This window comes from Triturus cristatus, chromosome 6 (assembly GCF_964204655.1).
Source record: "Triturus cristatus chromosome 6, aTriCri1.1, whole genome shotgun sequence".
Classification (NCBI taxonomy): Eukaryota; Metazoa; Chordata; class Amphibia; order Caudata; family Salamandridae; genus Triturus; species Triturus cristatus.
The window spans coordinates 1,902,366,988-1,902,435,919 of record NC_140589.1 but is presented as its reverse complement, the minus strand read 5'-3'; the positions used below and the strand labels follow the sequence as shown (position 1 = coordinate 1,902,435,919).

General features: G+C 45.3%; 1 protein-coding gene across 1 annotated transcript; it reads right to left on the bottom strand.

Annotated features, from left to right (window-relative positions):
• Nucleotides 1–8,978: 8,978 nt before the first annotated feature.
• Nucleotides 8,979–51,787, bottom strand: LOC146822378 (uncharacterized). Its single transcript, XM_085613464.1, has 2 exons — nucleotides 51,687–51,787; nucleotides 8,979–13,201 (listed from the first exon to the last, which is right to left on the bottom strand). Exon 2 carries the CDS (start codon nucleotides 12,803–12,805, stop codon nucleotides 11,582–11,584), a length of 1,224 nt encoding a protein of 407 aa, XP_085469590.1. The 5' UTR covers nucleotides 12,806–13,201; nucleotides 51,687–51,787; the 3' UTR covers nucleotides 8,979–11,581.
• Between the last annotated feature and the right edge of the window lie 17,145 nt (nucleotides 51,788–68,932).

The window sequence follows — 68,932 nt, the reverse complement described above, 5'->3', positions numbered from 1 at the left end:
TGCCGCCGGAGGCAGGATCGAACCGTGAATCCTGTGCTCCGAAGTTAACTGCCCAGGCCGCTGCACCACACCTCTTAATACCAAAATGAGTAAGTAAGTGCCTTCTGTGAATACCAAAATGAGTAAGTGCCTTCTGTGAATACCAAAATGGTAGTAAGTTTAGGGTTTTGTCTTAAGTTAGTTCTGTGAATCGGGCCCTGTGAGCTCAGCTCAGCTCAGCAGCACCTGCAAGCTCCTGGCTTTGCAAACTGAATCTGCGCACGGCTCGGGCCTCGGCTGTTGATTGGCCAAATTAAGTCACAAGACTTGATGTCAAGTCACTGACTTTAGCCGCAGATTGACTGACGCCCATTGTAGCCAACCCTGACTGGCCAGAGCAAGTTGCCTGAACCAAACCTCCAAGCCACAAGGCCTGCTGCAGCAATGCGCTGTCAGCTAAAACCAAATTACCAGTCAGTAGTACTTAAGCAGCTCTCTGGCTGGGAATCGGAGTAGGCGCTATCATGCGTGACAATGCATTTCAGTACGGTGATGCGCACCACCACACTGGAATGCATTAGTTTAACGCCTGATGAGTGGAATTTCACAGGCCTGTTGAACAAAACAGTTCTGAGGTAGTTCTGGTAGAGTATAGTGAAGGTTGGGAGTGGAGGTACAGTTTTTCCTGAGGTAGTAGGTAGTCAAGTTCAGATTTATTGAGAGGGTCCGGTGGCTTGGCGGGGGGCGAGGTTTAGGAACTTGTTGAGAAGTAAAAATGTAAGATTCTTCTTGAAGTGTTGGAATGTTTGAATGTCACATAGATCCTGTGGCAGCGAGTTCCATAGTCTTGGAGCATTTCTGGGAGAAGAAGCCGGTGCAAGATTTTGCTTTGTTCAGTTTGGGTAGAATCAAGAGTAGGCTGCTTGAGCTATGAAGAGGTCTCTTTAGGCCGGCTTTGGAAAGTTTGTTTGTGTGGTAGAGCGTTTTTTCCCTGTAGAGAGTTTTGTGTGTTATGCAGACAGTTTTGAGTATACATGTTGACTCTATTGGTAGCCAGTTGAGTTTTTTGATTGTAAGTGATGTAGTCCAAGCGACTCTCCCCCGAAAGTAGTCTGGTTGCTCAGTTGAGTGTACCTGTCATAGAGGTGAAGTGTGTTTCTGGGTTGCCTGTGACTGTTGCGTTGAGTGTAGCTGTGATAGGGTCTAAGTGTGTTTTTGTGGTACCTGTGACTGTTGCGTTACCGTGGTCCAGCCTGGAGAGGAATAAGGACTGCACCACTGTCTTTAGGTCCTTGATGGGGATGAAGGGTTTGACTTTTTTAAGATGTTTCAGCATGTAGAACACACTTTAGACTGAGGCATTAATATGCTCTTTCATGTTCAAGTTTGTGTCAAGTGTAATCCCCAACGATTTGATTGAGTTAGAGACGGATAGTTTGCAGTTTAATGCAGTGAGGTTGTCGAGCTAAATAGCTGCAGGAAAGGACTTTCTTTCCGTTGGATGAGGAGGAGTTTGGTTTTGTTGGGGTTGAGCTTGAGCTTGAGCTTGAGATGGTACTGGTTAGTCAGGATTGAACCATTGAGAGCGTAAAGTTTAAGCGATGGATGTCTTTAATTGAGGAGATTGTAATGTAGAGTTGGGCGTCATTTGCATACAGATGATACCCAATTCTGGCTTATTTGAGGACCATAATGAGGGGTATCATGTAGAGATTGAATAGTGCAGAAGACAGAACTGATCCTTGGGGGAGTTCATGTGAGAGTGGTGTTGTTTGGAGGTGTAACTGTTTAGCTTGATTAGCTGTGAACACTGGTCCAGGAAAGAATCAAACCACCGAAGGACAGTTCCAGTGATGCCTGCACGCTGAGAGGGTGTTCAGGAGGATACCATGGTTGACAGTATTAAAGGCCACCGTGAGATCCAGGAGGACTAGGAGGCACGCCTGTCCATCATCCAGAGATCTGTGAAGGCTATCTGTGATGTTCAGTATTGCAGTCTCTGTACTTCAACCTCTCCTGAATCTGGATTGGAAAGTTGTATTTTTTCAATGTGGATGTTTATTTGTGCAAACACAAATTTTCCGATGGCTTTGCCAAGCAGAGGGAGGTTAGTTATCTGTCTGTAAATGTTAATGTCTTTCAGGGTGACATCTGTTTTTTTGATGATGGGGTGATTTGTCCAGGTTTAAGGCGAGGCTGACATTGAGAAACTGTTGATGATATTGGTCCATACGGGGGAGATGATGTAGCTAAGACTTTTGACAAGTGCCGTAGGGAGGTGGTTGGAGATGTGCAATGTCAGCTTCATGCAGGAGAGTCGTTTTCTGAATTCTTCTTCAGGGAAACAGTCTAACTCAGTCCATATTGCAAACTTTTTCAAGTGGAAAAGTTTGTGGTTGGATCCAACCAATTTAGGGCCCACAAGGCAGGGGAGTTGTGGGCTTGAGGCTTTACACGCAGGCGGAGTCTAGCAGCAGAGTTCTGAATCCGTTGTAATCTTTTCATTGTTGTTAAAAATTATCTGTGTTAGAGGCTATTGTAGTAATCCTGTTTAGACAGTACAAGAGAGATAGTGGCCTGGACCTTGTGTGGAAATCCCAACTGGGGAAAGATGTGTTACAGAGCTTTTATAGTAATGAAGCTTGATATTGCTAGTTTGTCCACTTGGGTATTCATTGATAACTTGGAGTACATGATCATTTTGAGGTTTCTTACTTCCTTAGATACTTAAAGCTGTGTTCCCAAATTGTCAGGCCAGGAGGCGAGTAGGTCATCATATTTTTTATTGCCGCATGTGAGTATTTCTGTTTTGGGAGCATTCAATTTGAGATGGTGACATTTCAGAAATTGAACAATGGCTCTGAAGCAGCTGAAAATTTGTGAGCTTCAATGTCTTGGGCTTTCCAGTTCAAGGAGTATTTGTGTGATATCTGCATAGTTATAGCATGTGAGGTGAAACTCATTGATCAGTGCTGGTTATGACTTCATGTAGATGCTGAAAACCATGGGTGAGATGATAGAGCCTTGAGGGACCCCTGCTTTTGTGAAGTAAGGCTTGGATGCGAAAGGGGGGAGTGGATGACATTATTTCTGTTTTGTTGGAAGGATGTGATCCAGTCGGGAGCAAACCCCTCTATGGAGCAGGTAAAGCAACATTTTGTATACCTTCTCTATTTTGCATGAAAATACTAATGACTTAATCAATTTATATATTAATTTGAATTAACTGTGTGCTGCGATATATTAACCAACAACATGCATTTTTGGTAAACACAAATCACACGCGGGACTCATTGCTATTTGCATAGCAGAATAACTCTAATAACTAACTGTGGTACACCTATTAATAGTAGTATGTGTGGTGATCGAATATTGCATGATTTATGTTGCTTTAGTGATGTTTGCGTTCCTGTGGATACCGAATGGTGAGTGTTATTGCTTTAAATGTCGCTAAACGCCAGGAAAATACTAATACATAAAGGGAACAGTGTGGGTTTAACATTAGAATCTTCATTTCCGCATATTAATAATTATTTTGTGTTTTTTTTTGCTTAAGTTGGCATTTGGGCCTACCAAGCCATGACATTCAAAATGGAGTTCGGAAGTGGCCACCGTCTTGTGAGCACGATGTCTTCTGCGCAGACTCGGATGGCTCCGAAGATCTCCAGGCATCCTCAATTCAGAGAACAGTGTTCCTGGTCAAGGATAAGAGCATGGAGGACTGCCAGATTTCAGTCAGTGAAATTACCCAGAGAAAACAATAGTCACCTATAATCAAGAATCAACAATGTTGCATGAGCATGACATAGACTGAGGATGTGACCAAGCAAGTTCTCTGAGAACCCAAGACAGTGAGAAACCTGGACCATATAACAATTTTTGCAAAATGGACCAATCACATTTCTTCTTAGTTCAATAAATGTTTCCTGTTACCCAGAATTTTATTATAAAAAGCGTAGTAGAATAGGGAGGGGTGGCTTAATGAGGGGAGAGATACAGGTGTGGGGTGCTCGTCGTTAGTCGTTTGAAAGGGCCACCTTAGAGAGATTGTGTCCGAAGGAGAGTGTCCAGTACTTGCGTGATCAATTCTCTTGCACGATTGCTTGGTCCTTTGGATATCTTTGGGACTGTGCCGTGCTGAGCAAGAGAACTTTTCGGACTTATTGAATCGGGTCCTGCTTTCGATTGGGACGATTGTTATGTTATGTTATGTTAACAATGATTTGTATAGCGCACTGACACTGACGATTGAGCAAAGAATTTGGGTTAGGCAGAGCCAATTGAATTAGAAAAGAACCCCTATAGCAAGAATAGGTAAATATAAAATGTCATGCAATTTGTGTTGATTGAAATTCAAACTTGATTGACCGAAATGCTAATTATATAATTGCGTGTAAGAAATTAGATAAACTAAATATTGATTAACAGAAAATGAGTTTGTGGTTCTTCAAGTAGGTTGCTAAAAGGATTCGGAAGCTTTAATGTGTTTTAGCAGGTTCTAAATCACCATCAACCAGTCGAACTAATTGGTCCATTCAACCAAGTGGTGGAGTGCCTTGATGTTAAAGTTAGGATCCTATAGGTGTTGATGTAAAAATGTATATTCTGTAATACATTTTCTTTCCCTATAGGTAATAAGGTACCTCCCCACATGTCCAGCAGATACATCGTCCTCCTGCGTGCAGATTTAGTGTAAGAAACGTGTGAGTGTTGGTGTCATGGGCCCCACCAATGAATGCATGTGTGAATGAATAAGTGCGGTTGACGAATCTGTGACATAGGGAGAATTGGTAAAATTGCTTGCCCGCTGTGAGAAGTTGGCCTGGTATATGATGCTCACTAGTTAAAGTGATCACCTTGTACCATGCCAAGCAACCCTTATGGTGTGGTTGTAAGTCAACCTTTTCGGACTAGCTGCCCTAGTGGTAGCGTAGGCTAAGCAGTCTTTGAGGCTAAACTCGTGAAGCGTGTTAAGCCAGCTGTTTTACCAAATGTAACCCCATTTATACCAATGAAAGGACACCACACAGATATATATTCAAAATATATATGTATTTATTTCTCAAAGTAACCCCTAGTCTCTTTATGAGCACAGGAGCACAAATCGTCAAACAAGATTACAGTAGAATACACAGAAGTTGCACTTTATATGGATAGGCCCTGGTGGCCGCTCAAACCATATACTAAAATAGTGGTATAAGTACCACGAACAGAAAAGGGAAAAGGCCTAGGGCCTCTAGAATTGCTGGGCCTACAAGGAGCTAACTTCAGTTAGTGACCAGGAGGTCCACGGGTGGCGTGTGCAGAGCAAATAGTCACACGCGTGCTCCCATAGGTTTCAATGGGTGCGTAAAAAGTACAAAGTTACTGCAAAGCGGATCTTCCGGATGGACTAGGAACTCAAGATTTGGAACACAGGCACTAGAGATGTAATACTACACTTGGGCACAGGTGTGCCAGCTTTACCTCACCCACAGGAAGCGGGTGCATAGGCCTCGAAGTGCGTCGGGTTTCTTCTATCTGTTCCGTGGAGCCTGAAGACAAAGATGCTGCAGGCGGTCGGTCCGGGAGGGATGCAGTGGATCCAAGAGTGGATCGAAGATGTTGAAGACCTGTAAGCAGAGGGGACAGTGTTCACAGTCACTAGCCAGTGACTGGCGTGGCACCAGGTGGGTACCAGGCGATGTCGGGTGCAAACAGGAAGAAAGGTGTAGCTTGTCTCTGCAGCCACGTGGTCCCTGGAGGTCGACGACGTCCAGGAGTCGGTTCACGAGCTGTCCCATGCAGGCTCTCGCTGTCGGCGGTATCGGCGACTTGATCGAAGCAAACAAGCCTTGGCAAAAGCAATTGTTGTAGGAGATGAAATAAGCGGATGGTTCTGACCAGCAAGGTCAGAAGGACTGCTCCTTTGGAGGGGAGCAAGGGCCAGTCTGGAGCAACCAGACCAGTGGTGTATTTCGTAAAGTTCGTCGCCAAGATGGCTACTAGCCAGCGGGCCAGCAACCGGTTAGGCGCGTCGAGTGGCAAAATGCAGAAGGGCCCCACGCAGATCGTGGAGATGCTGGAGGGCTCACCTTTGGTGCAGATGCTGCTCGAGGGTTGGGCTTCTCAGATCCCAAAGCACAACTTGGAGGGAGCCTCGGTTGTTGCACTTGTCAGCTTGTCGTGGTCGTTTCAAGATGGCTGGCTGCACGTGTCTCGGTGCCTCCACGGGTCTCCTCTTTGCAGGGACTGTGGATCGGGCGGTGAGAGGTCTGGAGGTCCAGGTCTTGTCAGTCTCTGGGCTCGGGCTCCAGCGGGAGGCGGTGGCAAAGCGGACGTTGATTCGCTGGATGGTGCTTGCGTTAGCAAGGTGGTCACTCCCTGACCACAGGGGAGATTGGCTTCAGTCCTCTGTGCAGCAGAGCGTCGAAGTTCCCGTCTTCTTCTTAGTGTTAAGTTGATTCCAGGATGTCTGAAGTCTTAGGACACAGCTCCTACCTTTAAGCGGATTCTAGGGGCCGGACTACCTGCTAGGTCCCTCCCTATGGGTGGGACCAGGAAGGGGGGTGGTTACACCCCCAATCCTTTGTCCAGCTCGCCCCAGGCCCGGGACTGGTGTGCCCCAGGACCGGTTTGAACTGGCATATGCACCGAGGCTCCTTGTGAGCCACAGGCATGTCTGGTTTCTTTCAAGCCCTACCTGACCAATTCACAAAATCCTGTCTGGGGTGGTGCATGCACCTCCCCTGGCAGGAAACCCTTTGTCCACACCTCCCAAGCTGGAAGGACTCCCAGCAGCAGGAGGGCAGACTTGTGTCTGTGGTGGCAGCATCCATTTTGTGGAGCTGAGGCTATGTCTGATTTTACCCGGGTTTCAGGTACTGTACATGTCGTGTCCCTCTAGAAGGGTGGAATGCTAACCCCGTCGCCAGAATTGGCGAGGGGTTAGTATTCCAATTCGTATGACACCTTACTCGACATGTTTTGATAAAGCCAAACCAAAGATAGCATTTAACCGCGAGGTTCATAATGCACTTAAGAGTATATGGTATGACGATATCTGGAAACAGTAGAAGGAAGTTGTTCCGACCACTGCAGACAGGCTCAGCTCATGCCAGAGCACCATCTCACATGGAGCCAAGCACTCTGCCTTCAGGATTGTTAAGGCCTGCCATAGGAGTGACTTATAGGTTACCATGTGTCCCATTTAAGGTTAGGTATAGGTATACTACACCTAAGTAAGAGGTGGTTACACCAACTTACCCCAGCTGAGTGATCAGCCAGTTGTGTCAAATTGTTAGGCCAAGCCTGGGGTGGCATAATACATGCTTCAGCCCCTGGCAGGCCTTGGGTACACCAATGCCCTGGGTACCTAGTGTACACTGGTACAGGGGCTGACAGGGTGATCCACTTCCAATTGGTTATGCACCTAGGGTGCATAGTATTAATTTAGTAGAGAGAACAGCAGGCTGGGGGTCTGATTGGCAGGCCCACAGCCTCAATATGTCAAAAACCAGTGAAGCAAAAAGCAAAAATTTGGGGTGACCATAGGATAGCAGACCCTACTCTCCTACACCCGCCCTTGCCACTTTCCACTGGATCAGTTTTTCTGGTAGCAGATTGATGGTTTTATAGCATTGGTTTGGTGATTATTGCTTATTGATATTGATTTCTGATTATTGGTTATTGATGGATGTTTGGATAATTAATGATTTATGTTCTAACATTCTATGTTGAGTTGCGTTGCATTCTATGTTGTTTTTGAAGACTTCTGGGATGTAGGAAGTTGGAAGCCCTGTAGGTACACGGGGAAAACGTGTGGCAAGTGAAGTTGCACAGTGTATTGTCTGTTGCTCTGTAGGTACACGGGGAAAAGGTGCGACGATTGGAGTCGCACGACGCATTGTCTAAGTTCGAATTGGTAACATCGTCGTGTGTTATCGTTACCATTCCAGCGGCTTTCCCAGTAAGAGAAAAGGAGAAAGTGGTAACTGAGTGTCCCATGAGAGAGATCCCAGGAGGAGGCTACGTGCATGTTCCCTGGACCAGACAGGACATTTTATCATTTACAAATGACTTCCCCCGTCTTCGCGAGAAGCCGGTGGAATGGTATTGGCAGGTAGATAGGTTTGTCAAATTATCAAAAGTACTGTGGATTGATTTGAACAGTCTATTTGACATAATTGTACCAGCAGATCTATGGGCAAAATGTAAAATTACAATAGGTTGGCCTACTCAGGAATATCCTAGAGATGCTAAAACAGGTGCCCTTGTTCAACTGATTGGCCCCTCTGGACAACAACTCCTCACCCAGCGCCTTGAAAACCTCACTGATGATTTGCCATGCTTAATACCCATTGATTGAGTCTGTACATTCATACAGATTTTTCTCAGTGGAGACTTTCTGATGCGGTTTTAACTCTCCCTTGCCAATAAAAGCCTTGCTAAATTCAGTGCGGTCTTCAGGGTTGACTTTTGATGTCGGGTTAGCTCTCCATTTACGAATGCATGGCCACATTCAATACATTTATAGAGTTTCTCTCCTGTGTGAACATTCTGATATATATTTTGTTTTGTAATCGATCCCTTGTCACATACTATTCATTAATAGGATTTCTCCCTAGTGTAGATTTGTTTAAACTGCATTAGCTTATTCTTCCTGTGTTAGATTTGCTTGAACTCTGTACATACATTGAATTTCTTGCCATGCAGATTTTCGGACGTCGCTTCAGTTTTCCATTTATTATGACTGCTTTGTGGTATTCAGTAAATACATACGTTCTCTCCCCTGCGTGAACTTCCTGATCTTGTATTACATTTTGCTTTGTAATAAATCCCTTGTCACATTCATGTGGTTTCTCCCCAGTGTAGACACTGATATTGCTTTACCTCTCCCTTTAAAATAAATACCTTGTCACGTGCGGTGCAGTTGAATGGTCACCCTCCATTTGGAATAAAGGTGTTGTCACATTTTGTACAATTATATGGTTTCTTTCATGTGTGAACATTCTGATGTATTTTTTTTTTTTTTTTTTTTTTAAAAAACCTTTATTTGTGCATCTTAAAAGAACAAATACGGGCCTACAACCGTCAGGCCGGCCACGATACAATGAAGCACTGATACCCACATTACACCCCCCGTGCGTCAATGGTCAGGATTAACAACGAGTTATGAGTCACATACTGGAGATATCTCTGACACCCGGGGAAGGAGAAGTGAAGGTTAATTTTAAGTTTTTAGATTATTTTATCAAAGAAAAAAGTCAATGAAGGATAAGAACAAAGGAGATTCGAGTCCGCAAGATAGCCTCACCACACGGGAGAGCAGCAACATCAGTAAGAACAACAATGGAAGTAAAAAACTCAGACAGTGAGGCGGTGCCGAAATATAACAGGATAGTCACATGAACAAGTACGCACCCCTCCGGAGCCGCCCCCACTTGATCCACCCCACACCCGGACCCCGAATCGAAGAAAGTAGAGCGCAGAGACATAGAAGAAAAAAGGCCCATAGAACTAATTAAGAACAGAGTATTATCCCCCCACCCTACACCAATGCGGAGGCTACGGCCTACCCCCCCCCCGACATAGTGCCTGTCGCCCAATGAACCCGAAATATAGAGAAGAGAGAAAGTGGGAATAGAGTAAAGAAAATAAGAAAACAGAAAAGAAGGTGGGGAGGAGCCCACGGGACACCAGAGCGCCCCGAACCATCAGCCAGTCCTGGCCCCCACACACTGAGAGCCCACTACTCCAAAAAACGGCATGCGAAGACACCATGGCACCACAGTGTAAGCGAATGGACACAAGTCGCGATGAGTGCGCGCAAAACAGACATACAGTTCCAGTCCCAGGCCAGCCCGTCCATAAACCCTGGCAATAGAAGTCAGTCTAGCCCTGGCCCGATCGCGGGCGTGGGATTAAACCAGCCCCTGCATGAAGGCCCCGTGTCCCGAGCAGACAAAGACAAGATGGCCGCTCGTGAAAGGATGGTGAAGTAGGATCACGAAATGGCCGCCAACCATCGGTTGAGGTCCCTCTTTGCACCACATAAAATCCAAACCTGGCAATTAAGGTACAGGGGTTCCACAAAAAGTAAGCCGTGGACCACCGCGGACGGTTCCTCGACGCCGTTAGGTATCGCTCAACAGGATAGTCCAGCGGACGCGGCGAGGCAGGCAACAATGAGGCAGGCAGCCATGACCAGGGGGACAAAGTGTCCGCAGTTGAGGTGTAGAGCGGTGTACCCTGAGCGCCGGGAGCGCCAGGTGAAGGCATCAGTGTAGCACAGTCATACACCGCCGTTGCGTCCCCGCAAGTGGACAAAAGCACCGGGAGATCCACGCCCTGTAGATGACAAACAGTGCGCTCACGACCCGCAGCCGACAGTATGGGGTCAAGCCGCTCACTCAGCGCTTGCAGGCCAGCGCACATCTGTAGTTGGAAGTCCCGCAGGGCAGCCAGAACGGAGCCGCATGTCGGCAGAGGCTGGGCCCCCACAGCGGCAGCAATCCGGGACGGCACCGTGGGGCTGGTGTCCGTAAGAGGGAGGGCGAAGTGGGCAGCGGGCGAGACCAGAGTAGCACCCCCCAGCCTCGAGCAGGCACTCAGCGCCATGTTTTGCCGCTATACGTTACAATGGCCGAGGGGGGGGGGGGAGTTGTGGCAAGGAGTCAATTCCCCTCAGGTCTACGCCGCAACGGGAACGGCCGACAATCGCTTCTCTTCTCGCAGGTTCCCCTCGCCGCTGGCTAGGCAATAGGCGAAGGGGGCAGCAGCATCCCACAGCGCGGTCATCAGAGCGGGGCCGGAGTCACGCCGCACCGGGGCCCACCCCACAGCTCCAGCCCGGCCGGCACAGGGTGCAGAAGGTGTCCGGCTGTCCCTCTCCGGGCTCATCCGGCAGCGATCCGTGGTGCGAGGGGAGATCGGGACCGCGGGGCTCAGGTTAGCGCTCGCTGGTCCGGTAACTGCGGAGCTTCCAGGGGGCCAGCAAAGGCCGTAATGGCGCAGGATTTCAGTGCCGAAGACAAAAGCACCCAGAACTCGGGCATCCGGGCGGGCTGAGACTCCGGGAAAGCGGCAGCACGGTCAGCGCGTCTTCGCACACGTTTCACCTCGAAAATCGGCGAGGATGGGCATCAGGATAGTAGTCCGAGGCCACGGACCGACGGAGCCGGGCGCTCAAGCGTCTGCTCCGGTCGCCATCTTGGCTCCTCCTAATTCTGATGTATTTTTAAACTTTGCTTTGTAATAACTGCTAAGTCACATTCAGTACAGCCATATCGTTTCTCACCAGTGCGGAATTTCTGATCTAGTATTTATCTTTGCCTAGTAATAAATGTCTTGTTGCATTATGTACATTCATAGGGTTTCTCTCCTACATGGACTATCTGATGTTACATAAGATGCGACTTTCTAATAAATGACTTCTCACATTCAGTGCAGTTGAATGGTCTCTCTCCAGTGGGGATTTTCTAAATGTTGATTCAGCTCTCCATTGGATATAAATGCTTTGTCACATTCAGTGCATTCGTACGGTTTCTCCCCAGTGTGAACTCTGATGTTCCTTTAGCTGTCTATATTTTGTAAATGCTTTGCCACATTCTGTACATTGATATTATTTCTCCCCAGTGTAGATTTTCTGATGTCGCGTTAGCTCTCCCTTTGTTGTAAATGCTTTGTCACATTCTGTACATTGATATGGTTTCTCCCCAGTGTGGACCTTTTGATGTTGCTTCAGCTTTTCATTTGTTATAAATGCTTTTTCACATTCTGTACATTGATATGGTTTCTCCCCAGAGTGGATATTTTGATGTCGCTTCAGCTGTCCATTTGTTGTATATGCTTTTTCACATTCTGTACATTGATATGGTTTCTCCCCAGTGTGGACCTTTTGATGTTGCTTCAGCTTTTCATTTGTTATAAATGCTTTTTCACATTCTGTACATTGATATGATCTCTCTCCAGTGTGGGTTTTCTGGTGTTGCTTTAGCTCTCCAAGTGTTATAAATGCCTTATCACATTCTGTACATTTATATGGTTTCTCCCCAGTGTGGATTTTGTGATGTCGTTTTAGCTGTCCATTTGTTACAAATGCTTTGTCACATTCTGTACATTTATATGGTTTCTCCTCAGAGTGGATATTTTGATGTCGCTTCAGCTGTCCATTTGTTATAAATGCTTTGCCACATTCTGTACATTGATATGGTTTCTCCCCAGTGTGGACTTTCTGATGTTCTATTAGCTGTGACTTTGCAATGAATGCCTTGTCACATTCTGTACATTGGTATGGTTTCTCCCCAGTGTGGATTTTATGATGTCGTTTTAGCGTTCCATTTCTTATAAATGCTTTGTGACATTCTGTACATTTATATGGTTTCTCCCCAGTGTGTACTTTCTGATGTTCCATTAGATGAGACTTTCTAATGAATGCCTTGTCACATTCTGTGCATTTATATGGTTTCTCTCCAGTGTGGATTTTATAGTGTAGTTTTAGGTCTACATTTGTTATACATGCTTTTCCACATTCTGTACAATGATATGGTTTCTCCCCAGAGTGGATATTTTGATGTCGCTTCAGCTGTCCATTTGTTATAAATGCTTGGTCACATTCTGTACATTTATATAATTTCTCCCTATTGTGGAGTTCCAGATGTCGTTTAAGCTGTCCAATTGTTATAAATGCTTTGTAACATTCTGTACATTGATACAGCTTCTTCCCGGTATGGGTTTGTTGATGCTGCCTTAGATTCTTCTTCCTATGGAACACTTTATTACATTCTGTACATTTATATGGTTTCTCCTCTACGTAGACACTCTGATACTGCATTAGGTCTTTCATTGCAAAGAAAACTTTTCCACAGTCAGTCAATCAATATGGTTGTTCTTCAGTATGATTTTCTGATGTTGCACTTGCTCTTTCTCTAATAAATGTGTTTCTAGATATTCATACGGTTTCTCTTCTATGTGTTCTTTCTGATCCAGGTTAGCTCTTCCTTTGTAATGAGAACCTTATCAGACTTGCTTCAGTGTGTTATTTCATCACTGTATATCAGGTGATCGCTAAGAGCCAAGTTCAGACCACATTGGGCAGTTTGGGTTTTCTGCTGTAGAAAAAGACTTTGGCGAGGCATTAGCCTTCAAGGGAAGAAATTTCAAGGTGTATTGTTTTTACATCACTTTCTACACAAGTGATTAATGCCTTCCTCTTTTTTGTTCATTACTGCATTTATTGCACCTGTTGGAAAAGAAGAAAAATAAAAACACTGGATAAGTTTAAATGGTGGGTCTATCACGAAAAGCTATTTTCATTTAATGAGACATTTAATTGACCACATAGACACATGCGCTAAAGAAATTCTAGATTACACTTTCAATGTGTGGGCCCCTTCCTCCCATCTGCCCCGAAAGACCCATTGGGATGCAGATAAGAACTAAATCACACCCAACACTTGCAGGGTCTGTAGCTCTCTAGAAGGAATACACAAAGGGGTCGGTCACCTAGCCCAGATGTGTATTAGAGACAGGATGTAAGGCACAAAGAGCAGTACAAGCAGAGAAAAGTCCACTTTCTAAAAGTAGCTTTTCAAAAATAGTAATGTTAAATCTGACTTTACCAGTACAGAGGATTTATCATTACCATTGCAAAGATATGAAACATGAAAAGGCTACTCCTTTCCAATCAGGAATTACAGCTTAAAGGTATTCTACTGATTTCCCGGTTCCAGCCAACGAGAGGAGTAGGCCTTACAGCAGTGAAAAAGTAATTTAACTGTTTGTCACTACCAGGACATGTAAAACATAGAAGTATATGTTCTGCCTTTTACTCACATAGAGTCCTGCTCTTTGGGTTACCAAGGGCCTTCCTTAGGGGTGACTTATATGTAATAAAAAGGGAAGTTTTAGGCTTGGCAAGTAGCTTTAAATGCCAACTCGATGTGGCAGTAAACTTCACACATAGGCACTGCAGTGGCAGGCCTGAGAGTTTCAGGCTGCATAAGTGGGTGGCACGGTCAGTGCTGCAGCCCACTAGTAGCAAATAATTTGCAGGCCCTGGGCACATGTAGTGCACTTTACTAGGGTCTTAAAGCAAACTAAATATGCCAACTGAGTAGGAACCATATAAGCCCATGTTACCATATTCAGGGGAGAGAGCAAAAACACTTTAGCACTGATTAGCAGTGGTAACGGTTGCAGAGTCCCAAAGCCAGCAAAAACGAGCCCAGAAAATGGAGGGAGGCAGGTAAAACGTTGGGGAAAGACCACCCTAAGGCTGTCAGGTCTACGAGCCTTTTCCAGTGAATGGACAACACAACAAAGAGCATCACAATAATGGTAGGAAATCTAATCAATTGCTGCAAGGGAGTCCTTTATAGTATCAGAGAGCCCATGATAGGACCCAGACAATAATCTGAGCATCTTTCACATAGTGTAACTCCAGAGATCAGAGGCTCTGACCAGAGCTACACAAGAAAAAGGAGGTTTACAACCACAGTAAACACACAGTGGCAAAGTCAAGAAGTCTCACCTTTTAGACATATAGGCTTTCCCAATGCTACACAACATCAAGAAAGAACAAGCATTTGCAACGCAATAGGTCTCGCATTTGTTAGAGTTGGAGCTATTAGTGTAAATATAAATATTTTTTACTTATGCGTTTAGTAGTGGATGGATCTGATGGCAATTGTGTGTTATACAATTAATTTATAAGCAAGCGTATCGATTGTGTTTCTGGTGTATAGTGCTTACTGGGATACAGTATCAAGCAATCCTGGATTTGTTTTAGCAAATGAATACTATGCAGTTTAAGGACACAACAAGAATGCTTTATTACATAAATGGACATAATATGGACATATTGAACCCAAGAGAATAAGAGTCACCTGATTATTTTATTTGTGGATATTTAATAACATTAAGCAGTATGATGGTGCTAATTTTACCTGGTTTTTAACACCCCATTGGATGGCTGCTATGAATGTGATGCGATTATCCCTAGGGGCCCACAACGAGCAGAATAAAGAGAAAATTCCAGGTTGTAACTAGTAGGTTTCTGCACAGACTAATGAAACATAGCCGGAGGCTGTACTCATAGGATTTGCATGTAGACAGACTGGATGCATAGGCCTGGGGAGCAGAGACACGATGAGCAGGGCTACAGTGAGACAATGTGAGCTGAAGCAGACACAGGAATTACAGGTTATGAAGGCAGCGATACATAAACCAAAGGGGGTGCATTTGGGGGGTGGACACACATTGGAGCACGGGGTATCAACCAGGCATAAGGTAAGAAGAGCAGGATGAACACCCGTCAAAGCACAGAGACTGGGGGTGTATGCAATGGACACAGTGGGAGCGAAGATGACTGATAAGAGCAAGCATATGGCAGGGAGGCAGGGATACAGTGAGCACATACAGCTGCGGAAAAAACAAAGTGATGTATCTCTGCGTGAACCCATTAGGATGTAGCAAAGAAGCGTCCTGAATTTTTACTCTCATCGTCCTAAATTTACACCAATGCCAGTTGGTCACCCTTGGTCATAGAGATGCATAGAACGCCTTGGTGCGCCTAGGAGAGGGGGCAAAGGCTAGTGCCCGAGAGGAAGGAAAGGCTAGGCAAGCAGCGTGCTTTGGGTGAAGGAGACAAAGAAAATGCTCCGGGGAGAAGGGGCAGTGGGGATTGCTTCAAAGGAAGGACATTGTAAAAGAAAAACCCAGCGCTGGTGAATCACATTCTCAATGACATGGTGTCATCATGTAAACCTCCCTAGTCAGTAAAGCCTTTGAGGGTGGAGCCATGTCAGGATTTCACAATATCCACCTGAATTATTTACATGCGCTAATGAAAATGGGAACCAGAATGGGAGTGCAGTCTGGCCCTCGTCAACCTTCGTAGGATGACCCTAATTTATGAACAATTAGAAAGAATTATCACTATGCTTCCACAAGAAGAGCAGGCATCTTTTTAATGCTAATAATCATATCCAAAATTAAACTCACATTTATAATAAAAAAAAAAATGCTCCAACTAGGAAGGCATGTGTTATTGATATGTATTGCATGACCAGATTATTGTCTTATTATAAATACAAGCATTTTGAGAAGGCAAGCTGCCTGCCAAGAGTGCTGGTTATTCCTTCCTCCTCAAGTGTCCCACATGGCTCTCCACTTATAGAAAAGTACCCGAGTCCTGCAACTGGAAGGGATTTAGCGTATGACAACTCTACAGAAGGTTCATTTTAAAAAGTTGAGTTTTTAACAAACCAGTAAGGTATAAGAGCCCACTTCAGAGAACGGAGCACACTTCAGAGGTCAAATGGTTCGAACACCAGTGGGGCCGACTAAGAGCCTCGTTTTAAAGGTCATGCAAATTTGGCTGTGATAATACTGCTTCTATATCAAAAAAGGGGGGGGAGGGGGGAGTAGAAGCGTTCTGGGGGCCCCACTCAGCTTCCGGATATATATCACTAAATCAAAAAGGAGTGGAGCCAAGAGGCCTCGAAGGATCTGGCACAAATATGTAGAAGACCCTCAACAGCCATTATCCGCCATTGGTATGTCTGTTGCCATTGGTGCAATCTTGGCTGATAGCATCATCACTGGGTCTTTTGTTGGCCTTCACCAGGAGAAGATCCTCAAAAACCAGTTAGGATCTAGTTTGTGCAGAATAGAAAATTTAAAATTACCTTTTTATCATGTGGTGCAATTTATTCTAAAAAATTATAGGGTACGATTAAAAACAGTGGATGTGAAATATGGGACGTGAAATATGTCCGTCACATCACTTTTCCAACATGTTTCAACCTGCATGCGCCCTTGCCGGTTCGATGGCTTTCGTCAGGACCTCATTGAGGAGAAAAATTAATCCCCCTTTAAATTTCTTACTCACGTCAGGTGGAGTACTATCCCCTGGGCTTGGAGATACCACTGGTTATATTCATTCCGGTAATGGGGAGACTGCACAGGAAGCTAGCGTCTGCGTCACAAGAGTGCAGCCAACTCTTCTCTCCAACAACCCTAGGGGGAACTCCCAAAAATCTTAAAAGCAGAGGATAAATGCTTCCTTCGTACAAAAAATATGATACCGCAGGATGCAGTATTTATTGGATGTAATATTACAACACTAGAGTGATATTTGGATGTATGAACCGGATAACTTATAAATAACACACGTTTACCACTATTCCGAATTCCTCAGACTTGGAGCGCGGGCAACGTGTCAATTCAAAGTCTAAAATAGGAATTCAACTGTTTGAGAATAACACTTATTTTATAAAAGATAATTACATTCTATGCACATTATACGATATATAGATAAGTGAGTAAACTCAGCATCTGTTTTGCTTTAGCTAACCATAATTCATATTAGCCAAATCCACAGAAGTCTGTGCCGTAAAATTTCATGAGAATGTTTATGCTTGTGGGAGAAAGTAAGTTCATCATATGACTGAGAATTAAAGATGTCATTTTTGTTTTTTATTCTCAGAGGGACAGATTAAGGAATGAGTAAGGGTGTAATCATACAACGAGAGCTAATGGAACATTTTTAAAGCGTAAGAACATGCGGAAAACGGTCTGTAAATTCTAACATATGTTGTGCTGAGGTTTTTTTCTGCAATAGAAAAAGCCACAACTGCGCGTGCATCCAAAAGGGGACCATTTTTAGAAAGTCCCCAAGGTTTTTCAAGTTAAGCACAAAAAACACATGGATTGTGTTCCGATGCCACCCTGCATTTATTTGCGGTTCAATCTCGCCATTTCTCCCGTGCATTTTATGCCGAGGGAAATTACATTTTTGGGGAACAGCGCTTGGTATTTTCACACTTGACTGCCCCAGCCAGTCAGGCTTTTAACAGCCGTTCACGGCCTCCAGATAACTGCGCGGCTCAGGGGAGGGGGATGCGAGCACATCCCAACCTTTGGTGGGCTGGGAATGAAGAGGGGGACCATGTGCCTGGAGCCCTGGCCCCCAAACTGCAGCCAGACGAGCCCAGTAGTAAGTAAGTGCAGGCAGACAGAGCGCACACAGTATACTCATCTGCTGTTCATCATGATGTCTAGACATCTCTTCGACCCGCCGCCGGCTCACTGGGGAGTTGGAGCATGGTCCATACCTGCCGTAGCTCTCTGGCCGAGACTCATTCAATGTTTACTCACAAGGTTCCTTCCCTGCTATAGCTCTCTGGCCAACACTCATTCAATGTTTACTCACAAGGTTCCTTCCCTGCTATAGCCCTCTGGGCGAGACTCATTCAATGTTTACTCACAAGGTTCCTTCCCTGCTATAGCTCTCTGGCCAACACTCATTCAATGTTTACTCACAAGGTTCCTTCCCTGCTATAGCTCTCTGGCCAACACTCATTCAATGTTTACTCACAAGGTTCTTTCCCTGCTGTAGCTCTCTGGAAGAGACTCATTCAATGTTTACTCACAAGGTTCCTTCCCTGCTATAGCTCTCTGGCCGAGACTCATTCAATGTTTACTCACAAGGTTCCTTCCCTGCTATAGCTCTCTGGGCGAGACTCATTCAATGTTTACTCACAAGGTTCCTTCCCTGCTATAGCTCTCTGGCCGAGACTCATTCAATATTTACTCACAAGGTTCCTTCCCTGCTATAGCTCTCTGGCCAACACTCATTCAATGTTTACTCACAAGGTTCCTTCCCTGCTATAGCCCTCTGGCCGAGACTCATTCAATGTTTACTCACAAGGTTCCTGCCCTGCTATAGCTCTCTGGCCAACACTCATTGAATGTTTACTCACAAGGTTCCTTCCCTGCTGTTGCTCGCTGGCCGAGACTCATTCAAGGTTTACTCACGCTCTGCCTTGAAGCTGCTCGCGTAGCGCTCACCAGGTTTGCACAACTCTGCCGTTATCCCAGCTGAAGCGGCGGTGCTGCTCAAATTAACCAAGCATTTGCAATGCAATGGGAAACAGCCTTTACAACGAGGTAAAGACATCGCATGCATTTGCCTCACATTTTTTACCACAATTATACATTTACATCACATACCAATACCACAAATTTAAAGTAAGGTGGGGGTTGTCTCCCCCCACAAATACATTGTTTTTAAATATAAAAACAATGAGTTGTATTGGAATGTGATGAAAATGCATAATCGCGGTAAACAAAATACAACCCAATGCAATAGGTAACGCATTTGCGAGCGTGTAAGTTATTAGCATTGTAAAGGGCAGTGCCTTTTATTTATCTGTTTTGATAATTAACACAAATAAAAGGCATTGTCATTTAAAATGCCAATAGCTCAGACTCTTGTAAATGCGAGACATCTACCATTTCAAAGAAGCGCCCGCCATTATCCCGGGCTGCTTGGAAAGTGAAAGAGCACATGGTGCGCTGAATGTTGCAGGAAAGCATGTCGTGCCTGCAGTGTGAGAAACTCATTAAAGAAAGTAGTGTTTACAGACTACATAAGGCATACCATGTAACAACAGAAGTAAAATGGTAAGTCCTCAAGGAAAGTTACAAACAAAGACAAGGCGGTACTAAGGAGGGACAAAAAAGCCTGTTAACGAATCAGAAGTCAGCTTTTACGAAGAACATTGACAGAAGCCAATGACAAATATGGGCAGACAATGGGCGGGGCTTCACGTCTATTCTCGAATACAGCATGTCTCGCAGAGCAGCACATGCCCTGCCCAAGCTCGGCCTAAAAAGGCAGTTCTCCTTTAATTTGTTTAAACTGCACCTGCAATGGTGCTCTTTGACCTGCCTTTCACCTTGGCTGTTGGCTCTGGCAGCAGGCATCATATCACAACTGAACTGTAATAAGTTATTACTGTCTAATTGTGGCCAACTGCAATTAGAAAACAACAGATCTACTCTACTGTAATAATGTATTAGATTCCAGCTGAGACGTCACGGTGCCCCCAGAAACATACTGCAGAGAATATGAAAGGAGGGTCGCTGGACAGAAATGTCGCTGCCACCTAAATAAAGTGAGACTTGACATATCCCGCTCTCTTTCTTCAGATCTTTTTCCCCTGGAAATTCTTCTCCAATAGCTGATAAGGATGCACTTATTGAAACACGTTTACTTACTGCACCGCTTGAGTTGCTATACGACAACATGAATATATCAAGGTGTTACCAGACATCATATACACGGTTTTGATACTTAAGCTACATAACATGTTGGCTACAAGTGAAAAACAACTGCTTGTTAATACTAAAGATCTCACATTTTACATTAAAAAGGTGCCACAAAAGTTTAAAAGAGCACTGAAGGAAAGAAGATGGGAGGGCATGACCAAGAACTATACATATGGGAAGGATAGTTTATTTATGTTAAACAGTATATTGCAAGTCACTGGGAGGTCCATAAATGTATCTTGCAATATCCTTATAACGTAAACCAGGGGGTAGTTTATACCTTAAATTATTCACAAAGTATTCACACATTTCTAAATATGTTCTGGTATATTCGGTTACAAATTCCTTTACCACAATAAGTAGTTTCCGCCTTCTGCATGGTACAGGCGTGTACAGCGCCCAAATAGATGAATGCCTCATATTAACAAAACCATAACACAGAATGCTTAAATCAAGTGTTGTTTAAAAAAAAAAAAACACACAGATAGGAATTCCTTATAATGACAGCTGATTGACTCAGAGAGGAAGCTTCAGATCTTGAGGTAAAGCAAATGGACATTTACCATGTCAGTTATTAATGTAAGCAGGGGCAATTGCAGATGTGCCAGGAGGTCTATACACACAAGTAAATAAATGAATAAATCTGCAGGTCTTCAAGAATAAGGATTCTTTTCATGGTTGCTCCTATTTATTTGCAACACTGTTTTCCTGCTAGTGAGAGGCCGATTGCACAAATGTGTTAAGAGGGTGCTGTAATTAGCACACGCACAAATGCAAACGCTATGGGGATCGGTCCTCATAGCACGCTAGTCCTCACAGTGGTGTGCGTCTTGTTTTGTCAGTGTTTACCAACACTGGGAGGAGCTACCAGTGTATGTGAAAAAAATAAAACACACACACACACACACACACACACACACACACTAAAAATACTTAGATTTTGAAATGTACTGATTTATGCAAAGAAGAAGAATCCAAAAATTACCTGGGTGCACGTTTGTGTTTCTGCGCATGTTTTGAATGTGTCATGTGGAAGGTCAGTGAAGGCCCTCGAGGGAGGGCAACGCTGGAGAAGGATGTCAACAAGCAGCATCTCAGTCTGGCAGAATGAGTGACGTGCCTTGGAATTCCTGCCACAGACGCCGGAGTCTCACGACAACGAACAGATGGCCCTCTGACCCCATATGAATGGTACGGGGAGGCTACCAGCAGCGCAACATGAGAGACAGGGAGCCCATTACTGGAAGCTCTGTTTAGACATAGATCTGAGGGACGCTGCAGGAATGCACAACAGAAGACGCTCAACGTCCAGCAAGATATCCTCACCCCAGTTCTTTTAATACTTGATTTTCAATCAAATATTGCCCGAGGCATCAGATGCGTGCGGGGGCCCACACAAGCACTATCGTGGGAGGGGTTGGGGGGGAGAGCACAGGAATATTAAGTGCACAGACAAATGAGAAGTGAGCAGAGGCAGGCAGGATTTTTTTTTTTTTAACCAATCCCCACCTTAGAAGGTAGTCCAAACCAAGCTATCCTACCAAAATAAAACCAACTGACAGCGAACTTCTAAAAGTGCCACAAATTACATAAAGCTAAATACAATTCAAGCAACAGAGCGGGAAGCACGGCAGGGGAGGCAGCAGTAATGTAACTGTGGCATTGAGATGGGAAAGGACTAACACTTCTACTTAAATATAAGCAGGTAGGGAGCTGAAGTTCAACCCAGACAAACAATAACAGAGCAGGAATTCAAGCAAAAAAAATAGTCTCTCAAGAACAGATAAAGAACCATAGTGGAATGAGACCGTACTATGTCCCTGCTCTCTGAGAGGAACAGAAGAGAGAAAGGAGGGACAAAGAGGCAGGACTGACCACTAGCAAGCAGGGATTTTTGAAGGACGCTGACAGACAAATGAAAAGCAATGTCAAGAAAGGGGGTTGGACTTTATGTGCATAGACTGATTGCAGCAGGTCTCGAAGAGACAGCTGAGCTTTCTAACTCGAACTAAAAAAAGCATTGAGAGAGAGAGCGTGTTCTGCCTGCAACATCAGGCAGAAGAAAACCAATTAAGAAAATAGTGCTCCCAGGCTCTAATTAAAGCATACATGTAACAACCAAAGAAAAAGGGCCAGTTGCCATGGGAGGTTCCAAATGAAGACAAGGCAGGACAAAGGAGGGACTAACAAGCCTATTAACCAATCAGAAGCCATATTTACGAAGGACAATGACAAGCCAATGACAAATATGGGCAGGGCTTCAATTACATACTCCAAAACAGCATGCCTCCTAGAGCCGCGCATGCGCTGCCCAGGCTCGACCTAAAAAAATTAAACATTACACTGGAACTCAAGAAATACGGCTTTCATCGCCATGACCATTCCTCATAATGCTGGTGAGATTTCTTGTTCAATCAACATTCCGTTAATCAAAACCTTAAAACTCTAGTCTCAATCAGCGCAACTTGCGGGAAACAGATTGAAGAATTTCTCCCTTCTAAATAAGGGGTGGGTAATTAATGAAGGAAACTTGGTCTAAAATTATTCGCTCTGGCAATAACATTTAGTATTGATTCTTCATTATAGATAAACAGGACAGTATGATTTCACTTAAAATTTTCAATAAACAAGCTGTCAATGGGGGTAGGGAGGGGAGCCTACTAAAAGTAAACAAACTCAAAATAAACGTGACTTAACTAAAAAAGTCACAAAGTGATGCCTCACCAGCAGACTCGACTACGGCAACGCACTCTTCACCGGAATAAACAAAAACCTCACCCGCAAGCTACAAAACATCCAGAAAACCGCCGAAAGACTGGTCCTCAACCTGCCAAGACACTGCCACATCTCCCAGCACCTGCGCACACTCCATTGGCTCCCCATCGAGGATAGCGTCATCTTCAAGATGCTCACCCACGCACACAAAGTCCTCCACGACACTGGACCAGCATACCTGAACAGTCGACTCAAATTCCACACACCCCAAAGGACCCTACGATCAACCCAGCTCTCCTACGCCGTGGTCCCACGCACCAGAAAGACCAGATGGGGAGGCTGCTCCTTCTCCATCCTCGTGGCCAGAGCCTGGAACGCCCTTCTGCTGCACCTCAGACAGAAAACATTGTTCCCAATCTTCGCAAGAAATCTCACAACCTGGCTTTTCAAAAGAGCCCTTCCTTGATGGACCGGAACCTGCACCCACCCACCCCCAGCACCTTGAGACCCTTACGGGTGAGTAGTTGTGCTTACCAAACACATGATTGATTGATGCCTCCAATATTAAAACACGGGCCTCATCACCATGCCATGGACAGTTGGCAGAACATGGCAATCAGACCATCTCACACCTAAGCATAGAGACAGGTGGTGGCCAATGGAGTGTGTACCCGACCAGCCAGGTGATGGACAACCGTCCAACGACAAACAGCAGAGAATGCATGCAAGCCCTGACAAGAACACACCCCTGGTCCTCACAGCCAACCTACTGCTACGACTTATGTACACTACTCAAGCAATAAATAGCTTGGGTGGAGGGAACTCCATTAAAAAAGTCTGACATCAAAATATTTGCTCCAAGTGGAAATAGGGTGCATCCAATATGTGCTCCGAGTGGGAGTTGGGTACACCCAATATGTGCTCCGAGTGGGAGTTGGGTACACCCAATATGTGCTCCGAGTGGGAGTTGGGTACACCCAATATGTGCTCCGAGTGGGAGGAGGGTACTTCCAATATGTGCTCCGAGTGGGAGGAGGGTACTTCCAATATGTGCTCCGAGTGGGAGGAGGGTACACCCAATATGTGCTCAGAGTGGGAGTAAGGTACGCTGACCGGGAGTAGGGTCGCCCATCACCCTCAGGCCTCACATAGCCTACAGTGTTAAGCACTCTGACAGTCACGCGAGTTACTGGATTACTCCGAGTGGGAGGAGAGTACTCCCAATATGTACTCCGAGTGGGAGGAGGGTACTCCCAATATGTACACAGAGTGGGATCAGGGTACACCCAATGTGCGCTCCGAGTGGGATTAGGTTGCACCCAATATGTGCTCCGAGTGGGAGTAGGGTACACCCAATATGGGGAGAGCATGTAGCCTTACGGCTAGTGCGGTCAACCTCGAAGTTGGGGAAGATGTCTCTGGTCTAGTTCGCGCTATATAAAACTCTAAAAAAAAAAAAAAAAAGTATGAGCGGGAGTAGGGTATATCCAATATGTGCTCCGAGTGGGAGTAGGTTGCACCCAATATGTGCTCCGAGTGGGAGTAGGGTACATCCAATATGTGCTCCGAGTGGGAGTAGGGTACATCCAATATGTACTCCGAGTGGGAGTAGGGTACACCCAATATGTACTCCGAGTGGGAGTAGGTTGCACCCAATATGTGCTCCGAGTGGGAGTAGGGTACATCCAATATGTGCTCCGAGTGGGAGTAGGGTACATCCAATATGTGCTCCGAGTGGGAGTAGGGTACATCCAATATGTGCTCCGAGTGGGAGTAGGGTACATCCAATATGTGCTCCGAGTGGGAGTAGGGTACATCCAATATGTGCTCCGAGTGGGAGTAGGGTACATCCAATATGTGCTCCAAGTGGGAGTAAGGTACGCTGACCGGGAGTAGGGTCGCCCATCACCCTCAGGCCTCACATAGCCTACAGTGTTAAGCACTCTGACAGTCACGCGAGTTACTTGATTATCGAATGAACGCTGCTCTGATGCTTAATGAACCAATCCCAACATTACAGCCATGTTGTTAAACATATCATTTACGATTAGCGTCGAACAATCCAATGTACCTTGCTCTTTATTTTTACTGTACTTTCACTGCACAGTATTTCTATAGGTGCGGTGCATTTCTAAGCCAATTTCAATGTAAACACACCAATGTGTTATAATCCGGGAACACTGTCCGCAACTTCATCACGTGGTATACTAAGGGCCACCATTTTTGGGGCCTCTGGGGACCACTTTTCCATTTCAACCCGAGTACCCAACAGGAGTGACAGTCTGAGCGTTGATATTTTTCAACTTAAATTGTTTATAGACATCTGGGGGAGATTCGGAATGTTACTGTTTAAGAATACTCTTGAACTGTTCTCATAGGGCTAGGCGCGCTACTAGCACCGGATCAGAGACAAGGTCCTGACTAGCCAGGTTAAAAAAAAAGCAAGTCTTGCCGTAGTACAGACTGTCTGTTTAACTACAATTCTAACAGTCTTTACGTACCCACTGCCCACGTCTATTACTTGAAACATCACACTTCAGCTTGGAACATACAGCTGAAAACTGCATGAAGTACAACCACAGAACTTCAGGGTGAAAATAATTCAAGTGTCTGTGCTTGCCACCCCACAACTCACCTGCAGCAGATCACACGGCACGCTCACCTCACAGCACTCCGGGCTGAAAATAACTCACCTGCCGGAGTCTGGCATTCAGGACTTATGTGGTCGCCTCGCCATTACCAGCGACGTCAGAAGTGCGTCATCCAGGCGGAACGGTCAGACGGTGGGGGGCAGTCCCAAAACACCCTCTAGTCACCCCCACTCGACGGATAATTGATGTTAATGGCCGTCTGCTATGCCCCTTGGTTCAGCGCCCCTTCCCAAGGGAGGGGGGGGGGGGGGATGTGGCTGGACCGGGCACCTTACTGGACCTCACCCCCAAGCAGCACCGGCCTGGACCGGGCGGGGGTAAGGGGAGTGAAGGCAGGGAAGGGACGGGCAGAAGGACACTGGGTTCAACCCAGTTGTAAAGTTAAGCACAGGATTGTGGCTCTGGGGGAGGAGGGGGTATTTAACCACAGATGCGGGAGAGGCCCCCCTCTTCTACAGAGGGGAGGGAGGAGGGAGTTGGAGGGCTAGGGATGGAGGAAATGCCATGCGAGGTGCGGGAGGTATGAAAGGAGATTCCATGCCCCCCGCATGGGTAGCGATGCATCAGTGTCTGGGCTGTGCCAGCTCGAGGACTGGTGCTCCCCCACCAGGGAAGGCCTGTGGGTAGGGTGACCAGATCTTGAGAACAAAAAACCAGGACATTTTGCAAAGATAGGACTACAATTTTACATCAACAATGCTGCGCAGAATGACAACTCTTAACAACAACAATGGAACACAGAAGTAGCACTAAGAAAAAAATAAAATGTAATTTCTAAAACCAGCAGCAGACCTGTTAATTAAATTGCTTCCTTTTAACAGCTGCTAACTAGCACAACTTTAGAACACCCAATCTCACTTCTCACTAGTTTCAGTTCACCCCTTTAAAACACGGGACATGAGCTAAAATTGCAAAAATCGGCCAGGTGAAACCCCAGGACTGTCTGGGCAAATCCGGGACGCCTGGTCACCCTACCTGTGAGGCTGGCTCTCCATCTGCGGGCCCCGTGGAAAGGGCCCCCTCCCAGCCCCTGCATCTCCTTCTGTCACCTTTCTTAGTGTGTGGATACAGTCTCAATGTCTCAATGTAGTGCTAGAAGGTGGGGTTTTGCAGCGCTCAGAGGTTGCAGGCTGTGGCACTGAGCGCTTGGTGGAGTGGGGTTGAGATGCACGGCCCATGGCAGACTGACTTCCCCGGGGGTGGGACGCGTCGACGCCTTGGTTCTGTGGAGTGTTTGCGTCAACTTTTTTGAAAATTATTTTGTAGAGTTTTTTTTAATGCTTTTTTAAAAATCTAGCTTGAACTCGGCCCGAAGATATCTGGTGTCATAGCGCTTTACATGAGCACCAGTTTCGTTACAGATGGACGCATTCATTTGTTTTAGGCACAGGGAGATTAAGTGATTTGCCCAGAATCACAGGATGTTGAGCGTTGCTGCCGAGACTCTAACCCAGTTCCCCAGCTTCGAGGTCGACCACTCTAGCTGTAGGGTCTCATCCTGACTTGAGCTGAAGGCATTAGAGGGCTTCATAGAATTTGCATATAATCCATGACATGAGCTGTATTAGGTGTAGATAAAGACACAGTGACAATACGTAAAGGGCGTGCACAGTAGACAGGAGGTTACGTTGATGACACTTCTTGGAGGTAAGTAATGTTTATATATGTAAATCGCTAGACAGAGTTAAACCATCAGCGATAACAAAGGTTACATGAGGAGTAGACAAGAGTCCATAATAACAATAAATAGAGGAATTTAATCTTCGCTATAGACGACGAACTGTAGTGTAGATGACCAATGTAAGGTCTGAGCTAACTAAGGTGTGGTGTAGTGAAGGTGGAGAGAGCGGGGCTTTGTCCTACTCGAAGGTGGTAATGCTCAGATTTGTTTAGAAGGTGGGGGATGGAGGCAAACAGTTTAGACTGACGCTTTAAGGGGGGAGTTTAGGTATTTGTCGAAGAGTAGCAGTTTGTTTCTTCTTCACGTGAGGGAATGACTGATTGTCCCGTAAATCTTGAGGTTGTGAGTTCCAAATTCTGGGGGCATTTCCGGAGAAAGAACGTGTGCAAGATTTCTCTCTCAAATTTTGCTGGAATCAGGAGTAGACAGTTAGAACTTCGGAGGGGTATCTTTTGAACAGCTTTTGTTAATTTATGTGTGAGGTAGATTGGGTTTTCAGTGTAGAGCGCTTTGTGGGTTATGCACACAGTTTTGAATTTAGCTCTTGCCTTACTTCGTAGCCAGTTACAATTCCTGAGAGCAGGAGTGATGTGGTCGAAGCGACTCTCCCAGGACAGAAGTCTGGCCTATGCGTGGAGTGTGACTTTCAGGGGTGCAAGGTATGTTATTGGGGTGCCCATGATCGTTGCGCTGCCGTACTCTAACTTGGAGAGGACGAAGGATTGCACCTGATGGAGGATCACGCTTTACCATCGGATTACCAAAAAGAGTATTTTGATCGACCTTGGCAGCATGAAGGTCTCCATATAGGCCCTGCCAGAGAAAATCTGAAAATATGCTAAAGTGACCATTTTTCACCATACACAATCAGTAAATGAAGGCCAACAGGTCTCTTGAAACCCCTGCATATAGGCCTGAGCCAAAGGGCAAAGGACACCACTTCATAATAATAAAATACACTAGGCCCTAAATAAGTTTAAAACATGCATTTCTGCTTGCGCTGGACACGAGGTAGCTTGGGCAACCACGTATAGTACAGTAACTTTCCACAACACATTTGCAAGACACCCACACATTCACGTACACAAAGACCAGCTGGAACCAGTTGGTACTTCTTGCTACATTATTATTAAGGCTTCCGGTTTTCCGTTTAAACTGATTTTTACACATATAAACAGACGGAAATGTTTTTTTTTCCCGTCTGTATTTATAATAGAAGCGGAAAAATACAACCAAATCGGATTCCGAGAATTGTTCGGCAATCCGTGCTCCAGCCCAGGGTTGGCTGCCATGCCCCTCTTCCTGTGGTTTATGCCTGCCCACATTAACACCTGCTGGGCCATTAATCTCTGGCAGGCGCCTGGTTAACGCTTAAATGGTCTTTTAAAGACCTGTGAAGTACTCGAGTGCAGCTGCGATAAGCTCATGTTTGTGTGTGTCTGGGAAACTCTTTTAGCCCGGGCTGACACACAAGGGGTGCGGGGGGGGGGGGGGGGGGGGGGCTGAAGCCCTTTGAGCACAATGGGCGTTGCGCACCAGTCTCTTTTAGCAGTTCACCCAAAAGAGGGGCAGTCAGGTGTGTGCACAGTGCAAGAACGAGTGATTCACACATGATCTTACACACACACGCAGTGCGTTGCTGCCGTGTATTTTATTAAGAGTACTCAATGTGCCCCCATGGGCAGGTGCACGTCTTGCAGCACCTCACTCAAAAATGAGGTGCCCAGGTCTGTGCCCAGCAGCCTTGAAGAGCAACCCCTACTTCACCAGGGCATTCATTTGTGCACCTTGAGGCAAAGCCTGTGCCCTACGATCGTGGCTGGTGGCTCCAGGGGCAATCTGCTGCTACCCACCTAGTAACTCCCCGGGCAGCTGCCTCGTAGTGCCTTACAGCAGCATTGCTCTGGAAGCGCTGTGCTGACAGGCACACGTGTTTGCTGCCAGCATTGCACAGTTTCACTGATGCTGGTAGTGAGCAGTGGTGCACACAATTACGTGTTCTATCCTAATTCAGGGTTTAAATGACATTAAAGTTATGTACATGTGCCCTCTTGGGTTCATGGGTGCAGAGGTCGAAGCTGATATGAGGGGACCCCTCTGCTTGGCTCAAGGGGCCCTTGCACTAGTGACAGGCTCCTCACCTTGTGAATGTTCAGCCTTTGTTTTCTGAATGCAGAGACAACCAATGGTGTCAAACGTGAAGGCGATGAACTGAAAGCGCCTTTCAGCACAAATGATCCGGGCCAATGTGGGAACACATGTTGTGCGAGTGCTCTGTGCCCCAGAGGGCAGGTGCTTTCCACGCTCGTGTGCAAGTAGCAAAGGAATTCAGAGGCGAAACTACAGTCACGCCGTGTCCTCTGCAGGCCACCGTAGTTGGCAGAGGCGCACCTAGAGCCAAATTTCAGGGGGTGGGGGGGGGGGGGGGGGGCTAATTTCAGGTCACTGAAAATGCACAGGTGCACTTGTCTAAATTCTAAATGTGTTTACATTTAATAATCATGGCTAATGACAGGGTTTTCAATATTGTAACACAGCAGCAGCTCACTAATACTGCAAGTAATCTATGGCAAAGTTTTCAGATGACTGTATTGTGTTTACTTAATTTGGCGCATATATACATATAGCTAAACCTATAACAACCGTGTGCACTGTCTATTTAAATAAAAGTGGAAAAATACTAGCTGCAATGTCTTTTTTAGCTTGCGACAAAGATAAATACAGATAAAATGACAAAAAAATAAATATGGATAAATACAGACGGAAATGTTAAAAAAATAAATACCATAAAACCGGGAGCCCTAATTATTATTTTCGAAACCTAGTTTGGCCAAGTGAAACCACAGCCGCAGCTTTGCGATAGGAGCATTTGCTGTGCTTCTCAGACGGTGAATCTTCCGCTACAATATTGTGTTCACAGCCTGTGACCAGAGAAGGCTTATCATGTTGCTGTTGTCATAATTTACATATTGCGTATCAGAGTACAGCTATTTTTAGGCAAGTTGTGAACACCATGTATGAGCCATACTTATCAGATCGTAAATCTTCTGCCACATTGTTGGATCCATATCAGGGAAGAAAAAGGGAGCGAGAGAGAAGGGGAGGTACATGATGATTTGGAATTGTCCATCTGGTAAATGTATCTAATTGCTCAGAGTGGTCACAAAACCACACAATTCTTCAACGGTATTGAGTCGATCGGTAATAGAATCCACCTGTCTATTCAGCGGAATTCTAGTCTTTGGAGAACCTCTGTAATATTACCACCTTGTTCCAGTATGGTGGCCACGTCGATCACCTGCCATCTGATCTCATCAGCAGTGTGGCCCATTGTCCGAATGTGTGTACCAAGGGTGAGTTCAGTACTCTGCATCTTATTCTGCTGTGATGTTGACTGACCCGCACCTCAACTGGTTGCAAAGTCTGACCAATATACATCAAATGACAAGGACAATTGTCCAAACCTAACCTCTTGACTTTCAATAAAGAAAATGGTACATCATTCGATGGCAAGATCGGACTTCATTTCTTCAGTCACATGAGGGAAAACCTCACACATCCCCAAAACTTAAAAAAACGTTTGGGAGTAGAAGCTATCTCGTCTCGCATGTAAGTCTGGAAGGTTTGAATATTAAAACCATCCAGTGGAGACAAGCACTGGCAAGTATAAATAGCGACGCATGAAACAGCAATTGAAGCATCTGGACAGACCGTGGCCCCTGGGCCCCGCCGCTGCCACCATGAACACAGTCAGGCGTTTTACAAGGAGCGTGGCAAAATAAGATCCGCCGTCCTGGGAATCTTTTATTGGACCAATAGAAGCAGCACCGAGCGAAGGCTACAGCCTCCGTATTCAGAGTGATGTCAGATGACATCAGCTCTGGAGGTCACATAGGAGGCCTGCTTCTGGCCTATGAATATTTTACAGCCTGCTTAAAGCCTCCTGTAGGATGCCAGAGAATGGCACGGGGTCATGCCACCAAAAGGCTGTAAAATTTGAGCTGGCGATTGTGAGAAAACGACAGCGGGGTAACCAGGGGGTTTGGAGGGGAAATGGGAAATGGAGGCGGTTGTCAGGCCATGGGTGGAACATTGTGATGAAAAGTGAAGGGCCAGTTAGGAAAAATAATTTTGGTTTGGAGGTCTGGTGGGTGGTTTTCTATAACATGGGGAAAAGGGGTAAGGAGGGCTAATATATGTGGGGGCATAGAGGTACTAGGCAAACTGGGGCGGGCACTACTGCAGGTAGAGAGTCAGAGTGGGAAGTCAAGCTTGGGGAAAGCAGAAGTCTTTAACAAAGTGGGGTGTAGGGTGAGGAGGAGTAGTAGAAAGTTTTTAGCAAAATCAAATCCTACCACTGTATATTGGTTAGGTGCACGTTGCCCTGTGGTGAGACGTAGGCAAAAGAAACAAGCATTTACAGTGCTATAGGTGTCGCAATTGGGAGTTTGCAACCTATGGCATTGTAAACAAGAGTAAACAAATAGAAAAAAATGCCAGGCCACTTGTTTACTTTTACTACAAATCGTGGCACACGCGCTTTACCTTTAACCATGTTAAAGTAAAGCGCGGGTGCCGCGACTGTAGCAAAAGTAAACAAATAGAAAAACATCTATTTGTTCACTTTGTCAACAATCGCGGCACCCGCGCTTTAGCCAAAGTGGCCAAAGTGAAAACAAAGTAAATGAATAATAAAATAATAAAAAGCATTACACAATAAAGAAAAAAATATTTTAAAAAAAGAGCTGTGTTATAGCACGGTACATGGGGGCCCGTGAAGCGCGGAATGAACACAGAGTGCTTACCCACATGTGAAAGATCCAGTCCGGGTGGATGGGGCCAAAAGGAGACAGGGCGGTAATAAGGAGGGACTAAAAAGCCTCACAATAGAAAGCCAGCGTTTAGCATGAACTATGATGCAAGTCAATGAAAAGAAGGGGCGGAGTCTACACTCCACTTCTGAAATCAGCTTGATTACAAGAAGCCTTGCAGAGCGAGCAGCGCATGCGCGCTGCAACGTAGGTCTGCGAGACCTAAAAATTATTGTCCTGGCCCTTTCTTATACCTCTTCACTAACATCCCTGTACCCCGGTTACAACTCTTCTTCCATACACTCTGCAGAATCCTAATACGACTGATCTGGGTAGGAGCTCACCCCTCTATTCGGTGGGATACACTCACACTTCCCCTGGAATGAGGAGGCCTTGGAGTCCTGGATTTACACCTTTACTACTTAGCAGCCCAACGCCACCACACATCGCTGGTACCACTCAGATGCCCTGATACCTTACCGGCACCCAGAGTGGGTGCTGCTGAGGTAATAATACACTCTCAGATCTTACCCAAGGCATACCACTAGACACTGAAGACATACAGATGGTATCACCCACATGCTGGCCATGGCGGCGCCTGCGACGTATGCTGGGGGGGGGGGGCCCCCATCTATTCCACTGCTATTCCAATACATGACAATCCTTGGCTCCCGCTCACCCGGGTGAAACTTGTGCAATGTACACTACACCGGCATAACTAATACACCAGGGGGGAATCGGTTCCCATATAGGCATGTTACGCCCTTGGAGGGCCCATGGGAGAGGGACATGTCGTACATGGACTGTTTTATTTTTAGACGCCTTCGTAACACTCGGAGATCGCTGGTACCCACCTATCCACAACCCACTAAAGACTTCTCTCCGTGAACACTGACCATGGTAGACACCGAGGGAGACCATATGACCTCAAGAATATATCGAGCATGTATTGAATTGAGGCCTGACACTACAGGGCGGGTGCGAGGGATATGGGCAGCGGAACTAGGGGTGACGATAATTGATAAAATAAGGACATACTGTTGCACACAAACGCGGAGCACATCAATGTCAGAGACACAATCTCTTACACTTTAAATTTATGCTGCATAACTACCTATTGCCTGCTGCTATTACAACATTCAACCACACTAGACCTGATCACTGCATGAAGTGCAAGGGGGAGGGAGCCGACCTTACTTCGACTTGTCCGGTTGTACGTGCCTATTGGGTAGCCGTGTTCGAACATAACTCTGCCATGACTGACATTGAACTCATGCCCAATCCCCTGGTGGCACTGCTGGGCTACACCCTCAATATATCATGTTCTAATTGCCGACTGGTCTCCCTGGCATAACTGCTGGGTAAGTGGGAGATACCACTGCACTGGGGAAGTGCTTGCACGCCGGTTGGATTGGATTGCCTTGGGAGCATGAGCCGATGTGAGAGAGTGGGCGACGATTATGCATACTTCCAGTCTCTCGCCGCGTGCCCTGGGGATATTTGGTCACTTTTCCATGTCTACCTACGGTCCATAGTGCCAGAAACTACTGAATAAGGCCCCACTCGATGACCGTACTAGACTGACTAATGTCCGATGTGAGATGTACCTGCTTGCTTCCAGATTACTACTACTATGACCTGGCAACACAGATATACCTGTGATGTTTAACTGACTATTGAATATTTAACCATTTAAGTTGTTGGTGATATAATTAAATGTCTCTTTTACCTCTCCCTCCTGAATGATGTGCAAACATCTTGGTTGTTAATTTGTAAAAATCAATAAAGAAATACAAAAAAAAAACAAAATCAAAATTCTTCTTTTCAGAAATATATAGCTTTCCAAGATCACCCATGTTTTTTAAACCTGTTTCCATCCCAAAATGCAAGTTGTTTAAAACCACAAAGATTAGGGAAATTGATTAGCTCTTTGAAAAATACAAAAGCTGTGGTAAAAAGGTTTGTTACAACACTGCTTGTTCCTGGAAGTTGAAATATGAAATATTTAATTGCTGCCATTTTTAGACAAAACAGTGTTTTCTTATCCAACACATTTCCCCAATTCCCCTAGAAACCAAAAAGCATCTTTATTTTGGCTATTTTCACAGTGGACTTGAGAGAAATGTTCAAACCCTGAGTATCTTTATGATCCAGAGGATGTTGGAAAAAAAGAGCACATTTGGCATGGATACTTTAGGTGGAAAACAGAGCCATGAAGGAGTAAGCGCTAATTTCCCCAAATATAACAAAAGAGCCAATCACTGGGGCAGAAAAGCCTCAGCAGCTAAGGGGTTGAAATGCCTCTATGCCATAACAGTGATGGGAGTGTGCAACAGGAAAGGTGTTGGGAAACCCTAAAAAAACAACAACAACAAAAAAAAAAAGTGGGTGACGCAATACTAACGTATATACAGATATATCTCTCTCGATCCTAAACAGACCTGGGTTTGTAAAGATACAGTTTGCCAGAGATGGGGGCAGATTGCAGCTCACTACCCAAGACCTGCAGACCTTTCAGATGAACCAACCATATGCAGATTGGAAAGGTGTCTCCAAAAGTTGATGCCGGATATAGGGTGATTTCTGATGCTTGTAGCAGTCCTGTTTCTTGTTTTACATCCAGGAATGACCCATGCACGCTTCCCCTCCTTCCATACATGCTCCATGCACATCTAGCTTCATTCATCAGCTATTTGAGAGGGAAAGATTTTTTAATGCAAAAATGCAGTGGCAGCTGCCACCGAAAAGTACGGGTGGGCAGGGGTAGAAAAATCAATAACAATACATATCTGGCTGCCGGCCGCCACCTCAGTCACGCTCCGTCCTCTTCTGTTCCTCCCGGAAGCAGGAAGCACACACAGGCTCCCCTAAGCCAATCACAACGCTTCTGTCACAAAAGACGGCCGGCCACATCATCGTGCGCACTTGAATGCCCCAATCACTCCTCCCCTGCAGGCTATGACTACAGTCTCACCTCGCCCAGTAAACCTCCCTCAGTGAGGAAAAATAAAATCATAATGCACAGAGGTGGCAAAATGCAGGGGTGGGTAATTCACATCGCCCGAGACATTAAGATTTATTGCAAGGGCAAGAAGTTTTAATTACTGTTTTGTCTGAAGGACAAGTAGGCAGTAAATTATGCTCAACTGAGACCTCTTCAAATTGGCAGTGTGTGTCGTCCACAGTGTAATCATGTAACCCACGCACACATGACACAATTTACAGCAGGATGCAGAGAGCCTGTTTTCGAGGACGGAGCCCGCCTGGGCTATCGAGCGAAGCCAGGTGAAATGAGTGATAAATGTCTCTGCTCACCACAGGTACCGACTGTAGTAAATTGTGAGGTGTGATGCAGGCGGTGATTCTTTACCGCTTATAGTACATTGGACACGGCTTTTGGGTCTAATACTCAGGAAATCACAGTGACCAGAGTGCACATGGAGTTTAAGAATTCGAGCTCTGTCTCTTGTGCGTGCGGGGTAAACCACGTAACTACACAAAAGATCCGAGACCTTTTTTCAATTAAGTGCAGTGTGTTCACAATGTAAAAGCACAGCTTGTAGTTTGAGCTGCTCGGAATTTTCAAAACCAGCACATTCAAGAGCGAATGGTCTGTACTATTTCCTTAGATCACGGGGCGGACATGGAGCTTTTCAGCTCGAGAACACTCCCAGCAATGGCAGGTAGGGGACTGGCTTCTCTCCTTCTTGCTTCTACCAGACTAACTTTATTCACCCTTCTGATCCTGCCCTCCACCCTTGGGCCTCTCGTGCTGAACCCAGGTCGCTCCCCTCCCCTCCCCTCCCCCACGCTTGCAGTAAAGTACTCTGATTTCTTGTCATGCAGTTCTTGGGCCCCTCCCTTCACACACTGCTTGCCGTCTGTGCTTGATGGCTCCATCTCTACTGTCTCAACCAAGTCTACATCAAAGCCCTTACTTTCCCTGTAGGGCTGTCGTGCACCCCACAGGCCCACCCCTATTGCTTTCATTTTCACGAGCCTCTAATTTCTAAACCAGTGCCTGCACTACGCGCTTTTCTCCCCCCGATGGCTCTGCATTTATTCCTTCACAAGCGCCCAGGAATCGAAGGCCAGAAAAAGAAAACAGAAGGGGCGAGGCAGAGTTTGCTAGAAGGCAGGATTGCAGGGATATATTTACCACAAACTAAAAACCTAAGCCTTACTGTCTGCGATACGATATCACCAAAATCTTGCACTTGAAACTAGGAGAGGCTTTATATACTGTTCTGTGCAGCGCCAAGCATGAATTAAAAGCAGCACTGGGACGCTAGACTGAGGGTCTTTTTTTAAGTCAGGACAAAAGTCATCCATTAACATCTGCTACGTGATGCGACCTCACGCTGTCACAGAGACTATAGCCAGGGCCATTGGAATTATGGGATTGAACGTCCGCGGCGATTTTCACTTAATTATATATTTGCCGCATCTGCCACATAATTCATCATCTGCTGCATAATACCCAGATTTTAACAAAAACAACATTTGTTTCTAGCTCAAATGGTTAAAAAAGTTACTAAAAATGCGACGATGCGTTTTGCTGCGCAGTGGAAGCCTCTTTGCAAAGCTGGACTGGTCTCCTTTCTGTTGCTTATTGCTGTATTTGGATGTTCAACCTATACTAATGAGTTGCAACCAATGCACACAGGGTGTTACCAAGCTTAAAAATGATGAAATAATGAACTAATACAATTACAAAATGTGCTGCATTATGTTACATAAAGTTGCTTTTTCTTGCTGCATAATTTACTCAACCTTGCCACATAATTTTGTCTGCTCTTGCCACATAATTCCAGTGGCCCTGGCTATAGCTCTGGTGTGACTGACAACAGGCGTGCCTGCCGGCATTTCAATATCCCACATTTTACCTAATTTACAACAATAACAGGGAAGTCTCAGAAAGCTCTTCTTGTCTCTACTACCCCCTGCTAACACTATTAAAGTTAGGGTTACTAACAGTGCTCCTGTGCTGTTTAGAAACTTACTGTTGTTTTAGGTAGCTCTTAATAAAATGAGTTAACCTTTAAGTGAGCACTACTAATCTTGCAACATTAGGAAATGGAGGACCAGAAAAATAAAACACTTGCCAGGATCACACAATGTGGCTAAGTGGTGGTGAGTCTGGGTTAGAGGCTCAGTACCCTCATTTGAAGCTGATAAGCCACATTCCTACAAGAGCCTGGTGCACTGCACACTAAGATAAGGCAGGTTTGTGGAATGGTTACCTCAAATGTACCGGGAGGGGTAAATAAATAAATAAAGTTGCACGTATGGCTGGAGTGTGTTTATGCGGTGCATTGAAATAGGCTTTTTAAAAGTGCACAGAGTAAAGTGAACATAGTAATGTAAATGTGTCCAAATAAATCCTGCTCAGAGTAGATAGGTTGGGGAGGCCCTCTGTTGCTTCACAACAGCATGACTTGTGGCTGTCAGGCTGTAAATGCCCCTCTGGGCCTAGAAGTCTGTCCTTTGTGTTGTGCTGGTCTTCTCTACCCTATGCCCTGGATTCTATATTACAGCTACATCTTGCAAGGGAGCGGTGCTTGAAATGACACCACAGAGATATGGTCTGTGCCCCGCGGCATTGAGGGAGGATTGGGGTTTTTTGCAGTTGGAAAGTAATCACATGTAAAGCAAGTGAATACACAATGTAGAAAGTCCTATAGAAGCTGAGAAACTCAGAAAGAGCTAATGTTACAAACCTCTCCGGAGATGCAGCAGAACAAGTGAAATTGTTCTTAGCTGTGTGCTTTATATCAGAAATCACAAAATGCCAACTACAGGGTGTTCCTTTCAAGCTGCCACAGACTATTTCTGTAGGATGTTTAGATAGAAGTCTCTGGTGCAGGAAGGATTCAGGATTATTGAGTTTTCCACAGGCTCCGAAGGGCACTTCATTCCCTAATAATGCTTCTAGGACTGCCTGTGTAATGTTGGCAAGACTTCTACAGGATAGGCCTAAGAGTGAACCGCCCCCAATCTTGCCGTTATGTATCACAATGTCACAGATGGAGTCATCCAAATGAAAACCTTACACACTTTCAGAGATGATGCTTTGATCCAAGTGGGACTGAAATCTGAAGACCCGTCCCTTAGTAAACAAGCATTTGCAATGCAATAGGTCTCGCATTTATAAGATTTTGAGCTATTGGCATTGTAAAATTACAATGCCTTTTATTTATGTTTTGGTTTTAAAACAAATAAAAGGCATTGTCATTTACAATGTCAGTAGCATAAACTCGCATAAAAGCAGTGTGTGGAGTGCAGCAGTGTGCGGCGTGCAGCAGTGTGCGGCGTGCAGCAGTGTGCGGCGTGCAGCAGTGTGCGCAGCATTGTGCGTGCAGCAGTGTGCGGCGTGCAGCAGTGTGCTGTGTGCAGCAGTGTCGTGCAGCATGCAGCAGTGAGTAATGCAGCAGTGTGCAGCAGTGTGTGGCGTGCATCAGTGTGTGGCGTGCAGCATTGTGCGGCGTGCAGCATTGTGCGGCGTGCAGCATTGTGCGGCGTGCAGCAGCGTGCGGTGTGCAGCGTGTGGCGTGCAGCAGCGTGTGGCATGCAGCAGCGTGTGGCGTGCAGCAGCGTGTGGCGTGCAGCAGTGTGTGGCGTGCAGCAGTGTGCGGCGTGCAGCGGCGTGCGGCGTGCAGCAGTGTGCGGCGTGCAGCAGTGTGCGGCGTGCAGCAGTGAGTAATGCAGCAGTGTGCAGCAGTGTGTGGCGTGCATCAGTGTGTGGCGTGCACCATTGGGCGGCGTGCAGCAGTGTGCGGCGTGCAGCAGTGTGCGGTGTGCAGCAGCGTGCGGCAGTGTGTGGCATGCAGCAGTGTGCGGCGTGCAGCGGCGTGCAGCAGTGTGTGGCGTGCAGCAGTGAGCGGCGTGCAGCAGTGAGCGGCGTGCAGCAGTGTGCGGCGTGCAGCAGTGTGCGGTGTGCAGCAGTGTGTGGCGTGCAGCAGCGTGCAGCAGTTTGCGGCGTGCAGCAGTGTGCGGCGTGCAGCAGTGTGCAGCAGTCTCGCATTTGTGAAAATTAGAGTTTTTAGCATTTAAATCTAATGTTCACGGTCCACTTTCACTTTCGTCCGTTGTTAAAGCTTTGTTGTCTTTATGGGGCCATGTGTTTGAAACACATGGCCCCATAAAGATAAGAAAACTGACCCTTTGAAGTAGTATGATGCCGAGGCTGTGGCCAGTGGGCTGAAGCGCTTCCCCAAACGGATTGCATGGCGGCACGATGCGCGTGATTGTGCGCATGCTAGCCATGCAATCCGCTTTTTTGGGAGCACTTTTAAAAGCCCCTATAGTCTCGCTTTGTGATCGCTTACGCGATAGCAAGGCGAGACCTAAAAACGCAGCTATAAATGAAGATTCAAAAAAACCTAGACACAAAAAGTTAAAATAAAAACACACCTATAGAGATACACACAGAGACGTTGAGAGACAGATATACAATTGCACTTAGAGACACATACACAGACAGAGATAGCTGCATAGAGAGACAGACACACACATGGAGACATACAGACAGAGATATAAAAACAGGTACAGAACTAGAAAGAATTACAAGATAAACACAGAAAAAGAAACAGTCAGTAAGAAAGAGAGAAACATACACAGATATAGACAGTGAGTCAAACACATTTATAGACGCATACACAGAGGCAGATATGCACACAGAGATCGAGATGTAAAAGTAAAGAGAGACATATAGAGACGCACACACTGAGACAGGGACCACACACAGATACACTTAGTAAAGGTTTTGGCCTTTTAATGTCGACTCTGCATTGTCTTTTTTTCACGACCAAACTGTGTATATAAGCAAAATGTTTAGGCGTTTAAATATATGTTTTGTATTCCATACATTAATAGCTATCTACAGCAGTGTATATTGTAACTTGTAAGTTAGGTGTGGGCATATTTCTGTTATGGAGCCGCTAGTTCCTTTCTTGTTGACAGTTGGTGCTAGTGCTAAAAAAAAACACCAAGCCTTGTTTGAAGTCTGTAGATAAGAAGTAATGGTACGAGGGCGGGTGGGAGGATGTTCATGGGAGACGTCTGGAGTGCAGAAGAGAGAAGGGAAATGAGGAAAACGAAACAGATGGCTCAATTCGTTTTACAATGACCAAGCTAATGCCTCCTCCACGTGTTCTTTTTGTTTACTTCATCCGCATTTTTGCATGTTCTCGTGCACTTTTCTTGTTTATTATGTATAGATTTGGAACATTAGTAGTGTGTTTCTTTGTGTTCTGAAGACTTGTGGAAGTTTATAGTTAAAAGCTACAAAATCTATCTAAAGGCTGTTGCATATAAAACTGTACGAGTGTGTGTGTGCATAACATATCAGGTGGAGGAGATTTTTTACTAAGTAGTGTGTGCATATAACATAAGAAAGTTCAATTGCAAAGTGGTATAATGGAGTAAAAGCTACAGTATTGTAAGTAAAGTAATAATATAAAAGGAAATAGTGTTTAATATTGTATGTAAAACAATGCTGTCAATAAAGATATCTTTGAATGAAAGCGAGCTTTGCAGTCTATGCAAGCAGTTGCTGTCTAAATGGTCTTGCAGATTGTCGTGGGTTTTGTAGTCATATTGGAAACATTTGCCAAGATGCGTCTATGTGTGTAGATCTGTATGGTGGATGAAGCTAAGCTGGACTGTAAAAGTAGAAAACATGCTACAGTTGGGAGGAATAATATTTAAATACAGACATGCACCAACAGAAACGCAGTGACAGAGATGCATATCAGAGAGACAGATACAAAGCCGCATAGACACAGAGGTACATACAAAGATAGACATTGTGAGACAGAGGTGCAAGGAGACACATACACAGAGCCAAACACGCACACCCACAATACAGACATGTGTATACAGAGAGAGTAAGTTATAAACAGTGCTAGTAATGCACACACTGAGCTAATGAGGCACACAGAGACAGTGATGCATACAGAGAGGCACTGATGTTCACATATAGGCAATGAGGCACAGACAGACACATTGAGGCACACTCAAACAGTGAAATACACAGAGAGCCAAAGACGTAGAGGTACTGATGTAGTCACGAACAATAATGCACATACAAAGATAGTATTGCACACACAGACAGTGCTGCACATATAGGGACAGTGGTGCACACCTACAGACCAAAATGCAAAGAGATAGCCAATGATGCACATACAGGGACAGTGAGGCACACAGACATAGTTATACAAGGTCAGAGGCACTGCTGCAGATACATTTACAATAATGCACATACAGCGTCAGTAATATCACACATATGATATGCACACTTAAACAGTGATGCGTTGTCACAGACAATGATTTACGCAGAATTTAGTGATGCACACACAGAGATATGCCTCACATACCAATAAAGACACGTGCACACTTCGACAGTGACACATGCACAAATGAGACACATATACAAATTTACACCCTGAGACAAAGACGCGCACGCGCATTACTCGCGGCTTTTCTTTTTCCTAAAGCGATTGCTTTCAGTTTTTAGGATCGCTTTACTTGTGGCTTTGTTGCTCCAATACACTTTGTTGCTGATTTAGAACAAAATTCATGGCTAACAATGACGTGCTTAGATGTCAGATATGATAAGAAATTATTTTATATTTAGGGTGTTATACGGTTACATTAAAAGCAGGTTATACTTTGTTGATTGTATACATTATAAAAAATAAATTAATTAAAGGTGGAACAACTGTTTACAATGACTGCTCCTCAGTACATTGTTTGCATTGTCATGCTCTACACAGTGACAGTAATGCACACACTGAGACAATGATGCACACATCAAAATAAGGAGAGACAAAGAGACACTAAGCTATTTGCATTGTAAATGACAATGCGTTTTATTTAGGTTTCAAAAACCAAAACATAAATAAAAGGCATTGTCATTTACAATGCCAATAGCTGAAACTCGCGTAACTGCGAGACCTGTTGCATTGCAAATGCTTGTTCTTGTAGAAGTTAATATTGCTTTATTGGTTGTTTTAAACTTTTAGAGAACTTTATACCTCACAGTTCGACATGTGAAAAAGGCTTTGCATGAACAATTTGGCTTCCAGTGGGCCACTTAGGGAGTTTGTAGTTTTGGGGGACGCTGGTAGGGGCCCATGTTTCAGATCCCTATGCCCCCAACCCGAAAGGACCAGGAGGCAAAAAGGCATATTAGGTCAGGAATTAGACGTCCACTGACAGTGTTTGAGGGCCGTGTGGGCACTCAAGCATGATGACGATGCTGTCATCTTAGTCTAGAAATTCTCAAGACATTCATGTGGGTGAGAGCAGTACAGCATTTATGCTTGGTCAATAACTCTCAGGGAGAGGAGTTAGCCTAACGGCTAGGGCGTTCGACCTCGGACCTGGGGAACTGGGTTCGAGTCTCAGTAACGACGCTGAACATCCTGTTATTCTGGGCAAATCACTTAATCTCCCCGTGCCTAACAAAAAAAATGAATGTTTGTCCTCATGTAATGTAACTGGTGCTCTGTAAAGCGCTCTGATACCTGATTGGATTCGGGTCAAGTTCGCGCTATATAAAAAATATTCTGCAAAAAAAATAACTAAACTGAGCTCAAGGTTGACTTCGATTTTGTTGCCAATTGTACATATATTTCTGATGAAAACACTGTATGTTGATTTTTCAAGTTGCAGTCCACTCTTAGACTCTCTGGCCAGCATTATAACTTACCTGATTGAATGTGGTTGTCAGCGCTGGACAGGCCTTTTATTCCGTCAGTCATTTCAACAGTGTGCTGGAGCCCTTGAAGGCCTGGGGTCATATGAACAAGCCCCTAGCACCACTGGAGCATCACTTTGTTATGCTCTTGTGGGGGTATGCCCTGCACCATTTTTACAAAGTGGCATTAAGCCACTTTTTGTGGCTTACCGCTGCTTTGTAAATATGCTACCCTTTCACGCAGGCATATGCGCGAAAGGGGCCTGCATTGGGCGTTCCACCGCAACACCCATTGCTTTTTGATGCAGCCACAGAGGTTCAAGAAGGCGTAAATCTGTTGCAGCGCCAAAAATGAATGCCGTGCAAGAGCAGGCTTTAGAATAGTGCACGAGGAGAAATGTTTGGTCTTTTCTATCTGTGCTGTATTCTGCACAGAAAGAGCAAAAAAGCCATAATGATTGTGTATGTGTAGGAAGGTTTCATTTCCTGCACATAAACAATCAATAAATAATGGCGATTTGCTACCTGCACAATCATTAACTGCAACACAGGCACCCTTGCACTCAGCAGCTGCTTGTCCGCTATGGCAGAGGAGCGTCGCCCCCAAAAAAGATCAGGAAAGGAAAAATAAAATGACAATGAACATTTGTTTTATTTTTCCTTTCCTGCAGAGTTGTGGGGGCAGGGTCTGGGGGCTGACAGGCACTGAGGGGAGTTATAGGCGCATGACGGTTTGGCCGGGCGTGTCAGGCCGGCCACACCGCCATACGCAGTGAAAGCTCTCCAACCCAGCTGCATTGCTGGGTTGGAGAGAGCAGGCAGTGAGAGCAAATCAAGGGCACTCCTGAAGCCGCTCTCATGCATGAGAGAGGCCTCAGGATTGGCCCAGGGTAGTCTGGGAGCCTGCGCCTGGAGAAGAGGAGCAGAAGAACGCGAAGCGAAAGGCAAGTTTTTTTAATGATGCCCCCCCACCCCCCCCACCACTTGTCCACAATACCGGCCGCTACTGCTTGCACTATGGTGAAAGGGTGCCTGCATTGGCGCAAGGCAGGCACATTTAGTGCCAGCGCTAGGGAAAACACAGGGGAGTGCCATATTGTAGTAAATACTGTGCAGCCCTGCGCTTTGAGAATGTTGGAGCGTGGGGCTGCCCAATTTGGCGCAGGTCTGCGCTCTGACAGTTTCTAGTAAATATGCCCCTTTGTTTTGAAAGCCCGGTGACATCCTGGTGCCTCTGCCACTTTCCCCCGGGATTAATTGTAGAAGACGTGGGAGGCTTCAAATAAGGGAAAGAGGGGGCAGGGAGAGAAAGTGGTCAAAGAGGGAGAAGAGAGAAGGGAGAGGTGAGAGAGAATGGATGGCTGGGTGGTAGGAGAGATGTAGTGCAAGAATGCAGAGGAAGGGAGTGGGACTGATTTGAACATTTTTGCCAGGGCTGCTTTTAATTCCACAGTCTGGCCTCGTACTTGTCAAATTTAACATTTTCTCTGTAAATAAATATGACTAGAGCCAAATCTGGGGGGGGGGGGGGGGGGTAAGCAAAAATTTCGGGGTGGGGGGGGCTGAATCTTTAAACAGTAGGCAGAGTGGCGCTGATTTCGGGGGTGGGGGGCTGAATCAAGGCAGAGTGGAGCTGCAGGGGCTCTTAGAAGGGGTGAAACAACAGCGAGGCCTTATTAACGTGTAAATGGTCTTTTTAAAGACCTGTGAAGTGCTCGGGCGCGGCTTTGTGTCTGCCCGGGAAGCTGTCTCATCCCGGGCAGCCAAGCACGAAGGTGGGGGGGCTGAAGCCCTTTCCTTTAACCCCTTCAGCGCTCATGACGGAACCATTCCGTCATGAGCCACGGGTGCCGTGTGCTCATGACGGAATGGTTCCGTCATGCTGCGGCTGTTGGCCGCCGCTCCGCCCACGCTGCACTGATTCCCCGCCTGTGCGGGCGATTAGCGCAGTGGACGGAGTCATGACGGAACCGCTCCGTCATGAGCACAGCGCCACCGCACTGCCCCCAAACCGCCCCCAGCGCTGCGGCGGAATTCCCGCTGCAGCGAAGGGGTTAAGTCCAATGGGTGTTGCGCGCCTGCCCCCATCACAATAGAGAACACAAGCCCAAAACAAAAGGATTAACGAGAAGAGACGGGTTCTATCTTGCACGTCAAAGTCATTTAAAGATAAACTAACGCTATCGTTGGGTGCTGAGGGTGTGCCGTTCTTTCACCACATCCGTTTCATTTTAAATGACAGTCGTTTAAAAAAAACAGAGGAGCTCAACCAGAGAGAGAGAGATACCGAGACACATTTAAAATACATAAAATGGAAAGGTGGCAGTTAGTGGAGGGAACATACTGAGCAAACATAAGATCTTGATGAGTGAATATACAGACGACCTCTGCCTCCTGCACCTAGCACAGCAGTTAGGAAAGCTGCCGTATACCAGACTGCACGGCTATTAAGATGGGTGGCTGCGTGTATGTGTTAGAGCTCCTCCTCCCAGAAGAGCTGGGTGAAATAGCCGCAGTTGAAACCGAATCAGAACAAGAAAGAAACTTTAACTTCATGCAAAAAGATGCAGTGAAGAAAATTAATTGTTTAGGGTCACACTGTTTGGTCAAGCTTGAAAGCTGGGATTGAGACCAGATTTCCTGTGAGACATTGTACAACTCAGATTCTAGATGAATATCACATTCTTTTCTCCTTCTACCCTGAGGAAAATTGTATTAGTGACCCAAGTGACAGGTCAGTTGACTTCTGCCTCCTATACAAAGCCTTTATTGTTGTAGTCAGGGCCACTAGAATTATGCAATTGTGTGGTTGCAGGTTTTTCACACAATTATAGATTTGCCGCATTTGCCACATAATCCATCATCTGCAGATTTTAACAAAAAAAATGCTCATAGCTCAAACGGTTCAAAAGTGACAAAAAAAAATGTAGTGATGTATTGCCAGGCAGTGAAAGGTCCCTTGCAAAGGGTGACTAACCACCTTTCTGTTGCTTATTGCTATATTTGGGTGTTAAATTGGTACTAAAGAGGTGCACCCAATGGCTAGACAGTGTTCACAAGTGTAAAATGTATAAAATAATGAAGTAATACTATCACAAAATGTGCTACATTATGCCACATAGTTTGCCTTCCCTTGCTGCATAATTTACTCAACCCTGCTGCATAATTCGGCACTCCCTGCAACTAATTCCAGTGGCCCTGGTTATAGATGGAACAACATTATGGGCTATTAACCCGTATGCAAGAGAGCTTTTTCTGCTGTGCACATCCTGAACTGGATAGTTTCAAGTTGTCCTCAAATATGATGATTATAGAAAAGGAGACATAGGGAAGAAAAGCAATTACCCAGGTTTAAATTGTTTGGTTAAGCTGGGACAGAAGCCAGTGTCTCTACAACAGACCCCACAACTATTTGTTGCCCGAGTCCAACAGAAAGCTTCTGACTGAACTGGGCATGTTATTATGCAAGCGCTTTCAAAAGATCCTTTGTTCTTAATAAGAACACGCAACAGCAGTGGAAACATCCATCTTCATAGAAAAGGCACAGCTTGAGCAGAAACAGTGCAAAACGTGTCTCCTTCAGAAGGCGGTACATCTATGGTATCATCAGCACCAGCTTTTCGCATCACACGACAGGTGCAATATGCACAGCAGCAGTGCAAGCTTCACTGCCTCACAGAAAAGGAACAGTGTGGCAGTAGCAAAGCAAGCTTCCTTCTCTCACAGAAGGCAGAAAGTGCAGTTTTTCACATGGCAGGTACAATATGCGCAGCAGCAGTGCAAGCGTCACTGCCTCACAGAATAGGGACAGTGTCAGTAGCAAAGCAAGCTTCCTTCTCTCACAGAAGGCAGAAAGTGCAGTTTTTCACATGGCAGGTACAATATGCGCAGCAGCAGTGCAAGCGTCACTGCCTCACAGAATAGGGACAGTGTCAGTAGCAAAGCAAGCTTCCTTCTCTCACAGAAGGCAGAAAGTGCAGTTTTTCACATGGCAGGTACAATATGCGCAACAGCAGTGCAAGCTTCACTGAATCAAGGGACAGTGTGGCAGTAGCAAAGCAAGCTTCCTTCTCTCACAGAAGGTAGTAAGTGCAGTGTTTCGTTTCCTGCAGAATAAGGCCTGTAGGGCAGACTAGTACAATCGCTCACAGAACATGTACAATTAAGGCATGAGTGGCACACAGTTTACAGATATCTACAGCAGGTGCTTAATTTACTGCCAGGAGTGGACAGGTGGATGAGTTGGTCAACCATTCTCACTTGGGTTATAGTCGAACTCGCCCTGTGAAAGCCCTGCTACTGTCACCTAGAGAACTGCTGAATGTGCTGATTCTTTGGCACCCCATGAACTGAGGTGGCTGTTCCCTAGTAAGGCATTGTTATTTGGAGAAGCCTCCCCACGAGTCGACCTAAATATGCTCTAGACAGGCACAGAGTGCCAACCGCGTCGAAAAGGATTCATAGGTGCGCGCCTGTTCAAAATGCTGAGAACCTCTAGGGATGTACCCTGGACTTTCGGATCTGGGAATTGCAGCCCGGAGGTCGATGCAGAGACAGCCTTGAGGGGTCTGATCACGCACGTGCTGGGTGTGAGTCTGCCCCCTACAGGTGGCTAGCCCACACAGAGGATTTCGGGATCTGGTCACACCTACCCGCTGGAGTCTTGGCTTGCACATTGGAAGTGGCTGCACACAGATGCATTAGGGCTTGGTCGCAATCACATACGGTTGAGCTGCACACAGCATCGAGGAGTCTGATCGATCACACGCATGCGCGAGGGGGCTGATGACACCAGTGCATCGGGGGCGAGCCTGCACTCCAAGGTCTAGGGCCCCGCTGCAGAGCAGGGCTTCTGCGGGTCTGTCATTCACAAACAAGAGAGGTCGAGAGTGCGCCCGGGCAATATGGCTTCTGTGGTTGGACTGTGTATGGCATCAGTCGCCTTTTACTTGCCGCGCACGTGGCCCACTGGTGACTCGAAGAGGTGCTGCTGGCATAGCGCCACAGGGGAGCGCTATTCTGGTATCTTCGTTGAAACCATTGAGGCTATAAAAAGCTGAGCTTCTAGACAGCTCTACATTTTGGGGCGAAATCCCTCGAATAAGGGGTGCTATCGGTGCGTAGATGTCAGATGATGTGTTTCGTACTGCTTGACAGCGGGGAACAACCTTTACAACCCAACTGTTACAACGCACTACACTTACAACGCATTTTTTACAACGCATAATCCATTACAACGCACTACACTTACAACGCATGACACTACAACGCATTTTTAAAAACTACCTTTACAACGCATTCCATTACAACGCCTACCATTACAACGCATAATATTACACTACACTTTCCAACACTTACCCTACTGTTGCACCCCCTGGAGTTAGAATAGTAATTTTTACCCCTATACTATCCAACAGTTGCCCTACTGTTGCACCCCCTGGAGTTAGAATAGTAATTTTTACCCCTATACTATCCAACACTTGCCCTACTGTTGCACCCCCTGTAGTTAGAATAGTAATTTTTACCCCTATACTATCCAACACTTGCCCTACTGTTGCACCCCCTGGAGTTAGAATAGTAATTTTTACCCCTATACTATCCAACACTTGCCCTACTGTTGCACCCCCTGGAGTTAGAATAGTAATTTTTACCCCTATACTATCCAACACTTACCCTACTGTTGCACCCCCTGGAGTTAGAATAGTAATTTTTACCCCTATACTATCCAACACTTACCCTACTGTTGCACCCCCTGGAGTTAGAATAGTAATTTTTACCCCTATACTATCCAACACTTACCCTACTGTTGCACCCCCTGGAGTTAGAATAGTAATTTTTACCCCTATACTATCCAACACTTGCCCTACTGTTGCACCCCCTGGAGTTAGAATAGTAATTTTTACCCCTATACTATCCAACACTTGCCCTACTGTTGCACCCCCTGGAGTTAGAATAGTAATTTTTACCCCTATACTATCCAACACTTACCCTACTGTTGCACCCCCTGGAGTTAGAATAGTAATTTTTACCCCTATACTATCCAACACTTACCCTACTGTTGCACCCCCTGGAGTTAGAATAGTAATTTTTACCCCTATACTATCCAACACTTGCCCTACAGTTGCACCCCCTGGAGTTAGAATAGTAACTTTTACCCCTATACTATCCAACATTTACCCTACTGTTGCACCCCCTGGAGTTAGAAAAGTAATTTTTACCCCTATACTATCTAATACTTACCTTAAATGCAATGTTATATTATGCGTTGTAATGGTATGCGTTGTAAAGGTATTTTTTTAAAATGCGTTGTAGTGTCATGCGTTGTAAGTGTAGTGCGTTGTAATGGATTATGCGTTGTAAAAAATGCGTTGTAAGTGCATGCGTTGTAACGTCATACATCCCTTGACAGCACTGTGCCTTAAAATGAGCTCACCCTCGTGAACACCACTGTACCCTCTTCTTTAATAGTAACGTTCATAGAAACTGGGGTAAGGAGACAAAGAGCTCGGCGCCTCTAACCCCCAGCACCGGCCCTCACTGCTGTGGTATGTAGTCACGTGTTCATGTGAGTAGGTTACTTTGATTCCATCAAGAAATTCGTAGAATTCGTTTGTTGCGAGTCGTTGTCTTTGAGAGGAAAACAAAAACTGATATCAAACACGGTGGGGGTGGGGGGGGAGAATATGTACAGTGCGATGTGAAAAATGGACGGACACATACATCCTCATTTGATATTTCCTGACAATCCTGATGCTTTGAAAAGTGAGGTGTTTACCTCAACACACGTGTTGGCTGTGTTGGATCTTAAAGAGTTTTGGTGTAATTAAATAAAATAAACCTTAAGTAACTAAAGGGCAGCGTCCAAGACTTATGAACAGTAAAATTCTTGTATAAACACGAGCAACATCCTTTACAGAAGTTTACTTTTAATGGCGGACACATGGTATTATTAAATTTATGCGCATTGGGGCTTATGTAAAAAAAAAAATGTTCTCCAATAATTATGGTCACCATGTGGGGGGGGGGGGACACTTGGCCCAGAGCCGCCATTCTTGGTCTTTTTAATTGTGTGGCAAGCCCAATCAGCCAACGTTTATACTGTACACGAGGCTGAGAGGTATAGTTTTACAAGACTCGAAAACAAGCCGGCAGAGCGTGGCGCGCGCGCGCTTGGGGGCGGGGGAGCGGAGCCTTTGAAGTGCTCCCAAAAGGCGGATTGCATGGCGGCACGATGCACGTGATTGTGCGCGTGCTAGCAATGCAATCCGCTTTTTGGGAGCACTTTCCAGTCCGCTCTCTATAGTCTCGCCTTGCGATCGCTTACGCGATAGCAAGGCGAGACCTAAAAAGGACATGTCTCCTACCCTTCCCAGGACCGCTAGAAAAGTGATGCTTTCCTGCGCAGGACACTCCAATAGAGACACAATCACAGATCGCATTCATATCCACCCCTGACTATTGCCTGAATCTCAAATGCTTTGCGGGAAGCAGCTTGGTTCTAGCCGATATGTGACTGCAGGAAGTGCACGGCCCAACCAGTCTAAGGAGCTGCAGGAACGGTCCCGGAGCTTTGCCAACAGGGGCACCCCCAGTGACCCCATCACCAGTGCGGGCCCTGTGGGGCTGAGCCCTCCGTACAGGTCGGCGCCTCTCCCTTCCTTTACACGCCACTGGCTGATGCTGGCGTTTGAAGGGAGAGGCACCGCATGCGCAGGGAGTTATGACGGGGTGTGCAGGGAGGGATGCCAGTTCATGCTGGAGGTGGCTGTGGCACTGGCAGGGTGGTGCCACAGTTTGTATGGGCAGGGAAAGGGACAGAGGTGCGCTTTGGCAGTTAGAAGCCCAGATGGTAGGTATGTGCAGTGAGCGGACCGGGAGTAGACGCTGTGTGCAGTGAGAGCCGCAGGAGTACAGTGTGCAGCTTAGAAGCAGGCAGTGCGTGCACTCTGTGCAGTGAGAGAGCGCGTCATAGCACAGGGAGGGGCTCTGACTCTGGAGCAGATCATGTGTGCAGTGAGGGGCTCCTGAACAGATCGTGTGCAGTGAGGGGCTCCTGGATAGATCGTGTGCAGTGAGGGGCTCCTGGGTAGATCGTGTGCAGTGAGGGGCTCCTGGGTAGATCGTGTGCAGTGAGGGGCTCCTGAACAGATCGTGTGCAGTGAGGGGCTCCTGAACAGATCGTGTGCAGTGAGGGGCTCCTGAACAGATCGTGTGCAGTGAGGAGCTCTCGTGTGCAGTGAGGTTCTCTGGATTACACGATGATGATGCGTGCAGTGAGAGCCGCAGGAGTACAGTGTGCGGCTTAGAAGCAGGCAGTGCGTGCACTCTGTGCAGTGAGAGAGCGCGTCATAGCACAGGGAGGGGCTCTGACTCTGGAGCAGATCATGTGTGCAGTGAGGGGCTCCTGAACAGATCGTGTGCAGTGAGGGGCTCCTGGATAGATCGTGTGCAGTGAGGGGCTCCTGGGTAGATCGTGTGCAGTGAGGGGCTCTCGTGTGCAGTGAGAGGCTCCTTAACAGATCGTGTGCAGTGAGGGGCTCTCGTGTGCAGTGAGGGGCTCTCGGGTGCAGTGAGGGGCTCCTGGTTAGATCGTGTGCAGTGAGGGGCTCCGGACTCGGGTCCGACCTTTAACAGCAGGTCTGCCGAGTCCTGGGGTTCAAAGAAAGGGAAAAGGCTCACCTGTGTCGTGTCCTTTGAAACCAGGGCTGCAGGCGCCTTCTTCCGGCAACAAACCCACCCCTGCCGGAAACCCATTCGTTTTCTCCGTAGGTAAGGCAACGCCCCCGACGCCCCTTAATACCAGCCGCCACGAGCACCAGTTACATTACACAAGGGTACATTCATTTTGGTTGGGGGGGGGGGGGGGGGTAAGCGATTCGCCCAGAATCACAGGAGATGGAACAGACGCCGAAACTCCAACCTGGTCTCCCAGCTCCAGAGCCAGCTACTCAGGCCCTTACGCCACAATTACATTGCAGACAGAAGGGGGAACAAACCCCTCTCACTCAGTACCTTCCCCGGCTCCAGTCCCCCCGACACCGACAACTCACCTGCAGCAGATCACACGGCGCGCACGCAGCACTTCGGGATGAAAGTAACTCCCTGGCTGGCATCCAGGGCTTATGTGGTCTCCCCACCCCTGCCATTACTAGTGACGTCAGAGTGTGGCATGGGGAGGGGTCAGACGGGGGCAGTCTTAGCACACCTTCCAATCACCCCCACCCGACACGGTGGTAGAGGTTTCAGGACGGAGGGATAAGGGGCGGAGCCTACAAAAAAGTTTGTCTTTATTAAAAAACAATTCAGGAATTAACGTTTAGATGTCATTAAATTTACAGTGTATACACTGAGGCAGATATTTTAAGATTCCGCCCCAGATTCCCTCACACTCTGATTGACAGGCGTGAGTGAGCCCGGGTCATTTCTAAAAGGAAAACAGAGATATGTTCGGCGGCTGCTCGGGGGGGAACAGAGACAAGAAAAGCTGAAAACAGACCCCAGAGAGCGCTTCCGAGGGCGGATATTTTACCCTCTCACAGCTGCACCTCTGCCACGGACAGTCCAATACTCCTGGCTGTGAGAAGAGGATACAAACAAGCATTGGCGCTGCGATTACAGACTGTAAAGCATAGCTGCCAAGGGTTCAGATTTGCTGTGTGTGACATTTTCATAATTTCAGAATACATGCCAACATTTCAGAAGAGCAAAGTGGGAGATTTAAAATAAAAAAAATCGTGAGAATGGGCCTTGAATCGGGATACTGTCATGTATGGGCTTTGGAAGTGGCTGCTGCAGGATCGGACATTTGAAACGCAAATGCACGTGTTTTTTTTATCACCTTTCAGAAGCATGGAGCGCAATGGCAGGCAGAGAGAGGGTGATGCAAGTGTTGTGCACTGGCCTGGCAGGTTGCGGGCAGTGCATACACCCCCCCCCCCCCCCCCTGTGTGGCAGCCCGGGCTGAAACAGCTTCCCGGGCACCCACACAGCCGCCCCTGAGTATTTCACAGGTCTTTTAAGGACCATTCTTTTGTTAATGAGGCTTTGTTGGTTTGTCACACCCTCTAGAGCCCCTGCATCGCCACTCTGACTGTTGCTGGAAGAATTAGCACGTTACACAATACCAAGCCCTGTCACCTGAAACCCCGAGGAATCGGGTTTCTGGATGCTTGAATCGGGAGGCGGGAGACTAGCCTTGAAATCAGTAGTCTCCCGCCTGAATCGGGAGGGTTGGCATGTCTGATTTCAATGACTACGAGTGACACTTTCTTGCGAGCAAAACCGAGCAATGAAGACGATTGAAACCTATAAATATTAGAAATTAGACCCATCTGAGCAACAAGAAACTCTAAAAAGATCGTAAAACTGCTGCTACACTCCAGAAATGGAAGGACGCAAACCAACCTGACGCATGGACCCCAGACAGGCCACTTGTTACTGGACGGAAGTCTGAGCTTCTGCTCCAGCGGTTAAGGGCACATTTACATATCCTCCCTGCGTCACAGACCCGTCATCACACTAACTCATTCACGCACGCATCCATTGGTGGGGCCCATAACACCAACACTCATACGTCTCACTCGAATCTGCACACATTAACTCATTCATGCACGCATCCATTGGTGGGGCCCATAACACCAACACTCATACGTCTCACTCGAATCTGCACACACTAACTCATTCACACACGCATCCATTGGTGGGGCCCATAACACCAACACTCATATGTCTCACTCGAATCTGCACACACTAACTCATTCACGCACGCATCCATTGGTGAGGCCCATAACACCAACACTCATACGTCTCACTCGAATCTGGACACACTAACTCATTCACGCACGCATCCATTGGTGGGGCCCATAACACCAACACTCATACGTCTCACTCGAATCTGGACACACCAACTCATTCACACACGCATCCATTGGTGGGGCCCATAACACCAACACTCATACGTCTCACTCGAATCTGCACACACTAACTCATTCACGCACGCATCCATTGGTGAGGCCCATAACACCAACACTCATACGTCTCACTCGAATCTGGACACACTAACTCATTCACGCACGCACCCATTGGTGGGGCCCATAACACCAACACTCATACGTCTCACTCGAATCTGGACACACTAACTCATTCACACACGCATCCATTGGTGGGGCCCATAACACCAACACTCATACGTCTCACTCGAATCTGCACACACTAACTCATTCACGCACGCATCCATTGGTGGGGCCCATAACACCAACACTCATACGTCTCACTCGAATCTGGACACACTAACTCATTCACGCACGCATCCATTGGTGGGGCCCATAACACCAACACTCATACGTCTCACTCGAATCTGGACACACTAACTCATTCACGCACGCATCCATTGGTGAGGCCCATAACACCAACACTCATACGTCTCACTCGAATCTGGACACACTAACTCATTCACGCACGCATCCATTGGTGGGGCCCATAACACCAACACTCATACGTCTCACTCGAATCTGCACACACTAACTCATTCACGCACGCATCCATTGGTGGGGCCCATAACACCAACACTCATACGTCTCACTCGAATCTGGACACAGGAGGAAGAGAAGCGCTGGACATGTGGGGGGTACCTTATTACCTATAGAAAGAAATGTTTACAGTATTTACATGTTATACATCGGCACTTCTAGAATCCTAACCTTCGCATCAAGGCACTCCACCACTTGGTCGATGGACCAATTAGTTGGACTGGTTGATGGTGATTTAGAACCAGCTAAAACACATTTAAAGTCTCAGAATCTTTAACTAATACCCTTTAAAGAATCACAAACTCGTTCTCTATTAATAAATGTTTCGTTTATCTAATCAATTCACCTTCATTGGCATGATCGTCATTATAATCAATCCAAATCTTAATAACATTGGCATAAATCAGTATGACAATTATATTGACCTAATCTCTGATTTTGGCGACCATTCTCCCACAACCTATCAGCCCTGCAAAAATCAAATCTCTTCCGATGTAACCCTCCAATCGAATGCAGGCTACAACCCCAATCAGTCCGGGAAAAAGTTCTTTCGCTCAGCACGACGCAGTCCCAAAGATCTCCGGGGACCCAGCACTCGTGCAAGCAAATCGGTCAACGGGATTCGGATCACACTCCTGGAACGCAACCACCCAACCCTTCTACTAACCCCTTTTTATAAAGAATTTTGGGTAACATGCTACATTTGCTACATTGGAAATGGCTCTGATTGGCCAAGCCATCACAATTTGCAATTTCAGAACGTATTCACAAAGTTCCTTGTTTCTCATGCTCTACTGAAGATGTCATCCCATGGTTGGGACAGTTCTCATGCGAAAGGGTCCAAAGTATCAATATTTTGGCTGTTAGAGACAGGTGTCCTTTGTCTTCTCTGTCAGTCACACTAGTCGGGCTTTGGCAGTCCTCCACGTTCCTATCCTTGACGAGGAACACTGTGACTAGGTCAAAGGACGCCTGGAGATCTTCAGTGCCATCTGAGTCTGCTCAGTAGACATCGCGCTCACACGACGGTGGCCACTTCCGAACTCCATTTTGGATGTTGCGGCCTAGCAGGCCCGAATGCCAACTTAAGCTAAACAAACATAAAGAATAATTATTATACGGAAATGAAGTTTCTAATGTTTAAACCCACACTAATCCCTTTATATATTAGTATTTTCCTAGCTTATAGCAACATTTAAAGCAATAATACTTACCATTTCGTCCCAGCAGGAACGCAGAAAATCACAAAAGCAATATAAACCATGCAATTTTCTATATCAACACAATCTACCGTTAATAAGCGTACCACAGTTATTCATTAGAATAATTTGCCATGCAATTTCCATTTAGTCCCGCGTGAAATTCGTGTTTATTAAGGTGGAAGGTTGATTAATTAGCACCATCTTTCTCCCTATCTTTTCAACTATTTTTTGCAATCATTTCTTTTCAGAACTTGCTTTTAGTTCCAATTTCTCTTTTCAACTTATACTTCACTTCCACATCGGTCTTTGCTCAAGTAGGTTCCCATATCTACATCACTATCTCCCTCGTTGATGTTTCTCACTGCTTTCCTCCCCCTTCCCCGAGTAACACCCATAACTCTCTCCCTCCTTCGTCACTCTCCACCCCTCTCGCTGCACCAGCGTTCTCTTTCACGTACCTGCTGTGATACAAGCTTCCTCTCCTCCCGTTAACCAAAGGTGTTTACCCTCTCTGATTAACTTCACCCTTTTAAACTAACCGTGTTCGTTCTAGTCACTCCTCTTTCTGTCACGTGGTTCTTAAAATCAACAAATCCTTTCTTAGTCACTATATTTCCCACAATACATGTTAAACGATAGTTTAAACAATGGAGCTTTTTCAATGTATACACTCTTATTTCATGTCCCTCATTACAATATTCCGATAAATCTAATGTTTTCGCTAGTCATTTCAGTATGCTTCTGACTTCTGTTGGAAAAATAAAGTTGCTTGACAAACAATGTTATTCCGCCTTGCATGGAACAAACAGCGTCTTTTACTCGACTCTCCGTTGTTAAAGCTCTATTAATTTCACGTGGGTGCCAACCCGGTAGGGAGAACAATCTGTAACATCAATGTGAGGGGTTGCACTCCGAGTTCTTACATTTTTGACTCACTACTATACCACACAATTTTTCTTAAGGCGTGCTCACTGGTGACGTGCCAAGCCCAAACGACACGATTTTAAACTTAACACCATCTTTATGGGGCTACTTTTAGCCCCAATGCCAATGGCGACAGCCTATTGCTGCAATTGCAGATACTTTTAATCAATCATCTTCAATGAAATTTCCATTTTTTATCCATCTTGTTTTTCCACTTCTAATTAGACTCAGTTTTACAATATTCCATGCAAGGAAATGCAATTTTCACTTTTTCTTATGTTCTTGTGGGCCATCCGAACCTCTTCAATGAACACGAATGAAGCAATATTCGTCAAAAGCAGTTTATTAAGACCCAATGCATTTCGGGCCCCTCGGGGCCCTTCGTCAGGGATAACTGTGAATGAACAATAAAAACTTATTTTCAAAATTGGATATACCAACACGATGAATATTATTAAACTTCTTATATTAACACACTTAGTTTCTCCATGAATTTAAAAAAACGTTTAGTGACTATCAATAGATGTCCCACAATCCTTCTTTCTCCCTATCTTTTCAACTATTTTTTGCAATCATTTCTTTTCAGAACTTGCTTTTAGTTCCAATTTCTCTTTTCAACTTATACTTCACTTCCACATCGGTCTTTGCTCAAGTAGGTTCCCATATCTACATCACTATCTCCCTCGTTGATGTTTCTCACTGCTTTCCTCCCCCTTCCCTGAGTAACACCCATTGTGGTATAGTAGTGAGTCAAAAATGTAAGAACTCGGAGTGCAACCCCTCACATTGAGGTTGATTAATTAGACCACGGCAAACAATTAATACACGCTAATAGTTAGAAAGTTACATAATTAGTATTTTATCATGCAAAATAGAGAAGGTATACAACATTTTGTTTTACCTGCTCCACCAATCCCCCCTTTGGTGATTTTTAATATCACCACAAATCCCCCTAAATTTCAATTTAAATTTTTATGGAAATGATGTCTCAGTTCCCTTACAACATGTTACGTTACATCACTGTTTCCCCCATCTCATCCTCCTTTGCCTTCTTATACATACTTTCTTTCCATTCTTCCAGTTATATATCTCGCATTTCTCTTTCCTTTCTTTCTTTCTCTCTTTTTCTGGTTACTTCTCTTTTTATTTTATTTTGTAATTTTCTTCTTTTTATACATACACACCCTAATCTCAGTATTAATACTAATATTACCATACAAGTCACTGGAATTAGAATCTTGCCTACAAATGTACTGCCTAATTTAATTAAGAAGTTTTTAATAGTAGAGATCCCTTTAACAATCTTCTCCCAAACACTTTCAACCTCCAATGGAACAATCTCCTCATGCAAGTCTGTTAGATTCTTAATATATGTCTTCAAATCTTGACTCTCGTCAGGAATATAAGTACAACAATGTTGCACTTTCAGCATTCCACAAACTCCTCCCTCTTTGGCCAAAATAATATCAAGGGCATGTCGATTTTGCATTACCATGGCTCTCATGGCTACCATTTCGGTATTTACTAGTAAAAACCCTCCAGCAGTGCTTGTCGATAAACTATCCACTACCGTAGACAATTTTCTGATTTTATGTGCATTCAGAGATATTCCAACGGCTGGTATCAGTGCTCCAAAAATATCCATACTATTTCTGACCAACTTTCCCTCCTTTTACGTGTTAGTTGTCTACCTATCTCTTGCGCACCATCCTTTCCCCTTCCCACATGAAATATCTTTGGGAAGACCAGGCCTAGGTAACATGTGCCATACCAGTGGTCCGGTAACCGATAATAAGCTTTGTTCCCACAGATAAAATATAACTCAAGGAATACCGGATTGATTCCTCCTTTAAATCCCCATCTCCCATGATTCTATATGTATCATGGCATTCACTCGCACCTATAAAATAGTTATTATACACAGTTTCATTTCTTCTAATACACAATTTTCCTTTCTGAGGCCAATCTAAAGCCATAGCCGGACTGGCTTCTCCCTTCAAATGTTTTTCTCTTTCTACGTCCCAAACCGTCTTCTCTCCTTTTCCCTCAGGTATCTTTCTTTGCATCTTAATTCTCCTCTCTTCCACCATGTCCTAGAAGGTCTTTTCTTCCTTCTTTAGACTACAAGTAAGATTATGCTTAAACATTGCCTCTAAAATCAATTCTCTAGTTTCTAAGAAATATTAAACTAAACTATTAAACCTAAAACTTTACCAGGTTTTATCCTTTTCAATTCAGGAACTACAGGTACTCGTGAGAAAACGTTATCTACATTGGAGAAGTAGTACTCTAATTTCCCAGTTTTATAAAACAAACTTGCTAACACACTACAGGTTATTCCATAGGTCACAGGAAGATGGTGATATGTAACACCTTCTGACACTGATGCTGGCAATTGCATGCAAACATAACAATTTCTAACATCCATGGTTTTCTACATATTCATACAATAACTTCAAGAAAACGTTGTTAGAAAAATCTGTTATAGACCTATCCTTATGTAAGTCAGTTCTGTCTATCAATCTAGTTGCATGAGAATCATGAATCCTTTCTACATTCGTCTTATTCTCAATATGACCCTCTATCGTTTCGAACGTTACTTTAAATGACACTATTAAAGCTAATACACTCCATAGAAGCATTAGTAATCCTGTACAACAACAACACACTTTGCGCCATCTTCGAAGGAACACACATGTAGATTTTCTACCTTTTGTGTTTGCCATTTCAGAAATGATCAGTGTCTTTTGACTTAGCCTCTCCTACTCACAACTAACTTTTGTCTAAACCCAAGGCTCTAAGCGCCTACTTGGTTCTTTTCGGTTATGTGTCTTGTCCAGTAACCCAATCTCTCTGCGACTTCCTCTTGACACTTCAGTCTGGCATTTGACCGTCTTTTACTTTCTTTTCACAGTCTTGGTTCAGAATTTCCTGAACATCTGTCTCTTCTCCGATATCGGACAAGATAACTCTCAGGATTTCCGAATCTTCTTCCTCCCCAGCCACTTCCGGTACAGTCACCCCTAGACTTTCTTGGCTGTCTGCTTCCTCTTGTACTTCAGGAAGTGCCACATACGTCCATTCTGGTGACTTATACTTCTGGTTGGGTTTCTTAATTCTTTTTCCCTTGTCCAAGTGTGTCTGATCAGTGTTCTTTGAGTTTTCTTGGCTAGACACCTCATTCACTTGTTCTGCTCTAGATGACCTCACTCGTGTCAAACGATACCTCTGTCTTTTTACTTTATTTGGCCAAATTTCATCCTTTGCTGGCCTTTTCAACTTACTTCCCTTTTCACCTCTTTTGGTTTTCCAAGCTCTCTTTCTCAGGACTCGTCCTTCTTGTACTTCTCCTTCACTGTCTTCGGATTCGGTCTCACCTTGACTTTTACCTTCTGTAGATTTTTCTTCCGCAACTTTCTGTTCCCTATCTAATTTTGTCCCTCCTCGTGTTTCTTCCACGCAATCTTCCTGCTGACTAACTGTCCCTTCTTCTACCTGGATGTGTGGTTTCCCTACACCTCCTCAGGGGTCTTCCGCAACAATCTTACCCCCACTCTCTGTATCTACTGCCTCACCTTCTACTTCTATGACCTCCGGTGGAATTTCTCTTGCACTTGCCTTTGGAGCTTCTTTCTCAAGAATTTCCTTAACAGTCTCTTCGATATTCTCCTTCACAATTTTTGGTATTTTCTCTTGTTCAGGATCTGACTCTGAGCTAGTATCAGAAATCTCCAATCGCCTTCTTAATGGCAAATTCTCTGGTTCTGTAACTTGACTTGGTTCCAACTCTTCCCTTCTCGGAGTTGGTCTTGCTCTGGTTTCTTCTGAGTCCGACTCGGAACTGGTATCGGATTCTCCAAAATGTTCTTTTTCAGGTATTCCTATCAGGGATAGATCTAATATTCACAGAGAATCCTGTCTTTCCCGAGAGCAGCGAACAGTCTGCCCTACTACAGAATTATAACACTTGTTAACAAAGTAGCACTTCCCTCTACTTTATCCTAGCAAGCTTAGGGAACACCTATTACCTTTCCAGTGATAAGCATAATCAGAGTACCTTCTGGACTCCTGGTACCTAAGACCAGAATTTCACAGATGACCTTCTCTACCATGCACTTCTCTCATACAGAACATGTCTCTAATGGCAACACACGACGATGTTACAGAATCGAACCCAGACAATGCGTCGTGCAACTTCAATCGTCACACGTTTTCCCCGTGTACCTACAGGGCAACAACAATTCCGTCTTTCCCGAGAGCAGCGCTTACCTCTGCCCTACTACGGAACTGTTACAAACTTCCGACTTCCTTCATCCCAGAAGTCATGCAAAAAACATAGAACTCGACGCAACTCAACATAGAGTGTTAATACATAAACCAATATCAATCAATAATCAATAATCAACAAGCAATTTACAAGCAATAATCACCAAACCAAACAATAAAAACCATCCTCTGCTACCAGAAAAACTGTTGAAGCGCCGAAACCTCAGGTAACGGGGTAAAGGGGGCGAGACCCGTACCGATATCCTCTTTCCGTTACAGACCAGACTTCACACTAACGCATTCACACATACAGTCATTGGTGGGGCCCATAACACCAACATTCACACGTCACTTCACACTGGTCTGCACACACAGGAGAGATGAGCGGTTCAAGTGCTCAACATGTCGGGGAATACCTTATAACCTATTGGAAGAAATATTATATTACAAATCTATACATTTACACCCTTTCGCCTTCAGATCTCAATCCTAAACATCAAGGCACTCCTCCCACCTGATCAATGGATCAAATTAGTTGGATTGGTTGATGGTGATTTAGAACCAGCTAAAACACATTTCAAGATTTCGATCTTACCTCCCTCAATAAATTATGCACTAATTTCTTGTTAATCAATATCTGTTTATCTAATAATTCATAAAGGTTAAATCAACATTTAGAAAGTTTAAATCAAATTTCATGTAAATCACAGAACACCATATTTACCTAATCTGGCTATCGGGCGTCCTCTAAGTCATTTGCTTAGCGTAGTCAAATTAGCAGTCAATTAGTCAATAGTAAATCAGAGTTCTTTGCTCAGCACGCTACAGACCCAAAGGATGGGCAAGGTCCAGAGACGTGCAAGCATTTACCTATGCCCATAGGTTTAGAAAAGTTTGCAGTTCATCAGATAATGGGCAGCATTCAGTCCGTCAAAGATTCAGGAACGCAGCAGTCACCCTAAGTAGTAGCGTTACGTAGCGTCACCGTCGTCTTCGTCAAAGATTCGACGATGAAGGTTTTTTTTCTCTCTATTCTACCATGCAATTTATAATGAAAAAGAGGTAAAGAAGTTACAAACTATAAAATTTGGGCAGTTCTGATTGGTCGGTTGAGATCGTCCGGCAGAGTCTTTGGAAACGTGATACAGTTCAAAGGTGACATCATAAAGTCAGTCCGTTCTAGTTCTTTGTCAAGAGTTCTTTGTTTTATAGCTTGGCTGCGATCCCACCATGGCCTTGTTCTTGAACACTAAGGCACAGGTCATGACGAGGCCACAGGAACAAAATGTCGCACAGGCGCACTTCACCCCAAGCCTCGTGAAACAGTGGCTATCACCTCGTGTCGCATTGGCAGCCATTTTGTATTTTAGGCCCAAATGATAACTTAAGCAAAACAAACACAAAACATAATTAATACATAGAAATAACAATTTAAATGTTAACCCCTTACTAATCCCTCTATGTGTATGTATTTATCTAGCGTATAGCGACATTTAAAGCACTTATATTCACCCTTTAGTTGTCATCTGGGGCAACATTACAAAACAATACAAAAGCCACATATATCATGCAATATTCTAATTAAAACATATACTACTGTTAGTATGCGTACGGATTTTAGTCATATAGATTATTTAGCCATGCAAATTGCGAATCCCACGTGTAGTTGGTATGTTAATAAGGTTGATTAATGAACATGCAAACTCATTCAGTAATATTACAATTAATGGATTATATAATTAGTATATTCATGCAGAATAGGGGGGTATACAAAGTTTTGTACTACCCGCTCCATCACGTGTATGGACAAGTTTGTCCTTTAAGTTAGGCGTTCTTTTGAAAGCAAACCGTGAGGGTGGCATTTTATTCATGGCTTTATCAAGAAGGGACCAATGTTTCCTTACTATCTGTCTCACCTTCGTGGAAAGGGGGTCAAACATTGTCACTACAGGGAGGCATTCATTTTTCTGCCTTTCATTCCTCTGTAACAAGGCATCACGTGGAGTATTTAAGGCACGCTTACGTGCTTGCTTAATGATTTTGATTGGATATTCCCTTTATTTCAACGTAGTCACCAGTTCTTCCGATTGCTCAACAAACTTGCCAGTTGTGGAGCAATTGCAGCGATACCACAAAAACTGGCCTACTGGGAGATTATCCCTCAAGGCTTTAGGATAGAACGAGCGATAGTGAAGAAGGGAATTCCTGTCCGTGGGTTTTTGATGGACATTAGTAACCAGCCCCTGGTCCATGGCTGTAATATCTACATCTAGATATACAGCAGACGTGTTACTAATCGACCAGGTAAACCGTAGACATTCATCAGCCTGATTCAGCCATGCTAGAAAGGCTGAGAGGGGATCCTCTGTACCTGTCCAGATACAGAGGACATCGTCAATATATCTCCTCCAGAGGGAAATATTCCCTTTGAAGGGATTAGAGGCATGATATATAACATTTTCCTCAAACTGACCTATATAAATGCAGGCCAGACTGGGGGTGAATGTAGCCCCCATTGAAGTCCCAGATACCTGCAGGTACAACTGATTTTTATATTCAAAAAAATTCCTGGTGAGTGCCAGTTCGATACATTGCAGGACGAACGACTGGGGGATGTCATAAATAACCATTACAAAGCCTCAAGGGCACACGCTGCTGCCACCAGCGTGGCACCTTGATGTATGCTGGTATATAATGATTCAATATCAATAGTAACCAGCCATTGGTTCTCCGGATCAAACTCCACAGTCTTAAAAATGTTTAATATGTCAGTAGTGGCCTGCACATATGATCGCTGTGTAACAACTGACTCCCTTAGGAAAAAATCCGCGAATTGGGACAAGGGCTCCAAAGCCGACTGAATACCAGAAACAATCGGACGCCCTGGCGGCGGACGCTGTGGTTTATGAATCTTCGGCAGAATGTAAAATGCCGGAACACGCGGTTTCTGATTGATGATAAAATCCGCCTCTTTATGTGTTATCCATTTTTTCACCACAGCATCCGCCACCAGGGTTTTGATGGTATCCAGAAGTTCAGGTGCTGGGTCCCACATCAAAGGTTGGTAATTAGTGCGGACCCCCATTCGTTACTCCCAAAATGACTTTCTCATATTTAGTTAGACGACTATGCGTCATAAATTGGGTGCGGCTCCTGGTTAAAAGGATTGCCACGTTATGCGGTACAAACACTCTCACAAGATATCCCATCACAATTCCATCACTCTGTTCCAAGCTCTTACAGGTAGCAGCCACTGCTTTTAAACAACTAGGCAATGCCACAGCTACAGGATCTAATACAGCCCAAAAATATGCAATTGGTCGTCTCAATTTCCCATGTTTCTGTATTAACACAGAAAGTGCACATCCATCTCTCTCACAGCAATAGAGCTCAAACTCCTTCTCATAGTCAGGCATTCCAAGAGCTGGGGCTTCACACAAACTGTCTCTTAATTGTTTAAAAGCCTTCAACTCTTCTTTGTTCAATTCAAGGGGGTCTTTCACATCGCTCTTTGTCAATCGCACCAAAGGTTTTGCAATCAGCGAAAAATTGCTGATCCACTGACGGCAATATCCAACCATTCCAAGAAACATTCTCACTTCTCTTTGAGTCATTGGTGCTCTCATTCCTTTTATTATTCTGATCCTGTCTGCAGTCACTTTCCTCAAACCTTTCTCAATTTTATGACCTAAATATTGTACGTCCTTTTTGCAAACCTGTAATTTCGATGAGGATACTTTAAGTCCTTGTCAACTTGCAAAAAGGGAGGCTCAGAAGGTTATGGAAGTATTCAGGGTTGTCCCTTGTTTATTTCGAATACACAAAGAAAAAGTAGCAGTTTGGCGGTGTTTAGGGTCCTTGACGGTCTAGTCGGGGATCTTCTCGTCTCTTTCCAGTACATCTTTCTTCTCAGGGTGGCGGGAGGACTCAAAAACCAATGAAAAGAAAACAAATGGAGCACGCATTAGTGCGCATCTTCTCTGTAGCCTTTAGGGAAGGGAGTGAGGGAATCACCATCTTATGGCTGAGTGCGGGAGGGGGAGAAACCACCACCAATGAGAGCTGGACAGCAGCGGGCAGGGTCTATGCGGTGGCGGTGTTCAAGAGCCTGTCGTTGTGTAGCTTTCCCCGCCCTTCTCTGGGGTTCCTAAACCCACCCGACTCCCGGATACCCGGAGTTGTGCACGCACCTGTTATAGCCACGACCCTCCATGGCCGTGGCTGGGCGATGCGTCCTCCTCAGCGTCCAGGCTCTCGTGTAGTCGGTCATCCTCTGGCGCGTCTCTCTCTGGGAACACCGTTCCTCCTCTTCTTCCTCCGTCGGAGTTCTTCCTGGTGCGTCTTTCCTCCTCCTGGGCGTTGCCGACGTCTTTCTCCGCGTCACAAGTTGAAGAACTCTCTGTGATTGGCACGTCCGCCCTCCAGGGTGTGTGTCCTGCATCGGTAGGGAAGTCCTTAAAGGGCCAGGTGTTCTTTTCTCCCTGACTGCTCTCGTCCTCTGTTGTCGGTAGCTGTGGGGGAAAGAGGAGATCGCTAGCCCACAACGTCTTCTCTTTGGCCCTCCTAGAGGGTGAAGCCTGACAGTCCTCCATCTGCCAAATGATTTAACAATGCAACTGTATCTACTACACAGGCTTCTTTGGTTCTCGATGCCACCAGTAGGTCATCGATGTATTGCACTAGTACTGAACTTTCGGGCATTTTTAAATCTTCCAGGGATTTCTTTAGGATCTGATTAAATATCGAAGGACTTTCTGTATACCCCTGTGGAATTCGGCACCATGCCAAGGTACGTTCACCGAACCGGAACGCAAAAATCTGTTGGCTGTCCGGGTGCAATGGAATGGAAAAGAAAGCATGACACAGGTCGATGACCGTGTACCATTCTGCATCATGAGGAATCTGGTATAGGATCACTGAAGGATTTGGTACTATGGGACAACATGGTACAACAATTTTATTCACTTTTCTCAAGTCTTGCACTATTCTGATGGTTCCGTTTATTCAGACTCATAATTGGTGAATTACATTGACTCCTCATTATTTCTCTCAAAATACCCTGTTCAATCATTTTGTCTATTATAGGAGTGACTCCTGTAATTATTTTGGTGTCAATTTATACTGAGGAATATTTGGGTTACTTATTCCTTCCTTTACAGTAATCTTTACAGGGTCTTCATTTCTCATTAGTCCCATATCTTCTCCGGTGAAATCCCATACCTCGGGTTTCACTGTTTTCTTCAATTCCTGAGGCAATTCTTCTGGGTCGAATACAGCTTAGGCCTCAGTAACCTCGGGTTCCAGATTGGCCATGGTCATTTTGTACAGTACATCCTCATCAGGAGTTTCAAAAGCTATGCCATCAGGAGTACAGAAAATCGTGCAATTCATTTTACACAACAAATCTCTCCCTAACAAATTTACAGGGCTGGTATCACACACAACAAAGCGGTACATGTCCGAAAATGTTCCTATTTTAACTTTAACTGGCTCAGTAAGATATGTTTTTATCTGTCTGTTTGAGACTCAGACTACTTGGATTGTGTCATCCGAGAGAGGAAGATTCTCGCTGATCTAACAGTTGAACGAGTAGCACCAGTATCTAGTAGGAATTTAATATTTTCATCATTTATCTTCCCATCTACAAAAGGGCCTGTCTGGTCTACTTCTAGAGTTGTGCCAAGTACACGCTCTTCTTCCTCACCTCGACACCGTCAATAACTCTCTTCTAACTCACTCTCATCGCGTTGCAGCCAATACTGTGAAACAGCACTAGCGCGCGGTAGCTTTGTTACCTGTTCCTCGGTGTAGAATCCTGTCTCATTACTGTATCTCTGAGGGTTTACGCTCTGTGGAAAAGGTGGCTTTGGCACCTGACACTGTTGGGCAACCTGTGGTTGACAACTCACCTCATTCTGCACCTCTGGATTCAAGGATGCATTATCGCCATTAGCACTTGGGGGCAATTTATACTCGGATTTCCAATGCCCTACCTTTCTGCAATTATCACACAGCCACTTCTTTTAGGCTTCTTCTAAACGAATCTGTCCTTTTCCTTTTCCAATATTAGACTTTAGTTTTACATGGCCCATGCCAGTTGCTTGTTCTGTCAGTTGGGCTTCCTGTCTTTCCGCTACTTTAACCTGAGCCCACATGGCCTTCTCTTTTAACTTGCGTTGCTTGGCTTCAATTTCATCACTAAAATATTTTGCATGTCTCAGTACTTCATCTATCTTTTTATTTTGCCAATCTACTGTATGTCGTTTTGAGGAAATATGAATTTTGTGATCAGTTATGTCCCCTATCGTAGACCCCAACGGCTCCATGTGCATGCTATAAGTACATGTATGTTCCCTCCAGTTTCAGTTATGAAGACGCAAATACATGTGCGTCCACCGTCAACATGTCCTCTTTCAGATCCGCTATGAATGGGTCAGATATTCCATTCCTAAGTATGAAAGGCCACCGACTTTATGTGGTTCGCTTTCCACATTTTACAGACTCAGGCGAGTAGGCCATGAATTCTGCCATCAAGCCTTTTCCTGCCTTCTGCCTCTGAAAGCTCCAGTCCGAGCCTGCATCTGTATCCCTGAACTTTGTCCTACTCCCTGCGCGGCTAACGGTGCCTGATCCAGCCTGTTGCCTGCCAAAAAACTGTATTTCACCTTCAAGATTATCTGCTCCGCTCCTCATCCGATGCATTCCTGTCTAGTAGTTTAGGTAAACATTCTTCCAGCTACCGTGCAAAGGGCCAGGCCTCACTGTCCTCATGCAAGTAATTCATAGCTCCTGTTACCATGGAAGATTCCTGCCCCCCCTCGCATCTCATGTAGACACTTAGACGCTTGTACACGCACTAACAGTCAGTATAGAATAGATTCCGTCCGAGAGACTTTTCCTTTTGGATAATACAGTTCTTTAAACATAAGATATCAGATATGATTTGGGATTAGGTTGACATGACCCCCCAGACTTCTGTCTCCACATGTAGAGCTAAATGTCAAGTCCCCTTCACCCTCTAGTTGCACGTCAATCACACGTCATGCGGCTGCGCGCGCATCTCTGCCAAGTATTTCTGCTGACATTGCAGGATTCTCTCACGGATCCACCCACTTGTGACATCATGTTTAATGACGTATTTAGTTACACCTATGTTTACGCCTTTTTTCATTACGTATGTGTATTATATCTGTATTATCAACTGTTACGCCTCTTGCATCTGTCTTAATGTAATGCTTTCCATATAAATACCATTACTTGTCAATAATGTATTGCCTTCCTTCCTGAACCTTCATGGTGATGGAATTTGAAGCCTGCAGTTCGAACTGAAATTCCTTTGTAGAGGAATAAAGCCTTTTAGAACCTCTAATATCACGGATTCTGCCTCTTATATTTACTGAGTTATTCTTACTAGACTTTACCGCATAAAAAATAGTACCGGTAATGAAATATTTACCACATAAATTGGCGCCCGAACAGGGACACTTTCTCATCTCACGCGCCGGAGGTGCGTTGCAGGCCCGGTCTCCTGCCACAGCTGAACGGACAAAAACGCGTACCTGCAGGATTTCCTGTATCTCCCTCCGGCCAAGCGGGGGTGACTGAGGCTGCGATCAACACCCAGACGAGGCGGTGAGAAGTGCGAAGTATCCCGACCAGAGCCTAGCTGAGAGAGCAAGATCCGAGGTATACAGAGGCCCACCAGGTTCCGAAGTTCCGAGTCCAGTCGAGTCGAGTCGAGTCCGGTCCAGTTTCAGTTCAGTTCCGAGGCCTTCCGTTCCGCGCTACCCGGTGAGTACCATTGTCGGGGAGGCATTTAAACGTGCACATAGTCTGTGCCGGTCAAGACGGGTTTGGGTACACAAATCCGGTCTGCACTGTTTCAGCAGTGTATCTGTACTGTTTAGCAGTATATCTAGTATGTCTTGCATATAATTAAGTATTATTTAGTGTTAGTATTATGTCAGTAACTAGTTTTCTATTAGTTATCATCGTTCGTTAAACTGTTAAATGTTAAATGTTTTAATACGTTCTACATATTGTGGTGTGAATGATTGTTCATTATTGTGTTTATTGTATTAAGTGTGTTCAAGTAATAAGGTCTAAAAATGCCGCTCTTTTCGAAATTAAGACAGATCAAAACCAGAAAAGGTGTACTCGAAGAAGCTGTTCCCATCCCACCTAGGGACACTCCAGGGTACTTTATGTATCATAAGCATGGCCTAGATGCCGTGTTATTTCTTGATTTATGGGTGGACTACACCAAAGAGTTGCCAGAAAGTCAGAGGTGGCCCGCAGCGGGGACCTGGGATGCAGATTGCATCATGAGAGTAGAAGAAGGATTATGGAAAAAGAAAGCCAGACAGTCACAGAAAG

Excerpts from the sequence above, each read along its gene's own strand:
- LOC146822378 (XM_085613464.1), bottom strand. The coding sequence starts at position 12,805 with ATGAAAGACCTAATGCAGTATCAGAGTGTCTACGTAGAGGAGAAACCA.